At 44.4% G+C, this 72,089-nt stretch overlaps 3 protein-coding genes and 1 long non-coding RNA gene across 4 annotated transcripts; 2 read left to right on the forward strand and 2 right to left on the reverse strand.

Moving 5' to 3' along the window:
- Positions 1-6,440: 6,440 nt before the first annotated feature.
- Positions 6,441-7,494, reverse strand: LOC123766557 (ciliogenesis-associated TTC17-interacting protein-like). The gene is made up of 2 exons (XM_045755809.1): positions 7,468-7,494; positions 6,441-7,199 (listed from the first exon to the last, which is right to left on the reverse strand). The coding sequence occupies exons 1-2, from the start codon at positions 7,492-7,494 to the stop codon at positions 6,441-6,443; spliced, it is 786 nt and encodes a 261-aa protein (XP_045611765.1).
- Positions 7,495-8,052: 558 nt separating this feature from the next.
- Positions 8,053-33,724, forward strand: Atg8a (Autophagy-related 8a). The gene is made up of 3 exons (XM_045751443.2): positions 8,053-8,253; positions 17,271-17,468; positions 32,600-33,724. The coding sequence occupies exons 1-3, from the start codon at positions 8,164-8,166 to the stop codon at positions 32,669-32,671; spliced, it is 360 nt and encodes a 119-aa protein (XP_045607399.1). The 5' UTR covers positions 8,053-8,163; the 3' UTR covers positions 32,672-33,724.
- LOC138373289 (uncharacterized) lies at positions 12,901-15,082 on the reverse strand. The gene is made up of 2 exons (XR_011231115.1): positions 14,954-15,082; positions 12,901-13,231 (listed from the first exon to the last, which is right to left on the reverse strand). It is a non-coding gene; the product is annotated as an uncharacterized lncRNA (long non-coding RNA).
- Positions 33,725-37,968: 4,244 nt separating the features above from the next.
- LOC123766564 (neurexin-4-like) lies at positions 37,969-40,050 on the forward strand. The gene has a single exon (XM_045755822.2). It carries the CDS (start codon positions 38,119-38,121, stop codon positions 40,033-40,035), a length of 1,917 nt encoding a protein of 638 aa, XP_045611778.2. The 5' UTR covers positions 37,969-38,118; the 3' UTR covers positions 40,036-40,050.
- The last annotated feature ends 32,039 nt before the right edge of the window (positions 40,051-72,089 follow it).

Here is a 72,089-nt window from a genome sequence, read left to right on the forward strand (position 1 = left end):
CATGTTCGAGAACAAAGATATATCAATTTTAAATTAAGTTTCGACTCTTGCTCGGGCGAGAGAGAGGGAGCGACTCTCGCCCCATCTATTGGAGATTCTGTCCACTAAAGACCCAAAGCTACTCAAACCCTCCTAGCATTATTTAAGTAATGAAGTAATATGGTATATTTACTATAATGTGGGTGCTGAATGCAGAACATGAGAAAACATATATTTACTCCAAACTAATATAATTTCATTATGAAATAAGTAAATAAGTAGCATCAAAGGAAGTCGACGGTCCAAGCGTCAATGTTGTGGAACGACTTATCCAAGATATATCGTTGTTTGGAAAGTGTTTGTTGGCATATCCAGTTGTCGCACTTCTCTGCACAAATTATCACAAATTTAAATTATAATGTTTACAAGTAGAATACGTATTTTTAATAAAATCTAACATAGCTAGCCAGAAAACATTTAACATTTATTAAAAAAATATATGTTTGGAAGTTAAATCGACTTCATAGGACAATAGTGTTGTTATATATACTCGTTATTCGTTGACATGCGTTCGCTACTTAAACTACCATGTACTGTACTTATGTGAAATAAGGCCATCAGTGAAATAGAGAGAAATCCGAAATATTTTTTCTCCTATGCAAAATCAAGATCAAAAACCACATCTAGTATCGGGCCCCTGCGAAAGGGAGATGGAACTTTCACCGATGACAACAAAGAAATGAGCGAGCTACTGAGGAAGCAGTACGACTCTGTTTTCAGTGAGCCATTAAACGCACTAAAGATTGATAACCCAAATAAATTTTTCATGGATATGATACCAACATCAAATCATATATTAGACGTCGCCCTATCCCCACTAGATTTTGAAGAAGCCATAAACAGTATGTCTATGCCTATGTGTGTTTACTCACAGGATAAGTGACGCTGCCCAATAATGTCACTATGGCGGTGTGTCCACTCACAGGATGAGTGGCGCTGCCTAATACTGTCACTATGGCGGTGTGTCCACTCACAGGATGAGTGACGCTGCCCATTACTGTCACTATGGTGGTGTGTTTACTCACAGGATGAGTGACGCTGCCCAATACTGTCACTATGGTGGTGTGTCCACTCACAGGATGAGTGACGCTGCCCAATACTGTCACTATGGCGGTGTGTCCACTCACAAGATGAGTGACGCTGCCCAATACTGTCACTATGGCGGTGTGTCCACTCACAGGATGAGTGACGCTGCCCAATACTGTCACTATGGCGGTGTGTCCACTCACAGGATGAGTGACGCTGCCCAATACTGTCACTATGGCGGTGTGTCCACTCACAGGATGAGTGAATCATATTGGAGACCTTATCTTCAGTGCTTCAAATACGTACTGTGTCTAGTGCTGCCCACTCCCCCAATATATGTGCCTAAGCCATACATTTTCACTATTGTAATCACTGTTATCATCTTATATGACGTTAAATAAAAAACGGGCTAAACAGGCTAAAAACAAACTTCAAAATAGCACCTGTTTATCAGATTACAACCAAAATGTTAGATCACTTGGTAAACATTTTGACGATATAAATGCATTACTCACAGCAATAGGTACTAACTTATCGTTCATTATTTTAACAGAAACTTGGCTAAATAAAGACTATACCCAACTCTACAACTTAGCTGGTTATAAAGCCATTCATAACTGTAGGCCTAATAAAAAAGGTGGTGGCACAGCTATATATTACCGAGATACATTTATCTGCAACAGTGTTATTAGTGACAGAGATGACTACTGTGAATATACTTTTGCTCAGTTTACAATTAAATCCCTTAAATCCTCTTTGACTATTGGAGCCATCTATAGATTTCCTAATACTAACATAGCTTCTTTCTCAGACAACCTAAGGAATCTTATTATAAACAACAATCTCAACAAAAACCACATCATTCTGGGAGGAGACTTTAATATTGACCTGGGTCAACAAAATTGCTCTCAAGTTGACTATTTCCTTAACAGCATGAACTCCTGTATGCTAATCCCCACAATCACCAAACCTACCCGAGTCTCTTAAACATCAGCCACTACCTTGGACCACATATGGACAAACATAACAGCTCCCCTTGTATCTGGTATAATCTACGACAGAACAACTGACCACTATCCTACCTTTCTCATAGCGAACATGGACATAACACCAACAAAAAGCAAGAAACTTTCATTTAGGCTACACAGTGAATCAGCTTTAGACAATCTTACAGAGGCACTTCATAATATTAACTGGGATTCTGAATTCAATAATACCCATGATATAAATTCATTAGCTAACCTCTTCATCTCCAAAACTCTAAGCCTCTACAACCTTCATTGTCCCCTTCTTACCAAGCAAGTAACTGACAAAAGATTAAACAATCCATGGCTCACAAGTGGCATTCTCAACTCAATCAACAAGAAACATGAATATGAAAAGAAAGTTAGGATTGGCCTAGTTTCAAAGGAAGTAGCTAAAAGGTACTCATCAATGCTTACCAGTATCATAAGAAAGGCAAAACTTGCATATTATGTGAATAGATTCAATGAAGCAAAAGGCAACATGAAAAGTACTTGGAAAACTATCTCTAGTATCCTAGGAACTAAACAACACTCATCACATAACCAAATAAAACTCTACAAGGATGGGGATATACCGTCAACTGATTTAGAAATGGCAAATGAATTTAATAGTTTCTTTTCATCGGTTGGTGCTAATCTTGCCAGTAAAATCCCACAGACTCAGACACATATTAACACATATCTCTCAGGCAGCTATCCAAACTCTCTTCTCCTTTCACCAATCAGCCCGGCAGATGTTGTGTCCATCATACACTCTCTAAAAACCAAGGCAGAGAACACCAGTGAAATTCCGTCCATTGTGTACAAGAGCGCCTCCCATGCCCTTGCCCCACCCATAGCACTACTGTTCAACAAATCTATAGAGTATCACACCTTCCCTGATATCCTCAAAAAAGCAAGAGTAACGCCAGTCCATAAAGGAGGCAATCCGGCGGACATAAACAATTATAGACCAATATCAAATCTACCCATTCTATCAAAAATATTTGAAAAAATTATTTACAAACAGCTCTATTCCTACCTCGTAAAATTCGACATACTCAGCCCCTGCCAGTTTGGCTTCCGGTCCCAAAAGAGCACCAATGATGCAATCATTAGTCTCCTTGACATTATCTACTCAGCCCTTGACAAAAATGAGTTTCCGATTGGACTCTTCATTGACCTAAGAAAAGCCTTTGATACTGTTAATCACAACTACCTCTTACTTAAACTCCAGCATTATGGAATCCGAGGCCTTGCCCTTGACTACATCCGATCCTATCTTAGTGACAGACACCAATATGTAACCATCAATGATACAACTTCTTCCACTCTACCAATTACCGTTGGAGTGCCACAGGGCAGCATCTTAGGACCTCTTCTATTTCTTATATATATAAACGATCTGCCTAATGTCTCTAATATTCTCAAACCTATATTGTTTGCTGACGATACTACCCTTATCTACTCAAACCTCAACCCACATACACTAAATAATGTTGTGAATAATGAATTAAAAAAAGTCCACTTATGGATGTCAACGAACAAACTAACATTAAACATCGAAAAGACTTACTACATCTTATTTGGAAGCAAATCATCAAATGCAATTCAGCTACAGATAGACAACATTAACATCAGTAATAAAAATGATGGCAAGTTTCTTGGCCTATTCCTAGACAAGAGACTCAACTTCAGCACCCACATTCAACACATAACTAAGAAAGTCTCTAAGACAGTTGGTATACTCTCCAAAATCAGATATTATGTTCCTAACTCTGCTCTCCTCTCACTATATTATGCACTAATCTACCCCTATCTTAATTATGGTATCTGTGCATGGGGGTCTACCACTGCAAACCACCTTAAGCCCATCATCACACAGCAAAAATCTGCTATCAGAATAATAACTAACTCTGCTTTCAGACAACACTCAGCTCCCTTGTTTAAATCCCTAAACTTGCTAAATATTAACTCCCTCCACACATTCTCTTGTGTCAACTACATTTACAAAACCCTGTTCTTAAATGCAAACCATGCTCTGAAACTCTCCTTGGACAGATGTAATAGGACCCATTATCACCACACCAGAAATAAATATCTCTTTGATATCCCCAGGGTCAAACTTAATCTGTGTAAACACTCTATGCAAATTAAGGGACCCAGTCTATGGAACTCACTCCCTAGTGAATTGAAAAACTGTAAAACTTTTGCCTTATTTAAAAGCAAAACCAAAAAGTACCTAACTTCATCTTCTTAGTTTCCTACACTGAGCTTTAAATTTGCTCTGTACCTAGTGTTACCCAATCTCCTAATTTTTATGTAATATCAAACAACCTTACCATTGTGTTCATTGCTGTCTTCTTTTATGTGCTAGCCATATGCTGTATTGTGACTACCAATTTTTGTCAACTACCATTCAAGCTGTCATTGCAATCAATCTTATATTGTTTCTGCTGTATTGTGCCTACCAATTTGTTGTCAACTACCATTCAAGCTGTCATTGCAATCAATCTTAGCTACCTATGGGCTTTAATATACTGTACCTACAATTTTCTCCCATCTTTTTTTTTCATTTCATGTAATCTGTTATCATTTTTTTGTCTATAAATTTTGCAAGTATTTACCTCCTTAAAATTTTCTTAGATTAAGGACCTGCCCGAAACGCTGCGCGTGCTAGTGGCTTTACAAGACTGTAATTACCATATTTGTATCCTCACATTCCTTATGTACATTCTTGTATATGCATAAATAAATAAATAAATAAATCTCTGGACAGTGCATCCATTACATCCCTGGACAGATGTAATAGGACCCATTATCACTACACCAGAAACAAATATCTCTTTGATATCCCCAGAGTCAAACTTAATCTGTGTAAACACTCTATACAAATAAAGGGACCCAGTCTATGGAACTCACTCTCTAATGAATTGAAAAGTTGTCAAACTTTTGCCTCATTCAAAAACAAAAACAAAAAGTACCTAACTTCATCTTCATAGTTTCCTACACTGAGCTTTAAACTTGCACTGTATCTTGTGCTACCCAATCTCCCAATATATATGTACCTAATCCAAACAACTTTACCATTGTGATCATTGCTGTCTTATATGTGCTATCAATATGCTGTATTGTGCCTATTAATCTTTGGTAAATTACCAATCACGCTGTCACTGCTATCAATCAGAGCTTTAATATACCAATGTGCTTTAATATACTTAATAATCTCCCTCATCTCATATTTTTTCTTGCAATGTATCTGTTAGCATTTTATTAATTCTGCTAGAATTTACCTACTTAAAATTATCTGTTAGATTAAGGACCCGCCCGAAACGCTGCGCGTACTAGTGGCTTTACAAGATTGTAAATACTATGCTATGTATCCTCACAAACGGACAGAGAGAAAGATCTAGGAGTTGATATAACACCAAACCTGTCTCCTGAAGCCCACATCAAAAGAATAACATCTGCGGCGTATGTGAGGCTGGCTAACATCAGAACTGCCTTCAGGAACCTGTGTAAGGGATCATTCAGAACCTTGTATACCACAAATGTAAGACCAATCCTGGAGTATGCAGCCCTAGCATGGAGCTCGTACCTTGTCAATCACAAGACGAAGCTGGAAAAAGTTCAGAGGTATGCCACTAGACTAGTCCCAGAACTAAGAGGCATGAGTTACGAGGAAAGGCTGCGGGAAATGCACCTTACGACACTGGAAGCCAGAAGAGTAAGGGGGGACATGATTACTACCTACAAAATTCACAGAGGAATTGACGGGTGTAGATAAGGATCAACTTTTTACACGGGGGTACACGAACAAGGGGACACAGGTGGAAACTGAGTACCCAAATGAGCCACAGGGACGTTAGAAAGAACGTTTTCAGTGTTAAGGTAGTTAACAGGTGGAATGCATTAAGCAGTGATGTGGTGGAGGCTGACGCCATACACAGTTTCAAGTGTAGATAAGATAGAGCCCAGTAGGCTCAGGAACCTGTACACCAGTTGATTGACAGTTGAGAGGCGGGACCAAAGAGCCAGAGCTCAACCTCCGCAAGCACAACTAGATGAGTACAATGTTGGACTGACAACATGAGATGCTTTTCACATACAGGGTTATAAACACATGGAACCGCCTACCTGCCGAAGCCATAAATGCCAAAACTGTGTTGAACTTTAAAATTCAACTGTAAAATATTGTCAGGGCAAATGGGGACTTTGACAAGCCGCCGGCTTCCTGTCCTCGTCGAGGCCATTAGTGTTAGTGACCCTCAGGTAAATTCAGAGGGACACTGCCCAGCAAAGGCCTATCATTATAGGAAGGTTGATTAAGGTCATTATACATTAACTTTCTGATCAGCCAGCAAGTATACTTTAATTCTCAACGTTGTCCTGGTCTAAATTCTCAACGTTGTCCTGGTCTAAAGTCTCAACGTTGTCCTGGTCTAAAGTCTCAACGTTGTCCTGGTCTAAATTCTCAACGTTGTCCTGGTCTAAATTCTCAACGTTGTCCTGGTCTAAATTCTCAACGTTGTCCTGGTCTAAAGTCTCAACGTTGTCCTGGTCTAAAGTCTCAACGTTGTCCTGGTCTAAAGTCTCAACGTTGTCCTGGTCTAAATTCTCAACGTTGTCCTGGTCTAAATTCTCAACGTTGTCCTGGTCTAAATTCTCAACGTTGTCCTGGTCTAAATTCTCAACGTTGTCCTGGTCTAAATTCTCAACGTTGTCCTGGTCTAAATTATCAACATTGTCCTGGTCTAAATTCTCAACGTTGTCCTGGTCTAAATTCTCAACGTTGTCCTGGTCTAAATTCTCAACGTTGTCCTGGTCTAAATTCTCAACGTTGTTCTGGTCTAAATTCTCAACGTTGTTCTGGTCTAAATTCTCAACGTTGTTCTGGTCTAAATTCTCAACGTTGTCCTGGTCTAAATTCTCAACATTGTCCTGGTCTAAATTCTCAACATTGTCCTGGTCTAAATTCTCAACGTTGTCCTGGTCTAAATTCTCAACGTTGTCCTGGTCTAAATTCTCAACGTTGTCCTGGTCTAAATTCTCAACGTTGTCCTGGTCTAAAGTCTCAACGTTGTCCTGGTCCCGCTCATCTTTCCTCAGTTCATATCCGTATGTGTATATCTGTCAGTGCGGAGACACTTAACATTTATTGAACATCAAATGTGTTGTGTTGTGTATTCCTTCACTACGAGCTTGAGATAGATATATGGGGAGCTTTTTTCATTTAATTAATATACTAATTTAACTATACACCCTATTGTAAATAATATTTGTCTTATTAGTATAGCTAGTGCGGATATTTTCTCACATGAACATTGTATTTATCGTGAGACGAAGAAGTTCGTTTTTAAATGGAATATTTGGGAGTAATTCCTTAAGTGTCACTTACAGGTGATACAGCCGTTATATGCGACATTCAGCGGCCATAGTTGATTGATGGCTTTATTGAAGCATATTGATCCCACCATGTATTCCTAAGACCATCTTATATATATGAAAAACCCGATCATGGTGTAATCTATGAGACATAATGGAAAATTGCGACATATAAGGAGAAGTTATAATATATATATATATTATCCAGGATCAGCTGACTGAGTGAACGGTGTCGTCACTGTTACATCTTATGATGTCATATGTACGCCGGCCAGACACGGCCTAGTAAATGTGATACTTGAACAGAAGAAAGTCCCTAGGCACAAATTGGACGCGAGATATATGGATAATTATGCGATCAGGTAAAAGTAGTCTAGAACTACTTTCCCCGGCGGAGGACTATCCCGTTCGAAGGCCTTTGTTGTCAAACATCAACACAATAGACAACACAACTCTAAACTCACCTAAAGAATTTGTTTTACCCTGATTAAAAAATAGGGTATTTGAAGCTTTACACATAGCATCAAGGTAGTGATTAGGATACAAAAAAAGAGTCAGATTCCACAAGAGGTGGCTGGAGCGTGGTATTTATCCGGCGTGTTATCGAGCCAGGGGCGAGGACAGGGGAGCCCGCCAGACGCTCCTCGTCCGCCCCGCCAGCTGCAACCATCCACCTCAACCCCCGCCACACACATTAACCCCCAGCAAGATGAAGTGGCAGTACAAGGAGGAACATCCTTTCGAGAAGAGGAGGGCGGAGGGCGAGAAGATCAGGAAGAAATATCCGGACCGTGTGCCAGTGAGTGTGTATAGATACAGTTTGTGTGGGTGAAGATACGACGCACTTGACGGGGGGGAGGGGGATGAGTCAATGTCATGAGGGCCGCCGCCATCACTGGCTGAGTGCACTTTGGCTTGGTTTGGCCCACCTGTTGTGGCCGAGGGCCAGGCTGGTGCCTCGCTGGTGATGCCCGCCGCCCCTGACCGCCCCCAGGCGCGCTCCACGCCATATTTACCTTGTATACAAACATTTATATAAACATTTTATTGAAACATTTCTGCCCCCTCAAAAACATCCTGTAAATGTTGTAGCAAACGTTATGTAGAAACCTTTTGGAAATGTTCGTTTAAAGGTAAATTTGTACAGATCCAAGTTATTAATATAAATATTGGTGTGGTGCACAGTGCTATGGTCCGTCATGGCCAGGTTCTGCTAAGATATTCGAGTTTTTGCTTAACATGTTAGTGAATGCTCTGAGCATGTTTCATTTAACTGTCTCATTCTGTAGCACTAAGGTCATCTTTCAAGCAGGTGTGGAGAAACTGGGTCGCTGTGTAGCACCAAGGGTTACACAGGTGTGGAGAAACTGGGTTGTGATGGCAAGGTTGTTGGCCAAGGTCATCCACAACAAAGAAAGTAACACGCATCCTGTAAACTGGTACATGATCCGGTGTAATAAGTTGACTAGTTTTGATTATTTCTGATCACTGATAGAATGGCATTGATTACATTGGTATAAACTGTTTGCATTATTTTAGATCAACGTATTGACCATTGGTCATTTCAATTCACTCAAAAAATTCATGAATGTTCATTGATGGTTTGTACAAAATTACAGAATATTGTCATAATAGCATAACATGAGTATAATTATCCAGTACTGTATAATCTAGGTTTAGTTTGTGGCTTTATGCAATACTGTATTTAGAATGTAATGATCTTGCCTTAACTCTTGGTTCTTTACAGTATTCCTTATTTTAATGTTTTTTAATTCAAATTTTTAAAAACCTATTTGAGAGGCTGAGGCAGGTTTAAGCCCCTTTTATCATTTTGGTTTGGGAATACTTGCAAAGGACTCGACATAAATTGTCCTTTTCCCCTACCTCCGTGAACTGTAGAATTATTAAAAGTATTTCCTGACCAACCAGGGATTTCCACCCCTTAGTGGCAGGCCTGGTTAAAGTAAGCAATATTATGTAATGAACATTTTGCTAGGGTATTAGACAACTCTGTAATTAATGTCAACAAGTAAAGAGGGGGAGAGAAAACTTGAATCCCAGTGAATGGAAACTGTTCCTCGTTGACTGGGGGGAGCTAAAGGCAGCACAAATGTATGGAAGTGCCTCGTCAAGTCATGATGGTGTATATTATACCTTTAATCAGAGGATTTGATGGCAAGTCTCCCAGGAATGAGAATTTTACTGGAGGAGTATTACTTAATTGAGAGAATAAGCTTCTTTCAATCATAATGCTAGCAATGTATTGGACTCTTCAAGCTATTGAAAGGTCTCCTTAATGTTTTGCCTTTGTAAAGGGCAGTGTGGTCGTGTAAACAATGTAAAAGGCAGTATGGTCGTGTAAACAGATTTCCGCACTGTGACCCATTCCTCCTCCCCCCCTCAGTGTTTAAACAAAGTTTGTGCTACAGATATATTACATAAATTGGTCAGCTGTAAGGCATTTGCTAATGAGCAAAACTATCAGGTGCAAGTTATGTGGTTTTGCACTTCACACGGAGGAATTTGATTTTCAGGAGTTTGGTCACTGGGAGCTGTGTTGCAGGATTGTTTCGTAATTCTGAACCTTACCGTGGTCCAAAGTATGGGTTAAACAAACCCTTTCCATGTTTCTTTGCAAAGTGTTCTTGGCATTACCTTGTTTGCAGTTAAAGGTTTACTTGATGGAGGTAGAAAGTTTTCTCCATGATCTTCAGGATGCTATAGAGTGGATGATACAAATAGTAAGTTGCAGGGTTAGCCCTGAATCACATTTTCCATTAACCACCGTGCTGCACCGGGTTTGTGAAATTCCCCCTGTGCGAAATGGCGGTGGTGGGGATAATACTGGCAAGGGAGATGACCTGTGACGCTCCACTGTGCATGCAGCTCGCCCTGAACGATACGCACTCACTGTATCGTCTTCATCTGTGTGTTTCACTTCCATCGGACTCTTGTCTTTATCAACCCTTGGGTCATCAATATAATATTCCCCTTCATCTTCAAACAACAAACTGTTTATCTCCCCTGGAGAAAGCGGTTTTGCAACAGCGTGTCCCACAGGCAACTGGGAGCTGGAGGCGTGTGCATCGGACTATGGTTGCTCGATCAGAACCGAGGCTACCCTCGGGCCTGGGGCATTCTGGGATTTTTTTCAAAATGGCCACCGCTCACTGCTGGCCTCAGGCATCCATCTCGTACACAACCAACCGCGCGCACGCGTTTCAAATGGGTACCAAAAAATCAGTTTTCTCAGTTGGCGCAGTTTCCCACCGAGTGCAGTTCAGTGGTTAAGCATGACTGCATTCTTGCAAACTATACTGTGATGATTTGTGCTCCACATACCGAGAGTACACCTGGACCTGTGGCCGTTTGTGCTCCACTTACCGAGAGTACACCTGGACCTGTGGCCGTTTGTGCTCCACTTACCGAGAGTACACCTGGACCTGTGGCCGTTTGTGCTCCACATACCGAGAGTACACCTGGACCTGTGGCCGTTTGTGCTCCACTTACCGAGAGTACACCTGGACCTGTGGCCGTTTGTGCTCCACATACCGAGAGTACTCCTGGACCTGTGGCCATTTGTGCTCCACATCCCGAAGAGTACTCCTGGACCTGTGGCCATTTGTGCTCCACATACAGAGAGTACACCTGGACCTGTGGCCATTTGTGCTCCACATACCGAGAGTACACCTGGACCTGTGGCCATTTGTGCTCTACGTTCCGAGAGTACACCTGGACCTGAACTTGTGTATACAGTGGCACCTCTACTTAAGATTGCCCCGACTTACGATATTTTAGTTACAATGGAAATTTGATCGGAAAATGCGATTCGACTTCCGATAGTGTCGTCGACTAATGATACTTGTTGGTACATGTTTGGGTTGACCGAGCGCGTGGTTTCCGGTCATGCGGACCAACCTGCCTCAGTTTACTAGAGCTGCCCGCTTAGTGACGATCACGCCTATAAGAAAATCCGTTTTTGTGATTTTTTTGCTTTTTGAACATAACTGATTATATATCATGCCATGGGTCCCAAGAAAGTCAATGGTAAGGTTGAACCTAAGAAAATAGTTGAGTAGAGGCAGTAGAGGATGTCCCTTCCTCATTAAGAAAATGTGTGAAGTATGGGAAGAACTGCAAAGTTTTGTTGAAAAAACTCGCCCAGATAAAGCTGTAGCAGGCCGTTGCATTGACCATTAAATGACAATGTGATGTCTTACTACAGACAAGTGTTAAAATGTAGGGAAAAACAAGTGTGTATAGACATTGTTAGCAAGACAAGCAAACAGTGAGCCACAAGCTGGTCCTAGTGGTATGCAGGCAAAACATGCCAGTGTGTATCCCAGAGAAGTCATCACTGCCTGATGTTTGGAAGGGGAGTCCCATCCATTATAACAGTAACACCTTTCCTCCCCCCCCCCCCCTCATTGCCATCTTCCATACGCCATAAAGAGTCCTCCATAAAGGTAAGGTAAACAGATGTACTGTATTGTAGTTAGAGAAAACAATTATATTCAGTATAAAATATATTTGTAAGTTAATATTTTGGAGGGTGGGGAATGGATTAATTCAATTCCCTTTATTTCTTATGGGAAAAATCGCTTCAACTTACGATATTTTGACTTAAGATACATCTCTGGGAATGGATTACCATCGTAAATAGAGGCCCACTGTAAGTTGGTGCAGAATATCCTAATTAGTTTTGTCATGAGACAGGAATCCTGTGTATATACAGTGGAACCTAGATTGGGCCAATCTGGTTGGCATGCACTCATTCCAGGCTGGATTTACTGAACTGGTGTGGTGAGCAAGAGCTGAAGTGGCGGATATGGTGAGCAAGAGCTGAATCGGCGGATGTGGGAGCAAGAGCTGAAGCAGCTCGGCTCGGCTAGGATATCGGGACACCTCGCAAACTGGTGTAAAAGGTGCCCATCATACCATAAGTTAAAATTAGATTGCCTTAGTGAAATCAGCCCGAGGGAGCCGGTCGGCCGAGCGGACAGCACACTGGGTTTGTGATCCTGTGGTCCTGGGTTCGATCCCAGGCGCCAGCGAGAAACAATGGGCAGAGTTTCTTTCACCCTATGCCCCTGTTACCTAGCAGTAAAATAGGTACCTGGGTGTTAGTCAGCTGTCACGGGCTGCTTCCTGGGGGTGGAGGCCTGGTCGAGGACCGGGCCGCGGGGACACTAAAAAGCCCTGAAATCATCTCAAGATAACCTCGAGCCCCATAGAACATGGAAAATAGGAAGGTATGAATGGTAACTCTTAATAGGGCTCCTATCACCATTTTAATGATTTACATAGATGGATGCAAGATAATAAGAGTTGGTGGTGGGGGGGGGGGGAGGCCTTGGGAAAGCCACTGACCATATTTAAAACCAAGTTGTACGTTTTTTCCCCAGTTGCAAAGGTATTTGTCGAGCGAATTGTGTTTTTTGTCCCCCCCCCCCCCCTTTGAAAATGGGCATTTGAGTCTAGGAAATGTACTAGATGTGATTAAATGTTAAGACCAATTCTCTTGGTAGTTGTTCTTAATGACAGATTGAAATTAACATTTGTTGCAAAATCAGCTATAGTGGGGGAATTATTTAGGAATAAATAGCAATGCAGTTATTAAGTTTATTTTTATTTTGTTCTTTGTTGTTGTTGTGTTTAACATTGCAATTTATATTTTAATGTAGGATAACCAAGAGTTGGATTATAAAAACTCCTTAGTCAAAACTAAGGAAATATCAAATATTATGACGAGTACAAATTTCGTACAAACTGTGTACCTGGTTGATACCTGGTTGATGGGGTTCTGGGAGTTGTTCTACTCCCCAAGCCCGGCCCGAGGCCAGGCTTGACTTGTGAGAGTTTGGTCCACTAGGCTGTTGCTTGGAGCGGCCCGCAGGCCCACATATCCACCACAGCCCGGTTGGTCCGGCACTCCTTGGAGGAATAAATCTAGTTTCCTCTTGAAAATGTCCACGGTTGTTCTGGCAATATTTCTTATGCTTGCTGGGAGGACGTTGAACAACCGCGGACCTCTGATGTTTATACAGTGTTCTCTGATTGTGCCTATGGCACCTCTGCTCTTCACTGGTTCTATTCTACAATTTCTTCCATATCGTTCACTCCAGTACGTTGTTATTTTTCTGTGTAGATTTGGTACTTGGCCCTCCAGTATCTTCCAGGTGTATATTATTTGATATCTCTCTCGTCTTCTTTCTAGTGAGTACATTTGGAGGGCTTTGAGACAATCCCAATAATTTAGGTGCTTTATTGCGTCTATGCATGCCGTATATGTTCTCAGTATTCCCTCTATTTCAGCAATCTCTCCTGCTCTGAAGAGGGAAGTGAGTACTGAGCAGTACTCAAGACGGGACAACACAAGTGCCTTGAAGAGTACAACCATTGTGATGGGATCCCTGGATTTGAAAGTTCTCGTAATCCATCCTATCATTTTTCTGGCTGTCACAATATTTGCTTGGTTATGCTCCTTAAACGTTAGGTCGTCAGACATTATTATTCCCAAATCCTTTACATGCTGTTTTCCTACTATAGGTACATTTGATTGTGTTTTGTACTCTGTATTATGTTTAAGGTCCTCATTTTTACCATACCTGAGTACCTGGAATTTATCACTGTTAAACATGTTATTTTCTGCTGCCCAGTCGAAAACTTTATTAATATCAGCTTGAAGTTTTTCAATGTCTTCAGCCGAGGTAATTTTCATACTGATTTTTGTGTCATCTGCAAAGGATGATACGAAGCTGTGGCTTGTATTTTTGTCTATATCTGATATGAGAATAAGGAAAAGCAGCGGTGCAAGGACTGTACCCTGAGGTACAGAGCTTTTAACTGCACTTGGACTAGATTTTATATGGTTGACCGTTACTCGCTGAGTCCTGTTTGACAGAAAACTTAGTATCCAGCGTCCTACTTTACCGGTTATTCCCATTGACTTCATTTTGTGTGCTATCACGCCATGGTCACATTTATCGAAAGCCTTTGCGAAGTCCGTGTATCTAGCATTCTGATTTTCATCAGCATCATTTTCATTCATCAACATTCTGATTTTCTTCTAATGCCTCAGTGACTTTGTCGTAGTGCTCAAGTAGCTGTGAGAGGCACGATCTTCCCGCTCGAAATCCATGTTGACCTGGGTTGTGAAGGTCATTGGTCTCCATGAAATTGGTGACCTGACTCCTAATCACTCTCAAATACTTTTATGATGTGCGATGTTAGTGCAACTGGTCTATAATTCTTTGCCAATGCTTTGCTCCCTCCCTTGTGTAGAGGGGCTATGTCTGCTACTTTAAGTGCATCTGGTATCTCCCCCGTGTCCAACCTCTTCCTCCACACTATACTGAGTGCCTGTGCTACCGGCACTTTGCATTTCTTTATAAATATTGAATTACACGAGTCTGGACCTGGGGCCGAGTGCATGGGCATGTTTTCAATTTCTCTTTCAAAATTTATAATTTTGTATTTTTAAATTTGTAGTTTTAAACAGGTTGTAGTTTTCTACTAAAACTTGGAATTTTTTTCCACCTGGCGGCTAACATTACGTGTGTGTGTCCAGGCTGTGTGCTATCAACCCTTGTATTGTACCACAGTGCCATGTCCTTAGTGAAACATTCTTAAATAACTTTTAAACAAAATTTGGCCAAGACTACTTACTGTATGTCTGGCAGCATCAGCAATCACCAGCGGCAATAACCTCAAGATAGCCGCAAAACCTCAAGATAACCCTGGATGTATTGAAGAAGGTTGTGGTAACTAACACCAGACAACCAAATACAGTTTACTCACGTCTTCTGTTGATGTGTTAATTAATTTTTCATGCAACTGTGCTCCTCCAGAAGTTGGTAAACATGTCAGTACTTGAGGTGAACCAAAGAGGTGATCCTGACCAGTGAACACAGGAGACAAGCAAAACTTGATAGGGGTAAAAACCAGCAAGCCAAGAGCCTTTTACCAGCTCAGCTGCTGAACTGACCTTACCAGACTTGTGTACTGTACAGTAATTTACTGGGTGTTAGCTTATATAAATTTTCCAGAATTATTGATTTGAAGATGCGCAATACTGTGTGCAGCATCTATCAAGGCAAAGAACTGCAACAAGTTCTTTGCCTTGAAGAAAGAAATAAGCTGTTGAAGTTTTTAAATTAGAGTACTGTACTGGTATATTTTTTAGTGTGGAAATTCAGATGGTTTGTTGCAAGGCAAAAAAATTGCGAATTTATTCACTTTTGGACTAACTCGGTAAAAATTCTACTTGTCTGTACGTCTTCTTTTCTAATGGTGGTCCTTCCCATATAATTTGGGTAAGTGAGCTTACAGTACATTAGTGTCACTAATATACATGCACTCATATTTTTTGGAATTTTGTTTTTGCTATAATTGCACATTATTAGCACATATATATAACTTACCTACATGTTTATGCACCAAGGTGAACCCCTAAACAGTTGTGGCGGGTGATTATATCTTAGGCCATTGATTTGCGCATGGCATAGTCCCCACACAAGGTCAAGCCTGTCCTCGGGCCAGGCTTGGGGAGTAGAACTTGCATGAACCCCATCAAGCAGGTATCTCGCACTCGTCAGTTGCCAAGTGCCATCTTATATGCTTTGCAGATGGCTAACACGAGCCAAAACTGCACTTATCTGCAAAACCTGCAGATCTCTTAACACTAAGCCTGCTCTTTTCAGAAACCTGGTTATTAAATCCTGGATACTGAATCATTGTTTATGATGGAACATGGGATCCTATTGCGTGGTATAGATACACCAAACTGCAGCTGTGGGCCTTGTGCTGTGAACATCACCACCTGCATCTAGTTTGCTGGTATCTGAACCTTGTAGTGTCTTTATCACTGGGTCTCACTAAAATTTATAAATAATTGGTTACTTATTTAATGATGGTGACACTGCGGGCACAAGCTGCATGGCGGTGCTGTGAGCTGCTGCATGGCAGTCCTGTGAGCTGCTGCATGGCAGTCCTGTGAGCTGCTGCATGGCAGTCCTGTGAGCTGCTGCATGTGTTGCTGATGGCTGCTCGCATATTACTGAGGCCCTCATACGCAGGTGGTGGTAGTGATGCTGCAGGCACGAGCTGTATGACGGTGCTGTGAGCCGCTGCCCGGGCGGTGCTGTGAGCCGCTCATAGTACTGAGGCCCTCACACCCAGGTAGTGTGGTTGCAATGTTTTTCCTAGATGGTCTGTTTATTGGAGGCCTGACAAAGTGGATGGGAGCGTGTACCAGTGGGAGTTTAAAATCTTGCACAGTACTTTTAATTCGTCAGAGTACTGTATGTGGCTTGCAGTTAAAGGGTTAAGACCTCCATTGGCTTCCTGGTGCAAGGTTATTGTGCAGAGAATGTCGCAATTGATGTCTGAAAACATATAACCTATCCCTAAAACTCAAAATGGTGACAACATTCCAGTTTTCCTGGAGTTTTTTTTTTAAAGTTGACAGGTAGAAATTATGGATCCTGGATGGACTGAAACATAACATTAATTTCACATTGGGATTGGGGTTTTTTTTCCAGACCATCGACCCTCGGTACAGAAACTTATCAATGATGAAAGAGAGATTTTGAACTGCAACCAAATTAGCTGTGGAATTCAGAGATTAGTCTTTTGATGTCTAAATGGACGTAAAGCTGCTTTTATTTATGTTGTGGGAGTTTTATTATACCTGGAGAAGGTTTTGGCAGTTCAGTAGTTTTACTACCAGCACCTGGCTTGAGGCCGGACTCAACATCATGAACTATGTTGCACCTTCCCTTGAGCACAAAAGTAAAATTTTATTGATTTTTTCAGGTGATTGTGGAGAAGGCACCCAAAGCTCGCATTGGGGATTTGGATAAGAAAAAATACCTAGTTCCTAGTGACCTGACAGTTGGACAGTTCTACTTCTTAATCCGCAAGCGAATCCACCTCCGACCTGAAGATGCTCTCTTCTTCTTTGTCAATAATGTCATTCCTCCAACCTCTGCCACTATGGGCTCTCTCTATCAGGTATGTTGCTAGCCATCTTTTAAATTTTATATGGATAAAATTCTTGTACGATTGCTCCAGTTGCTGCATGCTATTGCCCCGCGCTCCGGCTGATAGTAAACAGACGCCATCTTGGAAAATAAATTCCAGGTAACATTTCCGGGTGTGAGAGCCTTGGTACAGAGTGAGCAACTAAGGCTGGCGCATACAACGTGCGCTAACAGCAATGCTGTTCAGCTTGTGACCACAGCATTGCCTTAAAATGTCAATACGTACCTGCTATTATTTAACGATGATGGTATTACAAAAGACCCTTGACTGATAAAAATGACCAGGATTCTGATAATAGCAGGATTGTTGTGATAAATTAGCGCTGTGGTGGGAGTAATCTTGGTGGGGAGGGAGCTAGTGTCGTCTGCTGACTGTGTACCCACCTAGTTGTACTCGCCTAGTTGTGTTTGTGGGGGGTTGAGCTCTGGCTCTTTGGTCCCGCCTCTCAACTGTCAATCAACTGGTGTACAGATTCCTGAGCCTATTGGGCTCTTATCATATCTACATTTGAAACTGTATGGAGTCAGCCTCCACCACAACACTACTTAATGCATTCCATTTGTTAACTACCCTGACACTGAAAAAATTCTTTCTAACGTCTCTGTGGCTCACCTGGGCACTCAGTTTCCACCTGTGTCCCCTTGTTCGTGTCCCACCCGTGCTAAAGAGTTTCTTTGTCCACCCTGTCAATTCCCCTGAGAATTTTGTAAGGTGGTTATCATGTCTCCCCTTATTCTTCTGTTTTCCAGGATTGTGAGGTTCAGCTCCCTTAGCCTTTCCTCGTAACTCATTCCTCTGTTCCGGGACCAGTCTGGAGGCATACCTCTGAATCTTCTTTAACTTCGTCTTGTGTTTAACTAGGTATGGACTCCAGGCTGGAGCTGCATTCTCCATGATTGGTCTTACATAAGTGGTATACAGGGTCCTGAACGATTCTTTACACAAGTTAGTTCTAAAGGCAGTTCTTATATTGGCCAGTCTAAGCATATGCCGCTGATATCCTTTTGATGTGGGCCTCTGGGGACAGGTTCGGTGTGATATTGACCCAGATCTTTCTCTGTATTTGACTTGTAGGATTTCACTTCCCAGATGGTACCTTGTGTTCAGCCTTCTGCTCCCTTAGCCTAATTTCATTACTTAGGCAAAGGGAGCAGAAGGCTGAACACAAGGTACCATCTGGGAGGTGAAATCCTACAAGTCCAACAGAAAGATCTGGGGGTCGATATCACACCCAACCTGTCCCCAGAGGTTCCACATCAAAAGGATATCATCAGTGGCATATGCTAGACTGGCCAATATAAGAACTGCCTTTAGAAACTTGTGTGGCCCCCTTTCACTGTCTGGACTCATTATACCAGCTCAGTGGTTTGCTATGGTGAACACAGAAGTGCCAGGAAGCTGCAGACAGGTTTATCCCCGTCTGAAAGGAGAAAAACAGAAAAACCCATGGTTCAACCAGGAATGCAAGGTAGCGAAGCAACTGAGTAAAAGAACATGGAGAAACTACAGAAATAACAGAACACCAGAGAGCAGGGAGAGATACCAGAGGGCCAGAAATGAGTACCTCAGAGTGAGGAGGGAAGCAGGGAGACAGTTTGAAAATGACATCGCGAGTAAAGCCAAGACCCAACCAAAGCTGCTCCACAGCCACATCAGGAGGAAAACAGCAGTGAAGGAACAAGTGATGAAGCTGTGAAAAGGAGAGAACAGATAAGAGAATGACAAGGTGTGTGAACTTGACAAGAGATTCCAGGAGGTCTTCACAATAGAACAAGAAGCCCCTGCACTAAATGAGGCGGTGGCAAACCAAGCAGTCTTAGAGGAATTTGACCTCACCAGTGATGAGGTCAAAAGGTGTCTGCTGGAGCTGGATGTGACAAAGGCTGTTGGGCCTGACAGAATCTCACCATGGATACTAAAGGAAGGTGCAGAAGCACTTAAGTGTGCCACTCTCTATGGTGTATAACAGGTCACTGGAAACAGGAGACTTACCAGAAAGTTGGAAGATGGCTAACGTGGTCCCAATATACAAAAAGGGTGACAGGCAAGAGGCACTGAATTACAGGCCAGTTTCCTTAACTTGTATACCATGATACCATGCAAGGTGAATGAAGATCGTGAGGTAAAGGCTCGTAGAGCATCTGGAGGGAAATAACTTTGTAATGCACCACCAACATTGGTTCAGAGATGGTAAATTGTGCCTCACAGGATTAATAGAATTTTATGACCAGGCAACGAAAATTAGGCAGGAAAGAGAAGGGTGGGCCGACTACATTTTCCTGGATTGCCAAAAAGCCTTTGACACAGTACCCCATAAAAGGCTGTTAAAAAAGTTGGAGCAACAGGCAGGAGTAAAAGGGAAGGTGCTCCAGTGGATAAGGGAGTACTTAAGCAACAGGAAACGGCGAGTAACGGTGAGGGGGGAGACATCAGAGTGGCGAGATGTCACCAGCGGAGTCCCACAGGGCTCAGTACTTGGATCCATCCTGTTTCTAATATGTGAACGATCTTCCAGAGGGTATAGACTCATTCCTCTCAATGTTTGCTGATGATGCAAAAATTGAGAAGAATCAAGACGGATGAAGATACAGAGACTACAAGATGACCTGGACAAACTGGAGGAATGGTCTAGAAAATGGCTGCTAAAGCTCAACTCAGGAAAGTGTAAGGTGATGAAATTAGGCGAAGGGAGCAGGAGGCTGAACACAAGGTATCATCTGGGAGGGGAAATCCTGCAAGTTAGAGAAGGATCTAGGGGTTGATATCACACCGAACTTGTCCCCAGAGGCCCACATCAAAAAAATATCAGCGGCATATGCTAGACTGGCCAACATAAGAACTGCCTTTAGAAACTTGTGTAAGGAATCTTTCAGAACCCTGTATACCACTTATGTAAGACCAATCCTGGAGTATGCAGCTCCAGCCTGGAGTCCATACTATTATAGACTGTGGGTTGGTTGGTGTTGTCGTCGTTGATCCTTCTCTATGGACAACCCAACCCACAACTCGGCAGAGTGCTTATACTAGGAGATCACCCTTGGCGCTTCTGGCTCTTGGAGAGGGGCTCAACGTCACACGTTTAGGGGATGCGGCTCCAACACTTAGCCTCGTTGTCACGTGCACACACCCACTCGAGCCGCTGTGACTCCCCACTCTCTCCTTATGAGATATGATCTCCTCAATCCCCTATGACTTACTAGTATTACCTCCTACCCTGTCCACAGCAGTGGTTCTTGGTTCTTTCTCTCTTTCTTTACTACCTCCTGGGAAGCCTCACTAGGACAAGGGCAAACACCAGCAAATTGTGACACATTTACTGGACAAAGCACATACACGATACATACACACATATAATAATAATGAATCCTATACTCTATAATATCACAATCAGATTGCACTCCAACACCATCAGAACTCTTATCAGCTTATCAAGTGGTATCCTATCTCCTGGTTCACCACCTGATACTATCAACCTCCTCAAGTTGATCAAGCCTACGTACACTGTTGCACCATCAGCAAGACAATATATATATAGAAAATCAGCATTTGAATGCAATAACATATACCAGTATAAATGTTCATTGATACTTCAGTATAAAAAACTCCTTGACGTAAGAATGCCAACAGTCACTCACCTCTCACTGCGTCTTGCACGCTAAAGACAACCAAACACTATCAACTCCCTATAAGTAATCCACCAGAACTTCCCCTTCCACCTCTGGAAGTTCACAACCCTAATATCCTTAGGTTCTTCCGGGCTTCACTACCAGGATCCTCTGCAGCTCCTCCAGGCTGCTATCATGAAGTTTCCTTGAGTAACTACGGTGCTTCACCCTTCTGATAGGTTCCTCCACAGCTCTCTTGGCTGCTACACCGTGAAGTTTCCTCGAGCAACTATGGTGCTTCTCCACCTCTGCCGAAGCACGTGACACTCCTCTTCACTGCTGCTTCTCCCCACAGCTCGAGGTCCTCTGCTCCACTACCTTGGAGTCTCATCAGCTACTTCATCTGCTGGCTTCGAAGTTCTCAGCAACTCCTTCCCCAAAGACAAACCTGCAACCCATCGACACTCCAATAAAATGTTCCCCTTTAACACATAAACAAAAAATATTCACACAATATGTTTGTCTCCAACCTCTACCTGTCCTCTATATACAGTGAGAGTGGACTCCCCCGTTTTGGGCGGGTCCATACTCCACCTCGCCTGGCGGCGGTCCTCACTCGCTGGGAGGGTCTTCCTCCATCCGGAGCCGGGCTCCCTCAGTCGTCCGTCAGAGCTCAGAGTGGACGGACGTCGCTCCGTGCTCCTCCCTCTTCACTCTCCTATTTCAGGCCTTCTGCCTTATTAAAACATGTCTAACTTATAAATAAACATTGCTACTGTCGCTGGGCACACGACCAACTACAAACAATCACTATGAACTGGCGTTTATCGTGCTTACCACAGATTAACTGGTTGAGGGCGCTTTCCCTCTGACGGCGTCTGGTCAGGGCGCTCCCACGGCCCACAATAATGCTTCTGGGCGATTTAATATCTGCTCGTCGGCCAGGACTTGAGACCACAACGTTCCCAGCTCGATTCCACAGCTGGTACGTCTGCACACTTCTCTTCTCTTAGAGATATATCACTAGGGGTTCCCTTCTGGCGGGAGCTCAAACGTAGCGCGGCTTTCCCCTGCGATGTCTGGCACTCAAGTGAGGTCAAGGTCCTCCGGAAGCGAGCCTCACGCCTCCAGCAAAATGTCCACATCTCCTAGCCAGTCATTTATCTGTTTTCTCCTTCATTGCCCATAATCTCAAATTGTTTTACATATCCAACCAGCCATTTTTCATATGGGTTATCACCTCAAATTTTGCTAGACCTTCTAATCAGGTCAGGCTTGACGAATAACTCTCAAGGAGGGAGACTCGTTTCTCCTGTAGGCTGAGATCATAACAATACCTAGTTAAACAAAAGATAGAGAAGATTCAGCGGTATGCCACCAGGCTCATCCCGGAACAGAGAGGATTGAGCTACGAGGAAAGGCTAAAGGAGCTGAACCTCTCATCCCTGGAAAACAGAAAAGTAAGGGGAGACATGATAACGACCTACAAAATTCTCAGGGGAATTGACAGGGTGGACAAAGACACACTCTTCAGCACGGGTGGGACACAAACAAGGGGACACAGGTGGAAACTTAGTACCCAGGTGAGCCACAGAGACGTTAGAAAGAATTTTTTCAGTGTCAGAGTAGTTAATAAATGGAATGCACTAGGAAGTGATGTGGTGGAGGCATGACTCCATACACAGTTTCAAATGTAGATATGATAGAGCCCAGTAGGCTCAGGAACCTGTACACCAGTTGATTGACAGTTGAGAGGCGGGACCAAAGAGCCAAAGCTCAACCCCCGCAAGCACAATTAGGTGAGTACAAATGTAGATACTTACATGTGTGTATATAGTGTAATAACAGCAAAAGGAGTATGTTGGGAGGAGCCATTTTGGCAAGGGAGGTGGCATTGTCTGCATGACTTGTCATGCAGTGTATGGTGGCCATTATGCTGTTTGGTCACCATATCAGCTTAGTTGTACAGTTATGGTGAATAAAACGTGTAATATTTGTGTGCATATAGTGTAATAACACTACAAATAATAAGGTTGGAGGAGGAATGTTAGTGTTTGGCCTTGCACGAGTGAGGGGAGGGAGAGTTAGCTGACTGTGGTGACTTCTGTTATTGCTTGAACTCACCATACCAGCTTAGATGTACAGTTATGGTGAACAAAACATGTAGATACTTGCATATAACATCTGTATATAATGAATAAAAGCCAAGAGTATAGTGGGAGGAGAATGTTGGCGAGTGAGGTGAGGAAGGGTGTGGCGGCCAGTGGCTGGCTGGCTGGCTGGCTGGTGTGTGGTGGCCACTCCTCGTTGCTTTTTGACTCGCAATACCAACTTGGTTAGATATGGAGACCAAAACATACTTATATTTTATCTGTATATATAGTGTAATAACAGCAAAACTGCTTTATGAACATAATACAATGGAGCCTCGCATAACGAATTTAATCCGTTCTGGCACCGAGCTCGTTATGTGGAAAACTCGTCTTTAGAAACGAATTTCCCCATTTAAGATAATGGAAATAAAATGAATCCGTTCCACCCCCATGAAACATCAATACCTGTATGACATTTTATAATGTAAATATAATACTGCACATGTAAATTATAAATGTTAATTTACCATTTTCAATTGTTCTTTATCTTATAAAGTCAGTTGCTGGCTTGAGACGATGGGGAGGTAGGAGAAGAGTTATGGTGTGGAAGGAGAATCCACCTCTTGAGTCAGGCAGGCTCTCTTCTTGGGAATTCAACCCCACTGGGACCGGGTTGTGGTTTACTATCACTTGCTTGTCTTTTCTCCACTTTTGCAAAGAACGTATTCTATTGATAAATGCCTTTGTCTTCGTTTTAGGATGTCAAGGCTCCATTAATCTAAATGATGTGTTTTACACACCGTTTCATCAACATACATAGTGCAAAAAATACATTTCACCTACAGTAGTGTTTTTCCAACGCTGTAATCATGAAAATTGTTAACTCGTGTTCAATGAGATGAGCCGCATGAATGTTTGTTTGCTGAACAATATGTTCATGAGCGGCTCATCAAAATGTGCAGTAAAAAAGTCCATTTCACACGTCCTCACTAATATCAGTGAAAAGGTCTGTAATCCCAACATCTTTATTGTCAAAGGTAGGAATTAGTGAAGCAAAATCGCCATCACTCCACACAAGTACACCTGGTGTCCTGTGAGACCAAACAGTGGCACCATGATGAGGAATCATTGTACGCCGTGGACCATCGCAAAGTACGGGTGCGAACTGAAGATGAGGTATAATCACGTGAACATTGAGGGGCTTTGCTTCCTCATTCTCTGTGGTGCCATGCAGTGGCGCTTGGCTGGGCGAGCCGCTGTTGCTGATGCGACAGAACATCGCTTGGTAACACCACTACCACTTTTGCAACATCAGGATCTGCGGGTTGGTACAAGAATTCAACCAACTACGAACCACTTAGTTTGATGACAGGGAGCAGTAGAGCAACAGAAGTGCACTTACATCGCATTAGGCTTGGATACCCATGTGCATGGGAAATAGGCTTACAGGTCCCAGGAAGATGAGAGGAAATGTCAACACTGGAGAAATGCCAGACAGGCCACTGGAACATTATCTAACACAATGCACAGTTACAAACCCATTAAGATTTCAACTTAGATTCAACAGAGCAGAAGTTGTTGTTAAACACACATGGCAAAATCTTACTGAAGCGACCATACGAGTAATAAATACTCATACTCCGCCCAAGTAAAACAAACAAGCAACACTTAGTGGGCCAGCCATAGGCTTAGGGCCTGCGCAGGAATATCCCTGCAAAAAAAAAAAAAGCTGCCACTAGCGCAGGGCGTGGTAATACCCTGTTCCGATTCAAGCTTCAACAAAACCAGAAAGACGCCTTCCTCTGACTCGTCGCCCGAAATATCCTCATACTCTTAATGTAAAAGAACTGTGTGATCGTAAGCGAATTGGTGTAGACACTGGGCAACGAGGCACTGGTTAGCGTATAGGCCTCCCTATGGGAGCAGGTTATCTCGATCTCGTTCTGTGCTATTATCATCGGACTCTTGTGCATAGTCTTTATCATTGTCAGTCATAAATATCACTTTCCTCACCATACAGAAATATAATTCGGTATTTATTTGCTCTTCAGTCCTCGCTGTTGGCTGGGCGAGCTGCTGTTGCTGATGCGACAGAACATCGCTTGGTAACACCACTGCCACTAGCGAGAGGCGTGGTAATACTCCCAACCAACAGCACCATTGCATGGTGCATGGTTGGGAGGTGTTTGGCAGTGTGCTTCGCCATGGTATCAGCTTGGTAACTGAGGCCTCATACTGTGGTGGTCTAGCTGTATTTTTTTTCGAAATGGCAGCTGTTTACTAAAGCCCCTGGGCAGCATATGGGAGCCTCTACCCCGCCAGCCGTTCAAATCTTGCGCGGTACCCAAAAATGCCATATGGAAGTGGTGCTCACTTTCGCGTCAATTACTCAACACGTCATGTGAAGTGTTGGACAGTTAGTTAATATGAAGTCGTAGCCCATCCATCTGTTCTACAACATTCACCTCTTTCCAGTCAGCATCATACACAAATCTGTACATCAGTTGATTGACAGTAGAGGCGGGAACAGAGCCAAAGCTCAACTCCCATAAGTACACCTAGGTGAGTACAACTAGGCAAGTACAGTACTTCCTCCTTGATTTGACAGGTGAAATTAAAGTATTTCATCTTTTATGGAAAAAGTTGAAAGTGGCATTCACTGTTTCAAAGGCAATGTGAACACCAGCCATTTCAAGAACAATATTTTGATGCAAGTGCTTTCTTGGTTAACGAGATTCAGCATACCACTTTCTCACTCCTTAATTAATAGTTTTCTTGTGTAACAATTCAAATGATGCTTATTATGACTACTTTTCTGGCTGTTCTTATCAGCAGAGGCTAAATGCTCATTAATCCATCTGGCAAACCCCGTTTATGAATGAACTGTTTACTCAAGACTCGCAATTTGACGTATATACTTTTCTCAAACAATGCATCGCTGACGATTGCTGCTTGAATAACAAGTCAATAAATGCCTAACTTACCCGCTAACTACACACTGAATATTATTGTATCATATTAATTTGAGAACTGACCCTATTTTTTTAATCATTGCTAAAATTTATGAATATATCTTGGGGAAATGGCCAGGCTGTTCTAACAAGCCAGAGGGGGATAGACTTTCCTTATGACCACAACTTTCTGGAGCATTTTGTGGTTCATGGCAATTATAGTTGGATAAGGTCAATATTATTTTTTCAATTCAATTTATGCTTTTGATCTCCAATTAGTTTTAAGTGTTTTTCCCCACATCTTGCCCAAAACCCTGTGCGTATTAGTGGCTCAGGGCCATATTATGTACTAGCTCTATCTAGAATCCAACATTGTTTGTAACTCATTTTGAATGTATGTACTTTTACCTGAGTAAACATTGTTTTATTATTATTATTATTATTATGTCTGTACAAGTGTCATTATCACAATCAGGAAGGGGAGGATCTTCTCCCGTTCTCCCCCACTTCCCCCCCCCCTCCTCCCTGCACTGGAGGGGGGGGGGGAGTGCTCACCAGGCAGTGCCTTGGTTATTAATATCTAGAATTTGAAGAACAAAACAAACGTTACACGGAATGCTAGGGAAGGTTCCAAACGATCCCAATGAAGTATGCTGCCTTGTCACATTAAACCCTATATTTTTCTTTTCCATACTTAGTGACTATAAATTGGCCACATGCTCACATTCAGGGATGACCAGGATCCCCAAGACAATAAGTGGCTCAATGTTATTAAACTGGATATTTCTTTGGTCAGTGTTGGCTGTGTGGTGCATGCCAAGGTATTGCTCTTGATACCAGTATCAAGAGCAAAGACCACTTAACTCCTCTGAGTTGAGAATGAAATACTTGTGTGTGTGTTTATCTAAAGGTCGACCCTGAATGAAATGTGCACCCAAAGACAATCGTCTTATGCTTTTCCAACTTTGTCAGTGTTCATTTTTGTGTTTTCAGATATGGTTGATTTTATGACTAAATGTTTGATTTGATTGACCCCCTCCCTGTCTGGCCCGTTGTCGTCGTTGAGGGGGCTTGGTGGGCGGCTGCCGGAGTGTGATGCTCCATGAGTTAGTCCTCTGTCTTTTTGAAGCCTAATGCTCCTGCTGCTGCCTTCACCAATTGTGCCAGAAATCTTTTCCTTTTCCTTGTTTCATTCCCCCCCCCCCCTCTCTTCTCCTTTCTAATTGTCATTTCCTGCCGACCTTTTACTAGTCTTGATTATTCTTTCGGACTACTTCTGTTTTGATGCCCGGATGTTTGGGGAGGCATACTCTCTCACCCGTAGAACTGTAGTACCCAATGTCTTGAGCGAGGGGACCCTTTTTATCATCAATCCTCCTTTCGTCGTTGAACCCGATATTGGAGGACTGACTGTTCTTAAGGTGGCGATTGTGGGGCGTATACTAACGACACACTCCTGGGGGGGGGGGGGCAAGACCGGCAACATGTCTCTTGTTGGGTGTCCTATCCTCTAATTGTGGCTCCGTGGTGGGTACGGGGGCACATTTGTGAATGAAAATATTACCTCTCAGTTTCCATGTTGCTGAATATTGTTCCTCTTATAACTTCTCAGGCTCGTAGGGTGGATGACCAGGCCCCCGACTCGGACTGTGTTGGAAGACCGGGCTCTGTAGCCTCTGCTACACTTGGGCCCAGACCTAGCTCCTCCTTGACCCTCCTGACTACTGCCCCCCTCCCTGGCTCCCCTCCCTCCTCTGGTTGGGTCGAGCCACACTCCCCCAGTGGTGACCACCTCATCCCCTGGCATGGCTCACTCTCCATTGTAACTACTGCTCCTTTTAAACTGCCCTCTCTGGGGGCTCTCAATGCTGTCCCCGCCACAGCTGCACTCGCACGATCCCTTCCCATACTAATACTTACCAAGCCTTGTTTGGTCCTGCTTCAGTGGGCTAAATACTTTGATTTCCTCCCTCTGGCGTCTACACCTGACAATTTCTCCATCCATAAACACCTTGTTGATTCGGTGGATGCCTCTTACTTTTAATCCCACCCGTTTTGGTGCACGTGTTGTTGCTGCTCCTTCACCGGATGCAGCTACTTGCTTAGCCTGCATTGTCCTGAATTGGGGAGACCCCTGTTCGGGTCTCCAAAAATGCTCTGTTAAATGCCAGTGTTGGCACTGTTCTCCTGCACCATGTTGCAACCGGTGTTAGGGACCTGAAAGACTGCCATGAGGATATTAAACGTATCCTCAAAGCCCATGGCCATCCTGTCCTCCAGGTAGGACACGTTCACTCGACCCCCTCGTGGTCGTCCGCCATCAGCCCCTCCGAGTTGTGAAAATCACCTTTGATAGTAGGACCCTTCCGCCCTTCTTATTCTTGCTGGTGCCAGGTGCTCCGTTCAGGAGTACATGCCCTCTCCTAGACTTTGTAATAAGTGCTGGTAGTTTGTGCCCGGTGCCCCCAAGTTCACAAGTCTTTTTTTTTATGCTCCATGTGTGGGGACATTAGCCACTCTAAGACCGATTGCTCATCTTCCCAGGCTCGCTGCCTCAATTGCGGTGAGGCCCACCCTACCTTCTCCTGCATGTGTATGCACTAAAAGATTGAAGCAGCAGTCCTCAACTTGAAACACCGGGATCGTTCAACTTTTCCTGGGGCGAGATGCCATGTCTGCCGTATCCACCCTTTCACTGGCGTATCTTATGCTCGCGTGTTGCGTTCTACTTCTCCTCATCCTTCCCACCTTCCTCAGTCCCACAACTGTTTCCAGGCTTTGGACCCAGACATGCCCACCACCTCCTCCCCTGTTCCTTTACATCCTGTCCCGGAAGGTCTCCCTCCTGTGTCGTCTTTTTCCTTCTCCCCCCTGATCCTTCTTCCCGTCCCTCCCCACTATCTCTTGGCCTTCCACGCCGCCTGTCTGTCCAGGCTGATGTCCATCATCTTCCCAGCAATCTTCATGTTGTTCACTCAAGTTGTTGTTCTGCTGAGACCCTCGAGTCTGTCGCCCAGTACGTTGTTGCTGGAACACCTCCGAGTCAGAAATGTAAGCCTGGCTAATCTCCTTCCTCTTCCCCAGCGGGTAAGAAGGCATCGCTTTCTCGCCAACCAACCCCCTCCCCCACCCCATCCTGACTCTCTCGCTTTGTCCCCTCCCATTTCGGTGGTCGGGCCCTGTCCCAGATATGGAGGTTTTTTTTATCCCCGATTCCCTCTTGGTTGCTGCCCTTGCTGAGGTGTGATCCTTAGTTTTAAACCCCCCCCCCCTCCCTCCTTTCTCTTGCTGCCCTTGACCGCCCCCCCCTCAGTAGTCTCCCCCTCCTCCGGACCCCATTCATCTGCCTCAGGGTCTAATAAATAAATATGTAACTGCTATTATTTGGCTATGACAGTATTACAGATGACCCCTGACTGATAAAAATGACCAGGATTCTGATAATAGCAGGATTGTTGTGGTAATTAGCGCTGTAGTGGGAGTAGTAATGCTGAGGGACAGTAGGAGATAATGTTGTTTACTGACTGTGTGGCCAAGTGTTATTGTCTACATTCACCATACCAGCTCAATTGTTATCTACTGGTGAACACAAATGTAGATACTTGCATATAATATGTATTTAGTGTAATAACAGCAAAAGGATTGTTGGGAGGATGACGGAGGTTGTGTCGTCTGCATGACTTGTCTAGTTGTGTAGAGGGTGGCCACTATGCTCTTTGGGCACCCTACAAGCTTATGTACAGTTATGGTGCATACAACATGCAGATACTTGTATATAATGTGTATATAGTGTAATAACACTGTTTGCACTACACTGCAAACAGTATTGTTGGGGGAGAAAATTTAGTGCATGTACTCACCTAATTGTGCTTGTGGGGGTAGAGCTCTGGCTCTTTGGTCCCTGCCTCTCGAACTGTCAATCAACTGATGTACAGATTCCTGAGCCTACTGGGCTCTATCATATCTACATTTGAAACTGTGTATGGAGTCAGCCTCCACCACATCACTGCCTAATGCACTCCACCTGTTAACTACCGACTACTGAAAAAGTTCTTTCTAACATTCCTATGGCTCATTTGGGTACTCATTTTCCACCTGTATTCCCTTCTTCACGAACCACCTGTGTTAAACAGTTTATCTTTATCTACCCCTGTCAATTCCTCTGAGAACTTTGTAGGTAGTAATCATGTCTCCCCTTACTCTTGTCTTCTAGTGTCGTGAGGTGCATCTCATGCAGCCTTTCTTCGTAACTCGTGCCTCTTAGTTCTGGGACTAGCCTAGTGGCATATCTCTGAAATTTTTCAAGCTTCACCTTGTGCTTGACGAGGTACGGGCTCCATGCTGGGGCCGCATACTCCAGGATTGGTCTTACATATGTGGTATACAAGGTTCTGAATGATTCCTTACACAGGTTCCTGAAGGCAAGTCTGATGTTAGCCAGCCTAGCATACGCTGCAGATGTTCTTTTGATGTGGGCTTCAGGAGACAGGGTTGGTGTGATATTAACTCCTAGATCCTTCTCTCTATTTCATGAAGGATTTCATCTCCCATTCTGTATCCTGTGTCTGGCCTCCTGTTTCCACTGCCTAGTTTCATTACCTTACATTTACTCGGGTTGAACTTTAGTAGCCATTTGTTGGACCATTCATGCAGAATAAGTCGTCTTGTAGTTTCATACTGTCTTCCTCTGTCTTAATCCTCCTCATAATTTTTGCATCATCAGCAAACAATGAGAAGAATGATTCTATACCATCTGGAAGATCATTTACATATATAAGAAACAGTATGGTTCCAAGGAACAGTATGCCTCCTGTCTATCCCCCTTGTATATCGGGGACTACGTTTGCCACTCTACAAATTTCTGGCAGTTCACCTGTTACCAGTTATTTGTTACACACCATGGAGAGTGGCAGGTACAGTGCTTCTGCTCCTTTCTTTAGTATCCATGGTGATATTCCATTCGGGCCTATAGCCTTTCTCACATCCAACTCTAGCAAAAGCTTCCTTACATCTCCACTGGTAATTTCAAATTCCTCTGAAATTAAATTTGTGTGACCTTGAATGAGTGAGGGAAGCAGCCGCCAGCTGACTGTGTTGCGATGACTTAGTGTCTGAACTAACTATATCAGCTTAGTTGTACAGTTGTGGTGAACAAAACATGTAGATACTTGTATATAACATCTGTATATAGTGAATATAGTCCCATCTCCTGTAAAGGTATTCCTTATTCCGACTTTTACCCAGTTATTCATTCCTCCATCCTTGCCCGTTGGCACCAGTTTCTGTTACTGGTAACAAACTGCGTACTCTTAAGGGTAGTGTCCCTGTGGCCTTCTTCCTACCACCGTAACCGATGATGAGAAATAGCTCTGGCAAGGCTGCGTATTGGCCATAAGCGCTTAACTCATGGACACTTAATGGAGCGCCGCCCTGCTCCTTATTGTCCAAATTGCATTGTCCCTCTTATGGTCGTGCATATCCTTGTTGAATGTCCTGACTTCCAGGATGAGTGTGTCTTGCTTTCCGACCGTCCCTCGCAATCGCTTGTCCCTCGATAGAATTCTTGGTGATTTGAATACTTTTGATATTGTTCGCCTTATGCGTTTCTGTTCTGGTATTGGCATCCTTGGTGATATTTAGCGCCTTCAGATTATTCCGCACATTTGATGGTGCTACATAGCCTTCTCGGTTTGGTGCCTTCCTTTTGATAATTACTTTCAGCCCTTGAGCTGTTATATTTGAATCGACGGGTTTGTGAACACACTATATCGATCATGAGTGTATTGACCTGAGTGCTTCCTGCCTTTTTGCCCTCGATTGAGACATTGAAAGAATTGTATGGATTGCTGAGCAAGGCCTTGGGTAGCTCAGGACGTTTACCCTCACAAGTGTGTGGAGGGACCAGACTGCCAGTGTTAATAAGATATTGGTTATTAATATATTCCATATTCATGGTGGCTAGCATGTGTATTGTCATGGACATTATGTTCATACCATCCTTTTTTGCATGTAATGTTGTGTACCAGCCAGGCAGGTTATTACTCGGATTACAACGTGGATACTTTAGGTGCTTGTAAACAATAAAACTAATGGGGGGGGGTTGATTATGTTGATATTTCAGCCTCTTGTCTAGACCTGCCAGTTTAAAGAAAAAGCGTGTGTGTGTGTGTATAATTTATTTATTTATTTAATTTATTTATTTATTTATTTATTTATTTTTTTATTTTAACATAACTCAATATATGAATCCAAACAATCCTGCAAGCTTGTTTGGTGCTTGGGAAATGTTGCTATAACTATGCTGTAATTTTTACTAATGATTGTCATATTTAAGATTACTTAATTCTGTAAAAAAAAAAATGTACATGTTTGGCATTTTGTATTGGTATTTAAGAAGAAATAAAATATCCATGGAATCTCTGATGACTTGATATTTTTTTCTTCCTTTACAGGAGCATCATGAAGAGGACTTCTTCTTGTACATAGCTTATAGTGACGAGAGTGTTTATGGAGGAGCGTGCTGAAGTGTTCCTAGTCAGGCTGGCCAGCTACTTGGAGGGTGACCTTGACCTGGAGACCCCGAGAGGAAGTGCGTGGGACGACTTGTCCTCAAAATGAAGAAGACTTTGAGATATTTAGAGCCTTGGCTGTAACTCCCTATAACAGTCTTTATTATGAAGAAAATAAAAAAAAATCAGAAGTTGCATCTAAAGTTCTAAATACGTAGCGGCATTCCTTTTGGATGGTTTGAGAGTTGTGTGAAGTGAAAGGATGCATTTACTGCACTGCTTTACTTCATGGCGTCTTGGTGCAATTTGAGGGAAATGCAACATCTTGCCCGAGGTGCTCAGGACTGATTCGGCTTCAATAATTCCTCCAAATTGCACTTGAAACAATGCCTTAAATAGAGTATGTGCTTAACTCCTGTATTGTATGCCAAAGCATAGATCAATTTTATTTTATTTCTCAATTTTTTTGGTGGATGAAAATTTTTAATTAATAATGATGTGCTTGTTCAGTTTGGTACATCTTAGTCATTAGTTTAATCACTTGCTTCTCCCTTTTCTTTAAATAAAGAAAATTGTGCGTGACGGGTGACTTAACTCGTGGGGGTGTAGGTATTGTGGACGCTTGTGTGCGTAGCTATACACCACCGAGTAATGGAACCAGTCGTGTACTGCCTTGTTTATTAACCCCGTGAAAGGTGTACTGTATCCAAAAATTTTGTTGGCATCACCTTTAGACTTTTTGTAAGATGTAAATATTATTTCTTGATCTAAAGCATATTCTCCTTGGCTATTATAATTATGAATGACAAACAGGGAAAAAATGAAACCAAATTTATCTTGCTACAGTAACAGTTGGTGCTTGGTTATAGCCACACCGACACCTCTGGACATGTTATACCTAACTTCGTTGTATAGCCACTCCTGGTTTAGTGTGTAGTGGGTCTTGATTTTTTCTTTTAAGGAGAACATTATATTGAGTTGTCAAGTTTCCTTTGTTTGGCGTATATAATCTAGTATTGCCACATTATGAAATGTACTAAAAAATGATTAAAATTCTGAAAACCCTGATGCGTTGCATATTTTGTCCAATTTTGTGCAGATTGGTTTAGCATCTGTAGTTTTTATGGTGTGTATCCTCATTTAAGATGCCGAATATCTTCTCCCCAGCTTGGTGCCACCTATTGGCACCGAGCTGGGGAGAAGATGGTCTCCCCAGCTTGGTGCCACCTATTGGCACCGAGCTGGGGAGAAGATGGTCTTCCCAGCTTGGTGCCACCTATTGGCACCCAGCTGGGGAGAAGATGGTCTCCCCAGCTTGGTGCCACCTATTGGCACCCAGCTGGGGAGAAGATGGTCTCCCCAGCTTGGTGCCACCTATTGGCACCCAGCTGGGGAGAAGATGGTCTCCCCAGCTTGGTGCCACCTATTGGCACCGAGCTGGGGAGAAGATGGTCTCCCCAGCTTGGTGCCACCTATTGGCACCGAGCTGGGGAGAAGATGGTCTCCCCAGCTTGGTGCCACCTATTGGCACCGAGCTGGGGAGAAGATGGTCTCCCAAATTTATTTAAGATGCCAAATTTACGAGGATCTCTTGGAAGTTTTTTTTTGTTTTACTCTACATTTGTGATTTGCAATTGGTTTTGTAGGAGAGAACATGATTTCATCAGCCAATGCTCCTGACATGAAAGTACTTAGTAACTGTTGTGTTGACAGCACTAGTACTTGGTGATGGAATTCCAAAAAGTTGATTTTTATATTAAATTTGGACGAACGAGAAACATTTTTAGCCACGAATATGACCAAACCTCTCCTCTCCTTGCAAACCTCGGCCAAATATAGTACATACATGCTGTACTAAGCCTAAGCATATTGATATTAGTTTCTTTGCTTCATTTTATCCAGACTGAAAATTAATAGTACATTAATTGGTTTAATGGTGGTACATCACTACATAATGGTACTTTTGACCAAATAGTTACCAAGTACAATAATTTCAGGAGGATAGGTTGGATTTTGTGCATGTAAATGTGTACTATTGGTAGAGCAGAAACTTGCGTCGTATTCACATTAAGATACGATAATTTATATTTTCTGCTAGATATAGAGGTGGAGCAAGTATGTTACTAGTACTTGTATTTGCTTAAATTTTTATATATAAGCAAATTACAGGGAGGGAAAAAGTGTTACTTGTATTAATACCCAATGGGCAGGAAATGGAGAGTAAGATGGTAGATCAGTTGTACCTCTGTAGGAAAGGTGGGGAGACGGCTTTGGTTAAGGAGTTGAGGCAGTTCAATCAATCCAGGAAGGCAAGCCACAACTGGTGCAACCAGTGCCACAGTTGCATGGTTGTGGGCTCTATGGGGACAGGAAGCTATCCAAAGATCCCCCCCCCCCCTACCCATTGTTTCAGTATTAGTGTGTAGCACTAAAGTTGCCCAAAATATTGAGGGTTTTGTGGTTCAATTGCTCATGCAATAGAACTGATGCATAATGATCGTAATCTATTCCATTTATCTTCCTCCACTTACAGTTGATGTCCAGATCCTAAATACCTTTTGGATTCATTATCAGAGCACGTTTCTCTCTTTACACTGACAACGAGTCTTCAGGGACCGTGTTCTTGAAGTACCCGAGTCTGTCTTCTAGAATCTTTCATACTCATTAAAGACGATGAGTATGAAAAGATTGTTTCCCAAAGAGCTGACGAGCGTCGATTCCTCTCCCCACCCCCTTTCCCAATGTATTCTTGCACTGACCCTTCTCTCTCTGCGCCTCTTCCATTTATATAGACCTGGCTGGGCGAGTCCTTAATGACACCCATCAGTGATCATTTCCCAATCACTATTATGGGATCATTTCCTATTATGGGCTATTCCCCTAGTGATAGTCAATTCAATCAACTCCTTCCCTACCGCTCTCTTCCCCTCGGTAGCAGTGAGATCTGGTGGACTGAAAAGTTTCACTCTGCTGGTCGTCTCTTGTGCGTCAACCCTCCCTCTCCCTTCCTCCTTCAGTTCTCCTCGGGACACTGTAATAGATGCTGTTCTGAACTGTTCTTTGCTGTGCTTCCCGTGACACGTGGACGTGTGTACTCTGGTGGGAGTGTGTTAGTGTGTTCTGGCCGTGTACTGAAGAGGCACTGGAATACACCTGAATCCTTTACATTTTTGCTCTTAAAAGGAATACACTTAGTAAGTTTTGGGGTGTAAAATTGTTGTGGACATGTCACCTGCCCTTCATCTTCGTAGTTCAGTTGTGGCGGATCTGGTGTTGGTCGAGGACGAACTGGGTACACGGTTGTGCAGCAGCTATCTTCCGTATTCTTCCTTTCCTTACTCAGGAGACCCATAGACTTATCCAACTCACCATCCCCCTACTATATTTTCATCCTCTCAGAACTGCGTTCTGCCGTGTCCCTCAGCAATACTACGCCAGCTGACGGTTTTCAGAGATGCTCAGTCAAATCTTTGCTCCTTGCAGTATTTGTTGCATATCTATAAACGTATTTTGGTGTCGATTTCAATCCCCCGTAGACTGGCTCGAGGCTGTTGTTGAAGACTTATTGTTAGAAAACTTTCTACTCGAGGGACTTGCCCCTAAGGATTTCCTTCCCATTACCTGGACAAGCAGTGTGCACACTTGTCGACGGTATGAGTAGTAATGTTGCTGCTCCATCTCCTCCCATCCAACAATTTGGTTTTCGTTAGTGCACTTTGTGACATTCGGACCGACTTTGCTGCAGCTTTATCTTTGAAAGGCTTATGATACCACCTGAAGATAAAATATGTCCAACCGCATTAATTTGACATTCATGGCAGTCCCCTGCACTCCCCGAAAAGTTTCTTCTCGTAGGTATTTCAAGTAACTGTCCCCTGCCCCCCCCCCCCCCCCCCCAAAAAAAAAAAAGAAGAGCAGGGTGGTGTTCCATCAGGTGCCTGAGTTGAGTGTGTGTGTGGCCAATATGTAGCCTTGCCAGAGCAGTTTCCCACGATGTAGTATGGGGGGAAGTGCATTAACATGAGCAAGTGCCAAGCCATTAGGACTAACACTTGGAAGGAATGGTTCCCAGCCACTTAGACGGTCGGGGATTGAACTCTTAAGTTGCATGAAGCGAGACAGATCAAATTGCAAACCCATAAAGATAACAGACCAAAGGTCCCGGATTAAGGAATGAATGAATGAATGGGTAGAAATTTGAATAAGGACTGTCGTTTTGGGGGAAATAAACAAAAGCGCAAAAAGTCATCTTAGCAGCAGTGTCCGCACCTTCATTTAGGATAATACCAATATGGGTGGGAACCCAGCCATATTGTTTCAACCCAGCCCCAAACACTGTCCTTACGCTCCTGGAGATAAGAACCGGCTAATATTGAATTTAAACCAACAGGATGCATAGGGTTAACTGACAAGAGCCACAAGGGCACAAGAGTGTCGACCAAAATAACGAAAGTACATTGACGTCGGGAAAGCGGTCGACGAAGAACTTAAGAGACTGCATGAAGTTCCAGTGTGTGTAGGTGTGGTGTGGCCTGGGGTTGGTGTGGTGTGGCCTGGGGTTGGTGTGGTGTGGCCTGGGGTTGGTGTGGTGTGGCCTGGGGTTGATGTGGTGTGGCCTGGGGTTGGTGTGGCCTGGGGTTGATGTGGTGTGGCCTGGGGTTGGTGTGGTGTGGCCTGGGGTTGGTGTGGTGTGGCCTGGGGTTGGTGTGGTGTGGCCTGGGGTTGGTGTGGTGTGGCCTGGGGTTGGTGTGGTGTGGCCTGGGGTTGATGTGGTGTGGCCTGGGGTTGGTGTGGTGTGGCCTGGGGTTGGTGTGGTGTGGCCTGGGGTTGGTGTGGTGTGGCCTGGGGTTGGTGTGGTGTGGCCTGGGGTTGGTGTGGTGTGGCCTGGGGTTGGTGTGGTGTGGCCTGGGGTTGATGTGGTGTGGCCTGGGGTTGGTGTGGCCTGGGGTTGATGTGGTGTGGCCTGGGGTTGGTGTGGTGTGGCCTGGGGTTGGTGTGGTGTGGTGTGGCCTGGTATTCGTTTGCCTTGTTCGGGTAGAAGGTAGACACAGTAGTCGCTTCTGTATATATTTATTGACTGAGATAGCAAGGTATATATCTGCCTAGCCGAGGTCCTTCTACTCTGAGCCTGTGAGGATAACTGAGGCTGCTGGGAGCATGGCTGATGCTCCTCTGTCTGGCATGACGTCAGAGGCCTACTCGCCTGTGATTGGTTACATTTCAACTGACAGAATTTGAGTATAACACCGCTCGGACAGCGCTTCGGATTCGTTGTCCTGAGGTTCCAGGCTTTTCCAGGTAATAATGATGGAAATACAGTTGTAACAAACTTGTTTGACACGCCTATTATTGCACGATATATTCGCATCAAGCCAACAAGATGGCGCGATCGCATCTCTCTCCGACTGGAAGTGTATGGTTGCAAATATGTATCAGAATCGATAAGTTTTCATGGGAATTCCATGGTTGTGATGGATTTCACAAGAGTTCCAATAACCTCTCTCAGGGACCATATCCGCTTTCGGTTTCGCACGACATTTCCTGATGCAATGTTGATGTACAGTCGAGGAACTCAGGGTGATTTTTTGGCCCTGCAGCTAGTGCAGAACAGGATGGTACTTAATGTCAACCTCGGATCAAAATTATTGACCTCACTGTCTGTGGGTTCATTGTTAGATGACAATGCTTGGCATGATGTGGAGATCAGAAGAGAACAGAGGAATGTGACGTTTCTGGTTGACCGTGTCCGCAGAGATGACATAATTCTTGGAGACTTCAAAAGATTAGATTTAAATCAAGAGTTTTATATTGGTGGTGTACCAAACATGCAAACTGGCATGAAGGTTCGTGTCAACTTCACGGGTTGCATCGAAAACCTCTTCATAAACGGCACAGCTATCATTCCAGAGATGCGAGATGCTGATGATTACTATTCATACTACTACAGTCGTCCAAAATACACGAAGATTAATACTGTATCAACATGTCCATATGGAGACTCAGCAGAGTTGACCCTCACATTCCTCAGAAGGGAAGCTCATCTCCGGTATCCAGCATTTGAAGATCAGCGCTCACTCAATGTTTCACTAGATTTCCGGACTTATGAAGATAAAGGTGTTCTCATTTATCATAAATTTTCAACTGTAGGGTATTTCAAGATTTTCTTAGATGAAGGTAAAGTGAAGGTGGAGGTTTCAGCAACAAATACTCCAGGAAAAGTTTTGCTAGACAACTTTGATGTATCATATAACGATGGGCGGTGGCACAAAGTGATGTTTACCATCGCAGAGAACAGCATGGAACTCAGTATTGACGATGTGCCCATGAAGACAGTACGAGTTATCTCCATTTTATCTGGAAAATATTTCCTTGTTGGAGGTGGTGTATATGGCTCAGATGGCTTCTTGGGATGCATGAGACGAATCTCAGTGGTTGGGTTTATGCAGAAACCTCAGGAAGATGAAATCAGTGACAGCAAGGGTGTGGTACTAGCTGCGTGCCAAATCATGGACCGATGTGATCCCAACCCTTGCGAACATCACGGACGTTGTAAACAGAACTCCCGGGAATTTTTATGTGACTGCTCTGGCACCGGCTACTCTGGTGCTGTCTGTCACACCTCTCTCAATCCAATATCTTGTGCTGCATATGGTATACAGAACCCAGGATCTAAGCGTGCTGAAGTATATATTGATGTTGATGGCTCTGGACCTCTTGTGCCTTTCCCTGTCACCTGCGAGTTTTATAATGATGGAAAAATATATTCCTACTTGAGCCACAAACATGAGAAGATGACTACTGTTGATGGATTTGAGAAAAGGGGATCATATGTACAGAATATAATTTATGATGCTGGCATGGAACAAATTGAAATTTTTGTAAATCGCTCCAGCAAATGTCGGCAGCGTATACACTATGAGTGTCTGAAGGCAAAACTTTTTAATTCCCCATCTCCTGAAGACCAAGATTTCCAGCCTTACACATGGTGGGTGTCGCGCAATAATCAGCCTATGGATTATTGGGGTGGATCGCTGCCAGGATCACGCAAGTGTGAATGTGGACTTATGGGTACCTGCGTCACTGACAAGTGGTGCAATTGTGATGCTGGTTTGGAGTCGTGGCTGTTTGACAGTGGGGAGCTAACAGTGAAGGAACACCTTCCTGTACGTCAACTACGAATAGGTGATACAGGCTCTCCATTGGATGGCAAGAAGTCTAGATACACCCTTGGTCCTCTTATTTGTGAGGGTGACAATATATTTGACAATGTGGTAACATTCCGCAAAGCTGATGCCACTATAAACCTTCCCCAATTTGACATGGGGCATTCAGAAGATATATATCTGCCTAGCCGAGGTCCTTCTACTCTGAGCCTGTGAGGATAACTGAGGCTGCTGGGAGCATGGCTGATGCTCCTCTGTCTGGCATGACGTCAGAGGCCTACTCGCCTGTGATTGGTTACATTTCAACTGACAGAATTTGAGTATAACACCGGGGTTGGTGTGGTGTGGCCTGGGGTTGATGTGGTGTGGCCTGGGGTTGATGTGGTGTGGCCTGGGGTTGGTGTGGTGTGGCCTGGGGTTGGTGTGGTGTGGCCTGGGGTTGGTGTGGTGTGGCCTGGGGTTGGACTAGGTGTGGTGTGGCCTGGGGTTGGTGTGGTGTGGCCTGGGGTTGGAGTAGGTGTGGTGTGGCCTGGGGTTGGTGTGGTGTGGCCTGGGGTTAGAGTAGGTGTGGTGTGGCCTGGGGTTGGTGTGGTGTGGCCTGGGGTTGGAGTAGGTGTGGTGTGGCCTGGGGTTGGAGTAGGTGTGGTGTGGCCTGGGGTTGGTGTGGTGTGGCCTGGGGTTGGAGTAGGTGTGGTGTGGCCTGGGGTTGGTGTGGTGTGGCCTGGGGTTGGAGTAGGTGTGGTGTGGCCTGGGGTTGGAGTAGGTGTGGTGTGGCCTGGGGTTGGTGTGGTGTGGCCTGGGGTTGGTGTGGTGTGGCCTGGGGTTGGTGTGGTGTGGCCTGGGGTTGGAGTAGGTGTGGTGTGGCCTGGGGTTGGTGTGGTGTGGCCTGGGGTTGGAGTAGGTGTGGTGTGGCCTGAGGTTGGTGTGGTGTGGCCTGGGGTTGGAGTAGGTGTAGTGTGGCCTGGGGTTGGAGTAGGTGTGGTGTGGTGTGGCCTGGGGTTGGTGTGGTGTTTCCTGGGGTTGGTGTGGTGTGGCCTGGGGTTGGTGTGGTGTGGCCTGGGGTTGGTGTGGTGTGGCCTGGGGTTGGAGTAGGTGTGGTGTGGCCTGGGGTTGGAGTAGGTGTGGTGTGGCCTGGGGTTGGTGTGGTGTGGCCTGGGGTTGGTGTGGTGTGGCCTGGGGTTGGTGTGGTGTGGCCTGGGGTTGGAGTAGGTGTGGTGTGGCCTGGGGTTGGTGTGGTGTGGCCTGGGGTTGGTGTGGTGTGGCCTGGGGTTGGTGTGGTGTGGCCTGGGGTTGGAGTAGGTGTGGTGTGGCCTGGGGTTGGTGTGGTGTGGCCTGGGGTTGGTGTGGTGTGGCCTGGGGTTGGTGTGGTGTGGCCTGGGGTTGGAGTAGGTGTGGTGTGGCCTGGGGTTGGAGTAGGTGTGGTGTGGCCTGGGGTGTGAGTAGGTGTGGTGTGGCCTGGGGTTGGAGTAGGTGTGGTGTGGCCTGGGGTTGGAGTAGGTGTGGTGTGGCCTGGGGTTGGAGTAGGTATGGTGTGGCCTGGGGTTGGAGTAGGTGTGGTGTGGCCTGGGGTTGAAGTAGGTGTGGTGTGGCCTGGGGTTGGAGTAGGTATGGTATGGTCTGGGGTTGGAGTAGGTGTGGTGTGGCCTGGGGTTGGAGTAGGTGTGGTGTGGCCTGGGGTTGGAGTAGGTATGGTGTGGCCTGGGGTTGGAGTAGGTGTGGTGTGGCCTGGGGTTGGAGTAGGTATGGTGTGGCTTGGGGTTGGAGTAGGTGTGGTGTGGCTTGGGGTTGGAGTAGGTGTGGTGTGGCCTGGGGTTGGAGTAGGTATGGTGTGGCCTGGGGTTGGAGTAGGTGTGGTGTGGCCTGGGGTTGGAGTAGGTATGGTGTGGCCTGGGGTTGGAGTAGGTATGGTGTGGCCTGGGGTTGGAGTAGGTGTGGTGTGGCCTGGGGTTGAAGTAGGTGTGGTGTGGCCTGGGGTTGGAGTAGGTATGGTATGGTCTGGGGTTGGAGTAGGTGTGGTGTGGCCTGGGGTTGGAGTAGGTATGGTGTGGCCTGGGGTTGGAGTAGGTGTGGTGTGGCCTGGGGTTGGAGGAGGTGTGGTGTGGCCTGGGGTTGGAGTAGGTGTGGTGTGGCCTGGGGTTGGAGTAGGTGTGGTGTGGCCTGGGGTTGGAGTAGGTGTGGTGTGGCCTGGGGTTGGAGTAGGTGTGGTGTGGCCTGGGGTTGGAGTAGGTGTGGTGTGGCCTGGGGTTGGCGTAGGTGTGGTGTGGCCTGGGGTTGGAGTTGGTGTGGTATGGTCTGGGGTTGGAGTAGGTGTGGTGTGGCCTGGGGTTGGAGTAGGTGTGGTGTGGCCTGGGGTTGGAGTAGGTGTGGTGTGGCCTGGGGTTGGAGTAGGTGTGGTGTGGCCTGGGGTTGGAGGAGGTGTGGTGTGGCCTGAGGTTAGAGTAGGTGGGGTGTGGCCTGGGGTTGGAGTAGGTGCGGTGTGGCCTGGGGTTGGAGTAGGTGTGGTGTGGCCTGGGGTTGGAGTAGGTATGGTGTGTCCTGGGGTTGGGGTAGGTGTGGTGTGGCCTGGGGTTGGAGTAGGTGTGGTGTGGCCTGGGGTTGGAGTAGGTGTGGTGTGGCCTGGGGTTGGAGTAGGTGTGGTGTGGCCTGGGGTTGGAGTAGGTGTGGTGTGGCCTGGGGTTGGGGGAAGGGTTGTTATAGGAGTTGAGGTTGGGGTTGGTATAGGAGGTGGGGTTGGGGTTGTTGTAGTGATGGGTGAGGTGTAAGTGGGTGTTGTGGTATTGGTGTTATTTACTCACCTAGTTGTGTTTGCGGGGGTTGATCTCTGGCTCTTTGGTCCCGCCTTTCAACCGTCAATCAACTGGTGTACAGATTCCTGAGCCTACTGGGCTCTGTCATATCTACATTTGAAACTGTGTATGGAGTCAGCCTCCACCACATCACTTTCTAGTGCATTCCATTTACTAACTACTCTGACGCTGAAAAAGTTCTTTCTAATGTCTCTGTGGCTCATTTGGGTACTCAGCTTCCACCTGTTTCCCCTTGTGTGTGTGACACCTATGTTAAATAATCCATCCTTGTCCACCCTGTCAATTCCCCTGAAAATTTTGTATGTGGTGATCATGTCTCTCTTAGCTCTTCTGTCTTCCAGCGCCGTGAGGTGCAGTTCACGTAGTCTGTCCTAATAACTCATGCCTCTTAGTTCTGGGACTAGCCTAGTGGCATACCTCTGAACTTTTTCCAGCTTCGTCTTGTGCTTGACTAGATACGGGCTCCATGCTGGGGCTGCATACTCCAGGATTGGCCTTACATATGTGGTATACAAGGTTCTGAAGGATTCCTTACACAGGTTTCTGAAAGCAGTTCTGATGTTAGCCAGCCTCGCATAGGCCGCTGATGTTATTCTTTTGATGTGGGCTTCAGGAGACAGGTTTGGCGTGATATCAACTCCTAGATCTTTCTCTCTGTCCGTTTCGTGAAGGACTTCATCTCCCATTCGGTATCCAGTGACTGGCCTCCTAGTTCCTCCTCCTAGTTTCATTACCTTACATTTACTTGGATTGAAATTTAGTAGCCATTTGTCGGACCATTCCTTCAGTTTGTCTAGGTCATCTTGTAGCCTCATACTATCCTCCTCTGTCCTGATCTTCCTCATAATTTTCGCGTCATCAGCAAACATCGAGAAGAACGAGTCAATTCCTTCTGGAAGATCATTTACGTATATCAGAAACAGTATAGGTCCAAGGACTGATCCCTGTGGGACTCCACTGGTGACTCCCCGCCACTCTGAGACCTCACCTCTCACGGTGACTCGCTGTGTCCTGTTGCTTAGGTACTCTCTTATCCAGTGGAGTACCTTTCCTTTCACTCCTGCCTGCATCTCCAGTTTGTGCACTAGTCTCTTATGTGGTACTGTGTCAAAAGCTTTCTTGTGTTCCAGAAATATGCAGTTTGCCCAGCCCTCTCTCTCTTGCCTAATTTTTGTTGCCTGGTCATAGAACTCAATTAATCCTGTTAGGCATGATTTGCCATCTCTGAACCCATGTTGTTGATGTGTTACAAAGTTCTTTTGCTCCAGATGTTCCACTAGCTTTTTTCGCACAATCTTTTCCATCATCTTGCATGGAATGCAAGTTAGAGGACACTGGCCTGTAGTTCAGTGCCTCCTGCCTATCACTCTAATTGTATATTGGGACTACATTGGTTGTCTTCCAAATTTTTGGCAGTTCGCCTGTTACCAGTGACTTCTTGTACACTATAATAATGATAATAATAATTTTTATTTAGGTAAGGTACATACATAAAGAGATTTAACAAAGTTTGTTGGCTTTATAGATAGAGCTAGTACATACAATGCCTAAAGCCACTATTACGCAAAGCGTTTCGGGCAGGAAAAACATTAATGACTAAAGCTTAAAACTAATGGGAAAAAGAATAAAATGTGTTGAGAACAAATAAAAATAGAGGTAAAAGAGGGGGGAACATTGTTGAAAAAGCAGCACAAATACAATTACAAATTATTACAGAAAATTACATTCAAACAGCGTTGATTTGAAAAAAAAAAAAAAAAAAAAAAAAAAAAAAAAAACATACATGGGTTGACAACAGAGGGGTAAGGTAGGTTACAGAGAATTAATTAGGTATAGCTTCGTTTTTAACTTAAACTGGTTGAGAGAGGTACAGTCTTTAACATGGTTGGGAAGGTCATTCCACATTCTGGGCCCTTTGATTTGTAGAGCATTTCTGGTTTGATTAAGTCGTACTCTAGGAATATCAAAACTGTATTTATTTCTGGTGTGGTGCTCATGGGTTCTGTTACAACCTTCTATGAAGCTTTTGAGATCAGGATTGGCATTATAGTTTAGCGTTTTATATATGTATAATACACATGAGATAATACACGTGCAGTGACTTAATGTCTAACATATTCAGAGATTTGAGTAGGGGTACCGAGTGATGTCTGGGGCCAGAATTGGATATTGTCCTAATGTAACACTGTAAAAGTGTTTGGTTTAGTTTAATACATACATAGAGTACATGAGTCACAGACAAGGATCTGAGAGGCGCCAGTTTGTCGGCCTGAAACTCACACCTCTAAGCGTTAATGACCCCAAGTGACCTGAGGTCAGATCATGCGAATTTCACCTTGCTTCCGCTAAGCTTATAATTGTAGTCTGGTAGCCTTCAAACATGCCGACGTTTAAGGAGTGGCTTGGTAGTGCCGGAGGCTATCTGCTTGTGGGCGGAGTTAGTACTAGGGTCCCCAATATATACTGAGGGAGCATAGAGCACTAAGGATTAAGAAGAGACCAGCCAGGAGAGCAGAGGAGACGGCCCTAGCAGGGAGGCTGTCGGCCGGCAGGGCGGGAGTCTCCGTCAACTACAGACCCACCCCCCCTCTCTATCCAGCTATAGGCAGAGACACTTGGTGAGTTGAGCATTAAGGTGACTTGGTCGTGTTTTACAAGTGTTGTGTGATGATCAGGGGCAGTCAAGTCGTAGGGTTCTCGAATTCTTGGATGATGACTCACTTTGCATATTAAACTGTAACATTTTAATTGAATTGCTAAATTATGATACTTCATGGGAAATATAATTATGAATTTATTATTTAAATTGTGTTTAACTTTGTTCCCTAGAGCTTTGAGTTGAGGTGAGAAAGCCTCTGTGGTTACTGGTTTCATGGTTTAGAATGGATACATGGTACAGAGGGAACATACTAATAATAAACTCATGATAACATCTTTTGAGAATTTTGTGATACAGACAAGTTCCATTCCTTGTCTTGTATGTGATGATCTAGAATGGATGGTGGCAGCATTTCTTCTTCTACTATCTACTCTTCTACTTCTACTATCTACTCTTCTACTTCTACTATCTACTCTTCTACTTCTACCTATCTACACCTCTCCCTCCACCCTTCTCTAAACTCTCACTTTCAACTAATGACCCTCCTCGCTCCTCCCACCTCTCTCCCTCTCACCCCAAACCCTCACTAATTACTTCACTATTCATTTCTTTCCTTTCGTTTTCTCTTATACGTTTGTGGCAATGATTCTGTATTCTAGAGTTCTCTCTAGAGTTTCGGGTAACTGATCAAGTGACGGCGCCTTGTAGTCTTAGCACCTAGGTAGTCAAATACCTAGGTTACAAGGTGTTGAACCAGAGAGGTTGCCTTATGAACTCTGGGAGTGCTCTAGAATAGTTAGCTAACTGGGGACGGGATAACGGACTAGAGAGAGCTGTTTCCCCCGGCCTCGTTAGTTAACTGGGGGGGTGGAATAATGGACAAGATAGAGCTATTTCCCCCACCCCCCCGTTACAATGATGGCAGCGGTGTTGAACAATGTTTAAGGTATTGGTGTTCTTTTGAACATTGTTCAGTCCCACGTGTCTTTTTGCCGCTCAGGCGCTATCAGGGAGATCTTGACAGGTGTTTATTATTCGCGAGTTAGCGAACTTTTTTTTCAGGTTAGGAGATTGTGATTCTCTGGTGTTGTGTTTAGTGATTTTGTGAGTTTTGTGGTGTTCAGGGAATGTTCACCAGAACTTGCGTGTGTAGTGATTTATGTTAGTAATAAGATTTGGCGATTTGGGAACTTAGCGGTGTTGGTAGTGCAGGTCAGTTGAGTGTGACAGGTGACCTCGCATGTCCCACGGGGACACCCAGCCACCGCTGGTCTCCAGGTCAGTGGGGAGTGGCAGGTGTAGTTTTAAGTGGTGGTTCTGCTCAGATTATTGCGATCGACTGTTTTACTCCATTTGAACGCAATAATCCGAGGTGTACTGGTATTGTACAGCATGCTAGGGGGAGGCTTAGTATGTCAGTAGACTTCACGTTGGGGACGCTCGACGTTAGATAGTCTGGTCACAGGGGTGGCAACAGTTTGGAGTTGTTGACCGGCGGAGAAGCTAGGTAAACACTCTGGGTCACGTAGGTGGCTGTAGGTTAAGGGTGGGAGTAATGGATATTTAAGTACGTAAGATTAAGAACGGTACAGTTAAGTTAGGCTAGTGTTTGGTCTATTAGTATTGATATTTTTGTGGAGATTCGTTTAGTGGCAAGTTAAAAGTAGTGACGATCTTATTCTCTCTTCTCTAACTTTACTCTGTTACTGTTTTATGTTCCACCAAGTCAATATCATTCAGGGGTAATTGGATTATTAAAAAAATTGAAGTGTAGTTGTTGCCAGGAGGAGAGCGTTATGATATAACTGTGTAACCCTATACAAACTACAGGGTCACACAACAAGTTGGAACACGGGTATTGTCGCCTTTATGTTCAATTCACAGGTGGGAGCCAGAGGAGAGGCGCGACGCACATACGAAAGAGGGAGACGGCTGCTGTGTACCTACACTCAGGGGCGTTTATCACCACCACCACGACCAGCCCACTACCTGGAGGTCATGGCTCCACCACCACCACCACCCCAGGGGACCCCAAGATGCAGCCCTCTCGGTCGGTCAACATTGGTCTACCCAGTGGACCCCAGGACGGACGGACCCCAGTGGACCCCAAGACTTACGGACCCCAGTGGACCCCAGGACGGACGGACCCCAGTGGACCCCAAGACGGACGGACCCCCAGTGGACCCCAGGTCGTTCTGCAGACGACCCAGTAAAGATGGAAGAGGAGCAACAACGACTCCAGTCTGTCCCACCAACATCGGTCTACCCAAGGATGGACCCCAGGACGGACAGACCCCAATGGACCCCAGGTCGCTTGTCAAAGACCCATGGGAGGAGGAAGAGAGAAGAAAGAAGAGAGAAGAAGGAAGAGAGAAGAAGGAAGAGAGAAGAAAGAAGAAAGAAGATAAGACAAGCTGAGTGAGACACGATGCCAAGTGTCCCTTGCTGGTATCAGCATCATTGCATGGAGCGTAATTGCAAGACAGGATCGTTTGCCTTAACTGGCCGCCCCTCCTGCAAGCGTGTTGCTCTGTTGAATGATTCTTCCTGTGTCGTGCGGACTTGATGTGGCTGTCAGAAGTAGCTCTCTGAAGGAGGCGTGCTGGAGCAACAGGGAGGAAGAAGAGTAGGATGGGATTTCTACTGTTGGCAACTATATGGAGGTCTCGAAACTTGTAGTCCCTATAGCTGTGAAGAACCCCAATATACGTCTCTCATGGTGACTGACGTAGGGCCAATTACAGATCAGCTGGGACAACCAAATTCCACGGTCCTGTGCGCAGTTCAAGTAGTAACGGCTTCTGGTTGACCAAGTGTTGTTGTGCGTTAACGACGGAGAAGCGACGGAGGCAGTTGTGTTGAAGAAATGTGGTACAGGATTATCTACAAGACCAAGCAGTGACGTCGCCCAGCCAGAGACAATGGACGTCTGTCTATATATTTCATTTTTTAAAGTAGGATGACGTATATTTGTTTAGCTAGGATGTATTTTTTTTTCGTTAATAAAGTTGTTGTACACAGCTAGCTTGCTTTAGCAGTGTTGCAAAAACTTTATTTCGGGGAGAAGGGGAGATGTAACACTGTAAAAGTGTTTGGTTTAGTTTAATACATACATAGAGTACATGAGTCACAGACAAGGATCTGAGAGGCGCCAGTTTGTCGGCCTGAAACTCACACCTCTAAGCGTTAATGACCCCAAGTGACCTGAGGTCAGATCATGCGAATTTCACCTTGCTTCCGCTAAGCTTATAATTGTAGTCTGGTAGCCTTCAAACATGCCGACGTTTAAGGAGTGGCTTGGTAGTGCCGGAGGCTATCTACTTGTGGGCGGAGTTAGTACTAGGGTCCCCAATATATACTGAGGGAGCATAGAGCACTAAGGATTAAGAAGAGACCAGCCAGGAGAGCAGAGGAGACGGCCCTAGCAGGGAGGCTGTCGGCCGGCAGGGCGGGAGTCTCCGTCAACTACAGACCCCCCCCCCCTCTCTATCCAGCTATAGGCAGAGACACTTGGTGAGTTGAGCATTAAGGTGACTTGGTCGTGTTTTACAAGTGTTGTGTGATGATCAGGGGCAGTCAAGTTGTAGGGTTCTCGAATTCTTGGATGATGACTCACTTTGCATATTAAACTGGAACATTTTAATTGAATTGCTAAATTATGATACTTCATGGGAAATATAATTATGAATTTATTATTTAAATTGTGTTTAACTTTGTTCCCTAGAGCTTTGAGTTGAGGTGAGAAAGCCTCTGTGGTTACTGGTTTCATGGTTTAGAATGGATACATGGTACAGAGGGAACATACTAATAATAAACTCATGATAACATCTTTTGAGAATTTTGTGATACAGACAAGTTCCATTCCTTGTCTTGTATGTGATGATCTAGAATGGATGGTAGCAGCATTTCTTCTTCTACTATCTACTCTTCTACTTCTACTATCTACTCTTCTACTTCTACCTATCTACACCTCTCCCTCCACCCTTCTCTAAACTCTCACTTTCAACTAATGACCCTCCTCGCTCCTCCCACCTCTCTCCCTCTCACCCCAAACCCTCACTAATTACTTCACTATTCATTTCTTTCCTTTCGTTTTCTCTTATACGTTTGTGGCAATGATTAAGTATTCTAGAGTTCTCTCTAGAGTTTCGGGTAGCTGGTCAAGTTACGGTGCCTTGTAGTCTTAGCACCTAGGTAGTCAAATACCTAGGTTACAAGGTGTTGAACGAGAGAGGTTGCCTTAGGAACTCTGGGAGTGCTCTAGAATAGTTAGCTAACTGGGGACGGGATAACGGACTAGAGAGACCTGTTTCCCCCGGCCTCGTTAGTTAACTGGGGGGTGGAATAATGGACAAGATAGAGCTATTTCCCCCCACCCCCCGTTACACTAATAGCAGCTTTGTGTTGAGTAATTAGAGGACGTAAGTGATTTTGGGTAGTAGAGCCCCAAGCACAAATACCATAGTTGAGATATGGATAGATAAGGGAGTAATAGAGAGTCACCAGGGCAGGGCGTGGTACATAATATCTGATCTTAGAAAGAATGCCCACAGTTTTTGAAACTTTTTTTGATATGTTTAGAATGTGTCCCTGGAAATTCAGCTTGTGGTCAATGAGAATGCCAAGGAATTTGCCATCTAATTTGTTACAAATTTGGGTATTGTTTATTTTGAGATTTATTTGATTAGAGGATTTATTGCCAAACAGAATATAGAAAGTTTTGTCAATGTTAAGGGTGAGTTTGTTGGCAGTTAGCCACAGATGGACTTTATTTAGCTCAGTATTTACTGTGGCATTTAGAGCAAGGGGATCAGGACTGGAGTAAATGAAGGTTGTGTCGTCAGCAAATAGAATTGGTTTGAGGTGTTGGGAGGCATTTGGAAGATCATTAATGTAGATGAGAAAGAGGAGAGGGCCAAGTATGCTGCCCTGGGGAACACCAATGTTGATGGGTAGGGTGGGAGAAATTGTATTATTCACAGAAACACATTGGAGCCTGTCAGTAAGGTAGGATTTGAGGTATTGTAGGGAGTGTCCTCTGACACCATAATGATGTAATTTAAGAAGAAGGTTTTGGTGGTTGACAGTATCGAAAGCTTTACGCAGGTCCACAAATAACCCAACAGGGAACTCATTTCTATCAAGAGCTGTATGAATCGAGTTAAGCATACTAATAAGTGCATCGTTAGTGCTTTTTTTGGGCCTGAAGCCATATTGGCAAGGGCTAAGTATATTGAGTTTGGCTAGATATGAGTAAAGCTGCTTATAGATTAGTTTTTCAAAAATTTTTGACAAGTATGGCAGGATTGATATAGGTCTGTAGTTGTTAACATCTGTGAGATCACCACATTTGTGGACAGGCGTTACTCTCGCTTTTTTTTTAGAATATCTGGAAAGGTTTGGAGTTCAAGTGACTTGTTGAAGAGCAATGCAATAGCAGGGGCTAAAGATCTGGAGGCTTTTTTGTAGATTAAAGTTGGTATCTCCTCAAGGGCACTAGACTTGGTTTTAAGGGAAAGGATTATCTCATTGACGTCAGTGGAATTAATAGGCTTTAGGTACAGAGACTGTGGATAGTTACCTGTAAGATAGTCCTTAATGTCAGTACTGGAAGATGGAATATCATTAGCAAGGGATGAACCAATGGAAGAGAAGAACCTATTGAACTCAATAGCAGAATCAGAGGCTGAAAGCTGACCATCGTTATTAGACAGGAGAGTCGGTTTGTTATTTAAAGACTTCTTTGATCCCAATATTTGTGAAATTGTTCTCCAAGTTTGTTTAATGTTGCTCTTTATTTGGGTAAATTTATCTTCGTAGTATTTACTTTTGGCTCGTCTAATTATCTTAGATAGCAATAATGAGTAATTCTTTGAGAATTCTTTGGAGACAATTCCTAACCTATACTTCTTCTCAAGGTCATGTTTTTTATTAATAGATTTAAGTATTCCCTTTGTAAGCCAGGGATTGTTAAGCCTTTTGGTTGTGACTTGTTTTGTAAGCATAGGACAGTGGGTATTATAAAGGCTAAGAGTTTTTTGAAGAAAAGATTGCACTGCTAGGTTGATGTCCTCTATGTTACCTAACTCGGACTCCCAGTTGACATTATCAGTAGCAGTTATAAAATTGTCTATAGCAGTTTCATCGTGTAGTCTAAAACGTATCTCTCTTGACTCAAGAGGTGGTTTGCTAATGTTAGTTAAGAGAAATGTGGGGTATTGGTCTGTAGTGCTATCGGTGATTATACCTGAAGTAAGCGGAGAGGTTATGTTTGTCCAGATGTGATCTAGAGTCGTGGCAGTGCTATCAGTGATTCTAGTAGGCCTAGTGATTAAGGGTATGAGGAAGCAGGAATTCATACAGTTGAGGAAGCTAACAGCAGTTGGGTGTTCTGGCTCGCAGAGGTCAATATTAAAGTCCCCTGCGATAATTAGGAGGTTTTTGTTCAGTCTGTTATCAAGTATTAGATTTCTAAGGTTTGAGTTGAATTCGGACACATCAGTGTTAGGAATTCTATAAACTGCACCCACAGACAGGACAGACTCGGCACCCTTGACTCTGAAGCTGGCGAAGATATACTCCCTATAGCAGTCTCTAGTTCTAATTTCTTTTAAGCATGTTAGTTCTTGGTGGTAGTAAAGAGCAGTGCCTCCACCTCTCTGAAGTTGACGACAGTTGTGAATTGCTGAGTAGTTAGGCATGTTAAAGAGTTGAGTAGTATCCTCTTTCAACCATGTTTCAGTAAGTATAATAAAAGAGAATTTGTTGTCAATAGTTTCAATCAAGGCACTAACATCATCGAAGTGTTTACCTAGGGATCTAACGTTCAAATTGATTACAGAGATATTGTGATTATGAGTTAATACATTGTTTACATCATGTGCTGCAAAATATCTGCAATTTAGATCATTAAAGTGATTATTGTCATAGATAGTGGATAAGAGGTTAAGTTCTGGGTCTATACTTGACTGCATAGAAAAAGCTGATTGCAGGAAAAACAAGGAAAGAAAGGCAAATTACAAGGTAGAAATAAGCTATAAAATAGGGAAAAATATGTACACAATACTGTGCAAAACAAACACAAAAGGGGCTTACAGGGGTACAATGGAGTAAGGGAGTATGGCTAGGCTAGGCAACCTAGGTAATAAATGAGATTAAAGAAAAAACATATAAACATGGACTATACAAAACACAAGTTATAGAAATACAAAACAAAAATATAAACAAGACTAAGCAATACAAAAACAAATTGAGCAAAAATGAAAAATGAGGTAGATTGCTTACAAGTGCTCTCAGGTACACTGTAAGTAACAATAGATAGATAATATATATCAATATAGATAAGAATGTCACGATACAATAAGATAAGCAATTACATGAACAGATGAAAAACAAATCTGCTGTAAAATAGAAAGTAATTATAGCAAAACACAACAATATAATAATATAACAATACAATAAGAGCTTACAAAGTATTGAGTCTGCTAAATTAGAGAATAATTATGGCAAAACACAACAATAAATGCAAGTAAACAAAAGAATTGAAACAATTAGAGGTAGAATAAGGTCACTAGATAGCCATGGAGGATACACAAGTTTGGTGGAGAGAACAACAAATCAGTAGAGACTGTCAAGATGAATATATAAAAAAATTTGACAAATGATAATTGTAAAGTAAAATAATCTTAAAGATAATAAATTTTATTTAGCTTAGTTTTAACTTATAATTAGTATAAACTTAATTAAAAGAACAAAAATGAGATCAATAATTGATTTTAATAAATGACATAGATCAATAGAAATAAATTTAAAATATAAATGGAATAGGGTAAGATTAGATTTAAGAGTAAAATTTTACAATGAAACTGAGGTAGATGCTTGCATAAGTGCATGGAGACTTGATGGATTATTTAGGAAATTATATGAATAAGAGAACAATAGGTAAATGGTAAGGCAGAGACAGCACCTTAGACAAAGTTAGATTAAGTTAGGTTAGGCTCAGGCACTGAAAGAGTTAATTTAAGTACTGGCTATGAAGAGTGGTAGGCACAGAGCCTCTGCTCCTTCCTTAAGGATCCATGGTGAGATTCCATCCGGGCCTATAGCCTTTGTCACGTTTAAATCTAGCAGATGCTTCCTCACCTCCCCACTGGTAATCTCAAACTCCTCTAGTGGTGTCTGGGTTGGTGTTCCCTCCCTTATCTCTGGGACTTCTCCTTGCTCTGAGGTGAAGACTTCCTGGAATTTCTTATTGAGTTCCTCGCACACTTCCTTGTCGTTTGTAGTGAATCTTTCTGCCCTATCCTCAGTTTCATTACCTGTTCCTTCACTGTTGTTTTCCTCCTGATGTGGCTATGCAGCAGTTTGGATTGAGTCTTTGCCTTGCTCGCTATGTCATTTTCATATTGCCTCTCTACCTCTCTTCTCACCCTGACGTATTCATTCCTGGCGCTCTGGTATCTTTCTCTGCTCTCTAGTGTTCTGTTGTTTCTATAGTTTCTCCATGCCCTTTTAGTTAGTTGCTTTGCTAGCTTGCAACTCTGATTAAACCATGGGTTTCTCATTTCCATTTCATTTTTTTCCTTTTGGACTGGGACGTACTTGTCTGCTGCCTCCTTACACTTCTGTGTGATGTAGTCCATCATGTCTTGAACCGTCTTTCCTCTGAGCTCTGTTTCCCAAGCTAGTTCAGTTAGGAATTTTCTCATCTCCTCATAATTTCCCTTCCGGAATGCAGGCCTCTTGTTTTCTGGTCCCTTCCTTGAGTACATTAACCCTTCTTCGACCAGATATTCAAACAACAGTACACTGTGATCACTCATACCCACGGGGGCTTCAAGACCGATTTCCCTTATGTCTGAATCGTTCAGAGTGAATGCTAGGTCGAGAATTGATGGTTCATCGATCATTGCCTGTCATTCTCGTGGGACCCTTGACATGCTGACTTAAAAAGTTTCTAGTCGTCACCTCTAGCAGTTTCGCTCTTCATGTTTCCTAACCTCCATGTGGTTCTCTGTTTTCCCAGTCTATCCTTCCATGATTAAAGTCCCCCATGATGAGCAGATGGGATCGGTTTCTACAGGCAGCAGCGGCTGCTCTCTCAATGATAATGTTAACTGCCATGTTGTTTCTGTCATACTCTTGCCTGGGTCTTCTTTCATTTGATGGTGGGTTATATATCACTGTTACTACTACTCTTGGTCCTCCCATCGTCATGGTGCTTGTGATGAAGTCTCTGAACCCTTCACAGTCCGGAACAACCATCTCCTCGAAACTCCATTCCTTTCTCATCAGTAGAGCCACTCCGCCTCCTCCCCTTCCTTCCCTCTCTTTCCTTATTACAGTGTAGTCCTGGGGAAACACCGCATTCATTATGATTCCTGAGAGTTTTGTTTCTGTGAGTCCAATTACATCTGGGTTTACTTCTTGTGTTCTTTCCCTAAGTTCACTAGCCTTGTTTGTAATCCCATCTATGTTCGTGTACATGACCTTGAAGCTGACTCTCTTCTGTCCATTCTCAGTTTCTGTTGATTCCACTGGAGTTAGGGGGCAAGGGATGTCTGGGAAGGGTAAGCCTAGGATGGGGGACCTGGGGGGTCTGGGGTGTGAGGGGGGCTGGGAGGGTCTGGAACACGGGGGCTAGGGGGGGGCTGTCGTGAAGCAGCTGAGGGGGTCCGGGGTTGGGGATTCGTTGGGTCATGTGATGGGGGAGCTGGAGGAGCATGTGGTGGGAGGTCACGGGTTGGGGTATGCAGGGTAGACTGGGATGGGTTGACAGGGAGGTCAGGGGTTGGCAAGGGGAGGGGGCTGGGAGAGAGGGGGGTGGGGTAGAGAGGAGAACTTGGGATGGGGAAACTGGGAAGGGCACAGGCTGGAGAAACAAGGAAGGGCATGGGGGTGCAGGAACAGTGAGGGTCTGGGGGAGAAAAAGGGCATGGGGGGAACATGGGAGGGTCTGGGATCGGGGAACATGGGGGGCATGGTCTGAAGGGGGACTTTACTGTCTGGGGAGGTGCAGGTGATTGGTGGGGGATGGCTGAGCGGTTGGTTGGTGGGAGGCTTCTGTTACAGTCCTCCCTGGGGATGCTGGTCTGCTGGTGGGGGGATTCCCACTCCCCTCTGAGGTTCCTGGAGACACTGAGCTGAGTCCTGTGGCTCCCATATCCCCACCCCTTTCTCTGCGTCTCCTCCTTGTTTCTGCAGCCTTCCTTCTCTCCTCCCTTGTCATGTCCCTTTGCAGAAAGACGTCCTCGTATCCCCCTAACCTCTCAAGTCTGCTCTTCCTGGATAGGATTTTCTCCCTTGTTGCCTCGTTCGTGAGCACTACCTTTATCAATCGTTTCCTTTCCCGCTTGTAGATGCCTAGGCAGAAAATCTTCTCTATGTTTCCATCTACCTCCTCCATATCCAGTCCCTCCAAGATCTCTGTCATGATTGCTCGGTCCCTCCTTCTCCACTCCTCCCGAGTGGATCCCTCTGGTGTTGTACTCCTACAACTATAATTGTTCGTTTCCTTTCCAGCGTTTGTTCAGTGCATTTTGCAGCTTCCTGTGAGGTAGCTGCTTTCATAGCTGCTGCCTCTAGAGCGGCCTTGGCACTTGGGCTCTTCTGCAGTATTTCTGCAAAAGAGAGTCCCCCTGGAAGGAGCCTTCCATCAGCTTCGTCTCCTGTTTCCAGGAGGTTGCATACCCTGTGCTGGTTTGAATTCCGATTTTCCCTGAGTCTCTTTATCTCCTGTCTGGCTTCCTCTAACTCACTCCTTTGGTTCTGTATTAATGTTTGCATTTCCTGCAGGTCTCTGCCAAACCTCTCTTTCATGTCCTGCAGGTCTCTGCTGAATCCCATTTTCATTTCTTGCAGATCTCTGTTGAACCCCATTTGCATTTCCTGCAGGTCTCTGCCAAACCTCTCTTTCATGTCCTGAAGGTCTCTGCCGAATCCCCCTCTAATGTCTGGTTGAGCCATTCAAAGGTAGTATCCACCATTCTCCTCTGTCCCTGTCCCTGGTGATGTCCCCCATCATTTTCCCTGGCTGAGGGAAAAAACGTCCTGGCTTTTTCTTGTGCGTGTGTTTGTGCTTATGAGTGTGTGTTTGTTGTATGTGTGTGTTTGTGCGTGTGCGTGCAAGTGCGTGCGTGCGTGTTCGCTTGTGTGTGTTTGTAGGGGAGGGGACGCCTGGGAAACTGGAGGGGGGGGGGTGGGGGTTAGAGGGGGCGGAGATGTCACTTCAGGTCAGGTGGTCAGATAGTGGGAGGGAGTCCCACTGTGTAGGAGGGGTTTGGGTGTAGGGGGGGGGGGGAAATCTGGTATACTACAGAGGCAGTGTGAAAGGGGGGGGGGGGTGATGTATGTGTGATGTATGTGTGGTGATGTATGTGTGATGTGATGTATGATGTATTTTAAGCTGTCATTGCAATCAATCATAGCTACCTATGTGCTTTAATATACTGTACCTATAATTTTCTCTCATCTTCTTTTTTTTCATTTCATGTAATCTGTTATCATTTTTTGTCTATAAATTTTGCAAGTATTTACCTCCTTAAAATTTTCTTAGATTAAGGACCTGCCCGAAACGCTGCGCGTGCTAGTGGCTTTACAAGACTGTAATTACCATATTTGTATCCTCACATTCCTTATGTACATTCTTGTATATGCATAAATAAATAAATAAATAAATAAATAAATAAATAAATAAATAAATAAATAAATAAATAAATAAATGTGTGTGTGTGTATTTCTGGTCAGTTGTAGGGGGGAAGTGGGAGTGGGGGAAGTATTGTGGTAGAGTGAGTTGGGGAGCGTACTTGCGTGCGTGTGTGCTTGCGTGCGTGCGTGCGCGTGCGGAGTAAGTGTATTGGGAGGTTAGGGGGAGAGGCACACAAGAGAACTATTTGTGTATACTTAGGGGGAAGGAGGAGGAGGAGGGTGATAGATAGGAGGTATGGTCAGTTGTCCAACAGTTGTCAACTAAGTGTCAAAGGCCGCTATCTAGCCGGTTCCCATGCATGGGGGAAGGGGGGGGGGAGGGTTTCGGGAAAGATGGGGTGGGAAAGATGGGGGATGGTGGGGGGGTGGGGGGTTATCCTGTGACTGGAGTGATGTTTCACATAAGTAAAAACGTTTCGTATTTTGATTTACTCCATCCCTTTACTGTGTGTGTGTGTGTGTGTGTGTGTGTGTGTTTGTGTATGTGTTTGCTTGTGTATGTGTTTGCTTGAGCGTGTCACGAGGGTCCCCAATGTGTCACACTTCTACCCGGAATGAGCCACTTTGAGAGTCTAAATATATATGATAAACTGAACAAGATTTCTCTAATGATTGTCTTCACTGTACATCAGTTAACTGACAGAAGCAGGCAGTACAGTTAACTGACAGAAGTGGGCAGTACAGTTAACTGACAGAAGTAGGGCAGTACAGTTAACTGACAGAAGTAGGCAGTACAGTTAACTGACAGAAGCAGGCAGTACAGTTAACTGACAGAAGCAGGCAGTACAGTTAACTGACAGAAGTAGGCAGTACAGTTAACTGACAGAAGTAGGCAGTACAGTTAACTGACAGAAGTGGGCAGTACAGTTAACTGACAGAAGTAGGCAGTACAGTTAACTGACAGAAGTAGGCAGTACAGTTAACTGACAGAAGTAGGCAGTACAGTTAACTGACAGAAGTAGGCAGTACAGTTAACTGACAGAAGTGGGCAGTACAGTTAACTGACAGAAGTGGGCAGTACAGTTAACTGACAGAAGTGGGCAGTACAGTTAACTGACAGAAGTGGGCAGTACAGTTAACTGACAGAAGTAGGCAGTACAGTTAACTGACAGAAGTAGGCAGTACAGTTAACTGACAGAAGTAGGCAGTACAGTTAACTGACAGAAGTAGGCAGTACAGTTAACTGACAGAAGTAGGCAGTACAGTTAACTGACAGAAGTAGGCAGTACAGTTAACTGACAGAAGTGGGCAGTACAGTTAACTGACAGAAGTAGGCAGTACAGTTAACTGACAGAAGTAGGCAGTACAGTTAACTGACAGAAGTGGGCAGTACAGTTAACTGACAGAAGTAGGCAGTACAGTTAACTGACAGAAGTAGGCAGTACAGTTAACTGACAGAAGTAGGCAGTACAGTTAACTGACAGAAGTAGGCAGTACAGTTAACTGACAGAAGTAGGCAGTACAGTTAACTGACAGAAGTAGGCAGTACAGTTAACTGACAGAAGTAGGCAGTACAGTTAACTGACAGAAGTGGGCAGTACAGTTAACTGACAGAAGTGGGCAGTACAGTTAACTGACAGAAGTGGGCAGTACAGTTAACTGACAGAAGTGGGCAGTACAGTTAACTGACAGAAGTAGGCAGTACAGTTAACTGACAGAAGTGGGCAGTACAGTTAACTGACAGAAGTAGGCAGTACAGTTAACTGACAGAAGTGGGCAGTACAGTTAACTGACAGAAGTAGGCAGTACAGTTAACTGACAGAAGTAGGCAGTACAGTTAACTGACAGAAGTAGGCAGTACAGTTAACTGACAGAAGTAGGCAGTACAATTAACTGACAGAAGTAGGCAGTACTCACCGGCCAAAACCGTCCCGCTCGCACAACCAGGTGAGTATATAATGATGTCCTTGTGTCGAGGTCCTCGGTGGATTCGTCGTCTCTCCACGTGGCGTGGAGTCCCACTCTTACACTGAGTGCCAGTGGCTCGGTGCTGCTGGTGGTTTCAGTATGCTGTATCCTTTCGCCTGTTGTGTTACCGTTCACTAATTTACTGCATCACTGTTCACTATAGCCCAAGTACACCTTGATACAAATATGTAAACATCGGCCACGTGGCCCTATGCTCCTCACGTGGCCTGTAGCTGTGATTATTATGTTTAACACAAAAGTTCTAGTGATATCACTGTGTTTATTTTTTATATGTGCGGTTATACACTTTGTGATATCCCAGTTCTGTATCAATCACTGTAAACCTAAGAAGCCCGATTTTATGGACGATTCCTGGACAGGTGACGATTCCCAGGACGATTCCCTGGACAGATGTAATAGGACCCATTATCACCACACCAGAAATAAATATCTCTTTGATATCCCCAGAGTCAAACTTAATCTGTGTAAACACTCTATGCAAATAAAGGGACCCAGTCTATGGAACTCACTCCCTATTGAATTGAAAAGCTGTCCAACTTTTGCGTCATTCAAAAACAATACTAAAAAGTACCTAATTTCATCTTCATAGTTTTTTACCTTTTCTTTAAAATTGCACTGTATCTATTGCTACCCAATCTCCCAATCTTTATGTACCCAATCTGAACATCTTTATCATTGTGATCATTGCTGTCTTCTTATATGTGCTGTGAATCTGCTGTATGGTGTCCATTAATCTTGTTTAAATTACCAATCAAGCTGTTAGTGTAATCAATCAGAGCTTTAATATACCAATGTGCTTTAATATACTTACTAAGCTCTCTCATCTCATTTTTTTCTTGCAATGTATTTGTTAACATATGGCCACTGCTTCGCAAGCGGGGATGTTTCTAATGGGGGAGAAAGAAACAATTGTGCAGCGCGTCCCGCGGCGTTGCGCGGGCAGTCTGGGGCCATATAAATATTGGGGTAAAGAGGAGCTCTGCCCTCACTTCGCCTGCCCTCGCCGCTGCCCTCGCAAATGCTGCCCGACCGTCGCAGTACTCGAAACTGCGCCGCGCTGCGCCTCAATGACACGTGGACCAGTACTCAGTCCTGCATTCATCAGTCTGTCGATACGGCAGGGGCCCCCTGCCCTACTCATCCTACTCTAAGGTAATGTAAAAATTTTCTATTAAAGTTTAGTCAGGACTGTCCAGTGTCTGGCGTGTGTTGGCGCCTTCCCCCCGCGGTCCGTGTGGGCCTCCTTAGTTCCCTAGTGCCTTCTGCACGTTCGCCTGTCTTGAGGTATGCAGGCGCGCCTTTCAGTCTGCGCCAGGCGCTGCCGCAATACCCCGGGTAGGCGTGTGTTTACGCCGTGTCCCGAGTGAACCGCCCTGGTAGTGTATTCTCCCAGGCGTGCACTATGGGCACTGGTCAGCTGTGTTCCCTAGGCGTGCGCCTAGGGGGCCAAGGTTCGTGCCCCGCTCGGACGTGCGTGCCTGGCCGGGCCCCCTGCGAGCGGCCCGGCGTCGCCCTTGGAGGCGCCCACGTGGACAGGTTGCTGTGGTCCTATGCCAAGGACCATGGTGCGTGCCGTGCCCGGACGTGCGTGCACGGCGAGCTCCCTGTGAGCGGCCTGGCGGCCTGGCGGCCTCCAAAGGATACCTGATCAACCAGGCTGTGCCTCATCGTCAGGCTGCGAGGAGCCGCGTCCAACAGCCTGGTTGATCAGTCCAGCTACCAGGAGGCTTGGTCGACGACCGGGCCGCGGGGACGCTAAGCCCCGGAAGCTCCTCAAGGTAGGCCCTTGGGGGGGGGCGCCACGTGGTCAAGTTGTAGTGGTCCTATGCTCCTTGGGCCCGACCTTTGGGGCCCATGCCCAGTCGGTGTCGCCCTTGCGCCAGTGGCGCTCAGAGGAGCGCTTGTCCCTGGGTTGTGTCTCGCTTCCTTCCTGTCCCTCTTGGGTGCTAAGCCACGCGGATTAGCGGCGTGGCCTTCCCCGGGGCGGGGGGGTCTGTCTGCATTCATGTCGTACCCGGGCGTGCTCGCTTGTGGGGGGCCTGCCTCACGCCCACAGGCTGGAGACGCCCATGCCTGGCGGCAGTGTCCCAGTCGGCAGGCCCTGAGGCTTTTTTGCCTAGGGGCTGCCTCAACGTCAGGTTGGGCTTAGCCGCGTGCCTCCCCGTCCCCTGCTGTTTTGGCCCAGGCTATCCACCGTTCTATGGTCCGTTCTGTTCTATGGTCCCCTGTTCTGTTTAGGGGTGTCTTGGTGAGGCACGTTCGTACCCAGATGTTTTCGCCTGGCCGGTTTAGCCGGCACGTTTGTACCCAGACGTTGTCGTCTGTCCGGTGTAGCCCGGTACATTTGTTCCCAGACGTTTCGTCCGGCTGGTATAGTCGGCACGTTCGTACCCAGACGTTGTCGTCTGTCCGGTGTAGCCCGGTACATTTGTTCCCAGACGTTTCGTCCGGCTGGTATAGCCGGCACGTTCGTACCCAGACGTTGTCGTCTGTCCGGTGTAGCCCGGTACATTTGTTCCCAGACATTTCGTCCGGCTGGTATAGCCGGCACGTTCGTACCCAGACGTTTTCGTCTGGCCGGTGTAGCCCGGTACGTCAATTCCACCACGTTTCGTTCGAACGCTGTAGCACAGTACTCCCGTGGTTTTCCTCGGTTGCGTGTACCACATGTTGGTCTGCCTGGAGTGCCCGGTTATGCGGCCCCTTCCCCATCACAAGTTTTCAGCGTCCAGCCCACCGCCTGGCCGTGCGGTCTGCTGCTTGAGCGACTTTAAACCAAATGTTTATTTAGGTAAGTATATAGATACAAGAGGAGCGACTTCAAATCAAATCAAATGTTTATTTAGGTAAGGTACATACATACAAGAGATTTTACAAAGAGTGATGGATTTAATTCTAATTATTGCGGTCATTTATTATTTAATTCTATTCAATTTTAATACATTCCTTTATTTAGACTTTCAGCTTGATTAGTTTCATTACGCGGCAAATTTAGGAAATTTATAGCATTGCTTACACGTCCTCTTGCCTTAAAAAAATTCTATTTTCGTAAAAGAATTCGTATTTTTATGTCAATTTAATGAACGGGAGCCCGCTCCTGTTTTGGTGATTATTGTTCCTCCATCATTAACTATACCCTTACTTAAATAACTTGTTATATTCCTAGTCCTTCAGTCATGACGTGTACTAAGACTAAAGTTATTCCTCAATTTAGCATCGAGCAAGCCTCTGGCTTTAGATTATTCCTGCACTTGATTTATGAGTCAATTACCCTCAGCAATTTGTTACTGCAATTTATGCATTGCGTTTGCTCCACGTTTTATTTAACTTTTTGTGCCGCAATTATGTTTGTGTAACTGTCGCTTTTGTCATTGAGTTTAAGTTAAGTCGCTCACAGTGTTCAAGAGAGAACTGGATAAGCACCTCCAAAGGATACCTGATCATCCAGGCTGTGACTCATACGTCAGGCTGCGAGCAGCCGCGTCTAACAGCCTGGTTGATCAGTCCAGCAACCAGGAGGCCTGGTCGACGACCGGGCCGCGGGGACACTAAGCCCCGGAAGCACCTAAAGGTAAGGAAGCACCTCAAGGTAAGTCAGCTAGGATGAGCTAGTTAGGTTATACAATGGTGTCTTTCAGTCACGACGTGTATTAAAGACTTTCAGTTTATTCCTCAATTTAGCCGGAAGGTACCGCGGCTTCCCAGCCGACGTCCTTCCTGTGACGAGTTAAGCCGGCGATGTTTTCAGTTTTATATTTATTTGGTCATATAAATATGCGGCCTCCCAGGCCGCTGGTTTATCCAGACGTGTTGTCTGCCCGGTGTAGCCCGGATGTCACAGCGGCCTCCTAAGCCGCTGGTCGCGAAGTTCCAGCCGAAGCGTTCCAGCTGACGTTGTGTCTATTTTCACTCCTTTTCGTTATTGTATTTGGTTGTATTTACCTCGGCTCAAAGTGTTAATCCCGTTTCTCTAACGAGTTATAGTCCAGCTTTATTTTGAGCATACTTTGTTTTGCAATTTATAATTATTTATAATTAGTTATAATTAATTATAGTTATAATTGGTTTATAATTTTATTATTTACACCATTTATTTACGATTATTCATATTAATATAATTTATTACATTGTTAGGCTTTTCTAACGACGTCGTCCCAGCCGTCGTTGTCCCAGACGGTGTTGTTCCTGCAGAGGATGGGCCAGCTGGTGGCTCGGCCGAAGCTGTTGCAGCGGGCGCCCTCACAGTCTCAGGTAGTTTCAGCAGACGATGTTACAGCTGCTAACGCCCCAGTTCCATGTTAGGCTTCCCGGCAGCCGATGCTTCAGTAATGAACCTCCAGCCTCCGAGTTGAGGTCGAGGGAGGGGGTAGACGTACCGTGCGCGCTCCGTTAAAATCGTGACATTAACAGGGATTCGTAGGACTACTGCCGTGGACTACTGATTACAGACATAACAAAGTGCATAGTGACCGCTGGAAAATTGAAAATAGTCATTAACAATAGAACTTTGTGTTAAATAGAGAATAAACGGGAGACCACGTGTGAGCCAGTGAACGAGGCTTTGTGTACATGCGTGTATTAGGATAAAAAAAAACGAAACAAAAAAAAATAGTGAACGGTGATTCGTGGAACAGTGATGTGGAACGGGTATCACAACAACATATAAGTTGGAAGTGAATATTATAAATATAAAACACTAGAAATATAAAATAGTGGCAAGAGGCGGCATCAGTGGTTATAAATCGGGTAACTGGAAACTGGTGACATCAACCTGGGCCACAAGAGGTCACCTGTACTGACCGGGGGACCAGCCTCGCTACCTACGCTAAGTACCTGCCATAAAGTTTGAACAAAATAACACACATAATATTACAAATATACGATATACATATAATATTATAATATTAAACATATAAATATATATACATATATATTGTTACAAATATACAATATACATATAATATTATAAATATATAGATATATACAACAAAACAAGGCAATATGGGAGTAAATAAACAAATTTGTGGCCACTGTAACAACTTCTTAAAGACGAAGGTAACGGGAATTGAATGTTATATCTGTAAGACTAGATTCCATTCGGCTTGTACAGGAGTGAGTAACACTACGGCACTGAGAGATGGCCACTTGCTCTGGGTGTGTAAAAATGACCTGCCAGCTTGGAATATCCTAAAAAACCTTCTAGATAACATGACGCATGATCGGAAAACATCATTCATTGGAAGCCTACCAGCCATCCAGAAGGAGTGGGAAAGGAACAACAATTCTAATATACAAGGGGCGGAGGCTATAGTCAGGGATGAAACTGAGGCTGAAACTCAGGAAGTTGCAAACTCTGACTCAGTAGGCCTGGATGTAGATGACAGTAAACTAGAAAGTGTACCAGACAGCACTGACAGCTCGATAGGTACAGACACCACGACGGTTCTCGATAGAGCAATTCAGAACAGAAGGACAGACTTATGCAAATTTTATGCAAAGGGCATATGCAGACATAGATATGCTGGTAATAAGAAAGGATTAGAATGCAGTTACCAACATCCCAAAAAATGTTTAAATATGCTTAGGAAAGGTGAGTGTCGATTTGGATCAATATGTAGGTTTTTCCATCCTGACATGTGCCAAACCTCACTGGAGGACAGAAAATGCTATGACCTTAGCTGCCCACACTTTCACGTGAAAGGCACGGAACGCTACATAAAGAGTGGCAAGCAGGATAATGAATTTGGAGGAAACTATAAATTTTTTATACCAGACCGGCAGAGAATTCAAAAGGAGCAGCATGGAGAGTGTATGGAACTGGATGCCAGATCCACTGGCATTCCAGAATTACAGATACAATTACCCACCGAAAGGGAACTACAACTACGACAGAAAACTGCCCTACAACAATCAGTACTGGTCAGAACAAACTCATTATGTCCACGATTAATGGACGTGCCGAAGAAGTCTCCCATTCAAACTATCACTAATAGAGTAACCTCATTCATTTTTGCCAACATACAAGGACTGAAAACAAGAACAAACAACAAAGTACAGTTCATAAATGGCCTCCTCACGGAGTCAAATGCAGTATTTGGAGCTTTCACAGAAACCCATGCAGGGGAATTGTTGGACAGTGAGATCTGGATTCCAGGATATAACCTATACAGGTGTGATAGGAAAATTAGGTCACATGGAGGAGTGGGTCTGTATATTAGGGAAGACCTTGTATGCTCGGAGCTCCTAAACGTTACAAATGAGGTGGTAGAGGTACTGGGATTAAAAATAGAGAAAATAAATTTAGTGATTATACTAATATACAAACCGCCAGATGCAACGGCTGAGGAATTCACAGAACAGATAAGCAAAATAGAGAATAGCCTTGATAATTTGGAGAACCCGATACCTGATATTATTTTCCTAGGTGACTTCAACTTGCCTAGTCTCAGGTGGAAAATAGCAAACAATAATATTATACCAGGAAATCTATCAGGACCTAACCAACCACAGATTAGAGAACTACTTAGATTCTGTGACAAATTTTCACTCAATCAGCAGATATCGGAGCCAACGAGAAATGAAAATATTCTAGATCTGGTCTTTACGAACAATGAAGACATTATCAGAGACATTACGATATCAGATACCACATACTCAGATCACAAACTCATTGAAGTGCAAACGACCATCAATACTCAGAATAGACCTAAAACGTTGATAAAGCGAGAGGGGCTATTCAGTAAATTCAATTTTAATAATAAAAGGATAGACTGGGAGATAATAAACAGGGAACTTACAAACATTCCATGGGGAACTGTTCTAAATAATACAAGTCCTACAGAAGGAATAGAAAAACTTACTTCAGAAGCGTATCAAGTCTGTCTGAAACATGTTCCTTTGAGGAAAGCCAGAAAGAGATCTAACGTAGAAAGAGAACGCAGACGACACTATAAACGCAGGAAAAAAAATAACGGAACTGCTTATGCAGACACGAATTTCCCGTCAAAGAAGGAATAATTTAAATAGGGAGATTGAAGAAATCGAGCGGAAATTGAAACACTCATATGAAACTGAAGAAAGGCAGTTAGAACAGAAAGCAATTCAGGAAATAAAGAAAAATCCAAAATATTTTTTCTCATATGCGAAATCAAAAGCAAAAACCACTGCCAGTATTGGACCTATTCGTACAAGTGAAGGTTCATACACGGAGGATGACAAAGAAATTAGTGAAATCCTAAAAAAGCAGTATGAGGACATGTTTAGCACTCCAATAAACAACATGAAGGTGGAAGATCCAGACAATTTCTTTATGCGGGATATTCAAACCCCGGTAAATATAACTGATATAAACACGAGCGCACTAAATTTTGAAAAAGAAATTGAAAACATGCCCATGCACTCGGCCCCAGGTCCAGACTCATGGAATTCAATATTTATAAAGAAATGCAAAGTGCCGGTAGCACAGGCACTCAGTATAGTGTGGAGGAAGAGCTTGGACACGGGGGAGATACCAGATGCACTTAAAGTAGCAGACATAGCCCCTCTACACAAGGGAGGGAGCAAAGCATTGGCAAAAAATTATAGACCAGTTGCACTAACATCGCACATCATAAAAGTATTTGAGAGAGTGATTAGGAGTCAGGTCACCAATTTCATGGAGACCAATGACCTTCATAACCCAGGCCAACATGGATTTCGAGCGGGAAGATCGTGCCTCTCACAGCTACTTGAGCACTACGACAAAGTCACTGAGGCATTAGAAGAAAAACAGAATGCTGATGTGATATACACGGACTTCGCAAAGGCCTTCGATAAATGTGACCATGGCGTGATAGCACACAAAATGAAGTCAATGGGAATAACCGGTAAAGTAGGACGCTGGATACTCAGTTTTCTGTCAAACAGGACTCAGCGAGTAACTGTCAACCATATAAAATCTAGTCCAAGTGCAGTGAAAAGCTCTGTACCTCAGGGTACAGTCCTTGCACCACTGCTTTTCCTTATTCTCATATCAGATATAGACAAAAATACAAGTCACAGCTTCGTATCATCCTTTGCAGATGACACAAAAATCAGTATGAAAATTACCTCGGCTGAGGACATTGAAAAACTTCAAGCTGATATTAATAAAGTTTTCGACTGGGCATCAGAAAATAACATGATGTTTAACAGTGATAAATTCCAGGTACTCAGGTACGGTAAAAATGAGGACCTTAAACATAATACAGAGTACAAAACACAATCAAATGTACCCATAGTAGGAAAACAGCATGTAAAGGATTTGGGAATAATAATGTCTGACGACCTAACGTTTAAGGAGCATAACCAAGCAAATATTGCGACAGCCAGAAAAATGATAGGATGGATTACGAGAACTTTCAAATCCAGGGATCCCATCACAATGGTTGTACTCTTCAAGGCACTTGTGTTGTCCCGTCTTGAGTACTGCTCAGTACTCACTTCCCCCTTCAAAGCAGGAGAGATTGCTGAAATAGAGGGAATACAGAGAACATATACGGCACGCATAGACGCAATAAAGCACCTAAATTATTGGGATCGTCTCAAAGCCCTCCAAATGTACTCACTAGAAAGAAGACGAGAGAGATATCAAATAATATACACCTGGAAGATACTGGAGGGCCAAGTACCAAATCTACACAGTAAAATAACAACGTACTGGAGTGAACGACATGGAAGAAAATGTAGAATAGAACCAATGAAGAGCAGAGGTGCCATAGGCACAATCAGAGAACACTGTATAAACATCAGAGGTCCGCGGTTGTTCAACGTCCTCCCAGCAAGCATAAGAAATATTGCCGGAACAACCGTGGACATTTTCAAGAGGAAACTAGATTTATTCCTCCAAGGAGTGCCGGACCAACCGGGCTGTGGTGGGTATGTGGGCCTGCGGGCCGCTCCAAGCAACAGCCTGGTGGACCAAACTCTCACAAGTCGAGCCTGGCCTCGGGCCGGGCTTGGGGAGTAGACGAACTCCCAGAACCCCATCAACCAGGTATCAACCAGGTATCAACCAGCTGAAGCGTTCCACCCGACGTTGTGCCCATCAATTTATCACTCTTTTCAGTTTTTGTAATTCTCGCTTTCCCAGCTTCATGAATTGTTCCCGTTATTTTCTATGACAGTTATATCCCAGTCTTTAGCCTAAATTGTCTTGCAGCTGGCCTTCTACTTACCACTAACGTCTTCCCTGGTGGCCAGTTGCCGCTATTTTCCTCCCTTTATCAGATGTTGATGCTCCAGCTGTCAATGTCCAGCTGCAGGTGCCTAGCTCCGATGCTCCAGCCGCTGATGGCAGGATTTTGCAGTTCAACATTCGGCAACGGTCGTTAAGTTAATCCATTATTTTGCACAATTTTGACTATTGGTGTTTGTGTTACACGCTACGTTAATGTGGGTTTAAGGTCCAGGTTCTACCCACGTACATAATTCTTTAACTTATAAAACCCGTGCTTATTGTATTTGAGTTATTAACTAAGCCAGCTTGGTTGTGCTAGTTGCCGTGTCAGAGGCCTCTTGCCTCTTGCTTCAGTTTCCCCTGGCTTCGCATTTACCACTAGCCTACTCACTTTATTCCCGCTCAGGATGCTTTGTCTTGTGGCATGTGTCTTTTACTGTGTTTACAGTATGTTTGTTTAACTTTTGCTTTGCCTTAAGTTACTAAGTAAAGTCAGTTAGGATGTGCTAGTCGCGGTGTTACGGGCCCTTGTCTCCTGCTTTAAGTTTCTGGCCCTGCATTTATGTTTAGTTTCCTCTGTAAATTATTACTGTTATTACGGGTAGCCTTGCGGCATATTTGTTGTTTCTCCTGGTTACGTTATGTGGTTTATCATTTACGGCCTAAATGTTTACATTTAGCCTATCACAATTTAATTCTTCAATTGATGCCCTCCCAACACCAGCTGCAGGTTTTACTTCCCGGTGGAAATTTATGCTTGTTCGCTCGACTTTGTTTAACTTGTTAGGTAAGGCCAGTTAGGCTGAGCGAGTTGCTACTCGCCGTCTCAGTTATCTCTACCTTAAGCTTTGACGCCCTGGCGTCGTGCGGTTCGCCGTTTTGGTGATTTATAATTAAAATTATTTGTGAACAATTTTAAAATATATCTTGATTACTAGACTTTCAGTTATGAGTTGTATTACTTCCGCAATTTATAGCATTGCTTACGCCTCATGCCTAAACAAATTTTTTATTGTTGGACTCGCAATTATGATTCGTATTTAACACGGCAAATTTTTCCAGCAATTTACACTTTGCTTAAGTTTCACGTTTAATTTGTTATATTAAGGGACTTTCAATTAGGATTTGTATTAATCTATTGCTTTGCCTCTGCGCCATTAAGTTAATTTCAGCTAGGGTACGCTAGTTGCAGTGCATTCGGGTTGGGTCCCCCCCCCCCATTTTTTCCTCTGGTTATTTCGTCCTATTACACTCGTTTCCCTCATTATATATTCTAAATATTATGCATTATATTTGACCACCCATTCTTCATCGTTTCGGCAGTACATTAAGATACATTTGGAATGCTACAGAGAAGTTTAGCATGGCCTCGCGCACGGTGTCATGCAAACTGGCCATTCGGCCTTCCATACGGCAAGCATAAGCCAGTCAGTCGCATGATGTCGGCCACCATGCTGTTGGTCAGCAGTCAGCCAGCATGTTGTTGGCCATACGGTCGCTAACGTTCTCTGGCCATCCGGCCTTCTGGGCTAATTTACTCTTCTTGTTCCTTCGTCATTGTTGTTTCCTACTACGTAATAGTATTCTATTTAATTTAACCTCATCTATCATTAGGTTAGGGGCCCTTACCTCCAACTGCTATTCCTTCCCTTGCGCTCTGCCCGCTTGGCGCACAACGTCGGCTTCTTCTGTTCCCTTTATTCGCAGCCACGACAAGCCGGAACCCCCCCCCCCCACCACCCTCCTCACCCTACTGCGGCGAGGAAGAGAACGCGAGCCCGATATTCCTCTTATCACCGTTACAACGCACGCAGCGGCGCCGGGATGCAGCCGCCCAGTGCCTACGTTAATACTATTATCTTCCCTTATTTGCTGGGCTATATTGTAGTATTAATATTATTCCGTATCGTTATTGTCATTCCAGTATTATTTTATTAAGAATATAAATTGTTAATATGGTTTGGCGTTGCTTTCTTAATTTCTTCTATTCTGCGGCACTTGCCGTCATCGGTTATTTACGATATTACATTGTATTCTTACATTGTACGGTTATTTACGACATTGTATTCTTACATTGTACGGTTATTTACGACATTGTATTCTTACATTGTACGGTTATTTACGACATTGTATTCTTACATTGTACGGTTATTTACGACATTGTATTCTTACATTGTACGGTTATTTACGACATTGTATTCTTACATTGTACGGTTATTTACGACATTGTATTCTTACATTGTACGGTTATTTACGACATTGTATTCTTACATTGTACGGTTATTTACGACATTGTATTCTTACATTGTACGGTTATTTACGACATTGTATTCTTACATTGTACGGTTATTTACGACATTGTATTCTTACATTGTACGGTTATTTACGACATTGTATTCTTACATTGTACGGTTATTTACGACATTGTATTCTTAAAAGGTACACCCGTAGTAAGTATGAGATAAGCTTAGCCTAGTGACGTGGAAACGAAATCTGCAGAAACCTAAAGCTTAACTGGTACTAGAATTAAGGCCGTGTGCAAATGTGTAGTAATTATATAACACTAGGATATAACAGGCAGGACACAAAGAGTAACTAATAAGTGAGAGACCACATAACACATAATGGACCGACCAAGAGGCCGTAAAAACCTAATGAATAAGGAGAAGGGGGGGGGGGGTGACTACAAGTAGGGCTTACTAGCACCTAGACTGGGCAAAGTATTAGCTGCGGACAGCGGGACACTTGGGGACCGGCGCTGCACCCCCACCGCAGGCCAGCGGCCGGACCACTTCCCCCCCCCCATCCCGAAGGGTGAGGCCCGCTGGTCGCAAGGAGGCCTCAGAGTGGCAGAGCAACAACGTCCCGGACGTAGTCAGCTGGGGGTTCCAGTTGGTTGCTGGACCCGCCATTATCTCCGTTGGCGAGCCCGTCAAGAGAGCTGAGTGGCCCTGCCAATTCTAAAAGTAAGAGGGCGTGGTCGGCTGGAGGCGAGCCTAGCTCTGCGAGGGCGGCGCGAATTAATCGCCCTGGAGAAGTCTTGCCTGTTCACTGGGGCACGGGCCGAGTAGAACTTGTCGGGGGGGGGGGGGGGGGGTTGGCGCTCGCTGGGCTAGGGTATGCGTGCATCCTGCGCTGTGCTTGTAGGATCCGAAGAGTGTTGATTCCTGACCATGTAAGCGATACCTGGTCCAGTCGGAGTGTGCGTCGACTTTTTGTCGCGTAGATCACCTCCCCCGGGCTGAAAGATATAAGGCAGTAAGGGTGGGCAGAAGCGGCATACAGTGTTATCGTGACAGGCAAGAGCACAGACGAGAGGTAAACCCTAGCTGAATCAATACGGAGACGAAAAAACGGGGGGAGGCCCAGCAGCAGGAATTAAGAGATTCCTTAATTAAACAATCCTGGATGAATAAGAGTTTTCCGAATAACTATACTGTAGCAATGAAGGGGGCTAACAATTCTAAGAATCTTCCAGCAAACGGAAGGGGGAAGTACCTTTGCTAGGAGCAAAGGTGGGAGAAAGTCAGTAGGAGAACAGCAAGGAAGCACAAAGCAACTATATAAACAGGGATAATACGAAACACTATAAATCTTGATAATATAAACAATACATATACCAAGAACGGGTATATACAACAAAGCAATATATAAACAATAAAATGGAATAAGAACCAATTCTTAAAGCCAAATCTGTAACATGCTTGTGTCCTAAGCGGATGTAGAATGTGAGCGGGGAACATTACCCTTGGTCTCCATCCCATCTCTGCCTCCAGACGGGTGCAGACGGGTGATAGAGCTGAATAGAAGCCAAGGAGTCTGCCTTAAGTGGCCGCTGAGTGTAGTCTTGTGTTGTCAATGAGCGTCTGCAAGCCGCAGCTAGTACGCCGAGAACTTCGGCTACATCTTTTAGAACAGGAGCAAAGTGAAATCGACGGCAGGGAACTGGCATCCAGTAACTGTAATAAGGATAATATTAAGTTAAATCTAGTCCTCGGACTTGGAATTGTTACTTTTGTTAATTCTTACTTTA

Source organism: Procambarus clarkii, chromosome 5, assembly GCF_040958095.1.
Source record: "Procambarus clarkii isolate CNS0578487 chromosome 5, FALCON_Pclarkii_2.0, whole genome shotgun sequence".
Classification (NCBI taxonomy): domain Eukaryota; kingdom Metazoa; phylum Arthropoda; class Malacostraca; order Decapoda; family Cambaridae; genus Procambarus; species Procambarus clarkii.

Coding starts and splice junctions, on each gene's coding strand:
- Atg8a (XM_045751443.2), top strand. CDS start 8,164: ATGAAGTGGCAGTACAAGGAGGAACATCCTTTCGAGAAGAGGAGGGCG. Junction 8,254..17,270: donor AATATCCGGACCGTGTGCCA/GTGAGTGTGTAT, acceptor TGATTTTTTCAG/GTGATTGTGGAGAAGGCACC. Junction 17,469..32,599: donor CTATGGGCTCTCTCTATCAG/GTATGTTGCTAG, acceptor CTTCCTTTACAG/GAGCATCATGAAGAGGACTT.
- LOC123766557 (XM_045755809.1), bottom strand. CDS start 7,494: ATGTCGCATATAACGGCTGTATCACCT. Junction 7,200..7,467: donor ATATAACGGCTGTATCACCT/GTAAGTGACACT, acceptor CCGCACTGACAG/ATATACACATACGGATATGA.
- LOC123766564 (XM_045755822.2), top strand. CDS start 38,119: ATGGTTGTGATGGATTTCACAAGAGTTCCAATAACCTCTCTCAGGGAC.